The sequence below is a fragment of the Centroberyx gerrardi genome, unplaced genomic scaffold, assembly GCF_048128805.1.
Source record: "Centroberyx gerrardi isolate f3 unplaced genomic scaffold, fCenGer3.hap1.cur.20231027 Scaffold_85, whole genome shotgun sequence".
Taxonomy (NCBI): Eukaryota; Metazoa; Chordata; class Actinopteri; order Beryciformes; family Berycidae; genus Centroberyx; species Centroberyx gerrardi.
Genome location: NW_027605221.1, coordinates 1 through 70,718, shown reverse-complemented (window position 1 = coordinate 70,718; position 70,718 = coordinate 1). Strand labels below are relative to the sequence as shown.

The 70,718-nt window shown below is 41.4% G+C and overlaps 5 protein-coding genes and 1 long non-coding RNA gene across 8 annotated transcripts; 4 read left to right on the top strand and 2 right to left on the bottom strand.

Annotated features, from left to right (window-relative positions):
- Positions 1-21,326: 21,326 nt before the first annotated feature.
- LOC139913531 (beta-glucuronidase) lies at positions 21,327-31,396 on the top strand. The gene is made up of 12 exons (XM_071901570.2): positions 21,327-21,589; positions 22,260-22,445; positions 22,755-22,936; positions 23,105-23,247; positions 23,411-23,598; positions 25,514-25,666; positions 25,921-26,099; positions 27,400-27,546; positions 28,095-28,179; positions 29,565-29,741; positions 29,977-30,112; positions 30,533-31,396. The coding sequence occupies exons 1-12, from the start codon at positions 21,386-21,388 to the stop codon at positions 30,682-30,684; spliced, it is 1,932 nt and encodes a 643-aa protein (XP_071757671.1). The 5' UTR covers positions 21,327-21,385; the 3' UTR covers positions 30,685-31,396.
- A 1,200-nt stretch (positions 31,397-32,596) lies between these two features.
- Positions 32,597-43,383, bottom strand: LOC139913343 (vitamin K epoxide reductase complex, subunit 1L1). Its single transcript, XM_071901339.2, has 3 exons — positions 43,182-43,383; positions 38,557-38,666; positions 32,597-36,546 (listed from the first exon to the last, which is right to left on the bottom strand). The coding sequence occupies exons 1-3, from the start codon at positions 43,373-43,375 to the stop codon at positions 36,320-36,322; spliced, it is 531 nt and encodes a 176-aa protein (XP_071757440.1). The 5' UTR covers positions 43,376-43,383; the 3' UTR covers positions 32,597-36,319.
- Positions 43,384-43,488: 105 nt separating this feature from the next.
- LOC139913355 (uncharacterized) lies at positions 43,489-46,349 on the top strand. Its single transcript, XR_013504187.1, has 2 exons — positions 43,489-43,572; positions 45,688-46,349. It is a non-coding gene; the product is annotated as an uncharacterized LOC139913355 (long non-coding RNA).
- Positions 46,350-47,134: 785 nt separating this feature from the next.
- Positions 47,135-49,151, top strand: LOC139913499 (zinc finger HIT domain-containing protein 3). Of its 2 annotated transcripts, none has more exons than XM_071901537.2 (5): positions 47,135-47,277; positions 48,180-48,211; positions 48,428-48,490; positions 48,670-48,747; positions 48,912-49,151. In XM_071901537.2, exons 1-5 carry the CDS (start codon positions 47,210-47,212, stop codon positions 49,112-49,114), a joined length of 444 nt encoding a protein of 147 aa, XP_071757638.1. In that variant the 5' UTR covers positions 47,135-47,209; the 3' UTR covers positions 49,115-49,151. The 2 variants fall into 2 exon arrangements, with proteins under 2 accessions (XP_071757638.1, XP_071757630.1); XM_071901529.2 differs by lacking the exon at positions 47,135-47,277 and adding an exon at positions 47,293-47,748.
- A 1,956-nt stretch (positions 49,152-51,107) lies between these two features.
- LOC144538280 (unconventional myosin-XIX-like) lies at positions 51,108-63,857 on the bottom strand. The gene is made up of 24 exons (XM_078282354.1): positions 63,635-63,857; positions 61,472-61,619; positions 58,957-59,105; positions 58,724-58,837; positions 58,479-58,611; positions 58,323-58,392; positions 58,101-58,203; positions 57,775-57,871; positions 57,596-57,672; positions 57,411-57,501; positions 56,803-56,968; positions 56,457-56,530; positions 56,236-56,357; positions 55,621-55,734; positions 55,346-55,522; positions 55,127-55,264; positions 54,892-54,999; positions 54,703-54,773; positions 54,531-54,610; positions 53,598-53,743; positions 53,128-53,257; positions 52,659-52,744; positions 52,042-52,365; positions 51,108-51,936 (listed from the first exon to the last, which is right to left on the bottom strand). The coding sequence occupies exons 1-24, from the start codon at positions 63,689-63,691 to the stop codon at positions 51,820-51,822; spliced, it is 2,892 nt and encodes a 963-aa protein (XP_078138480.1). The 5' UTR covers positions 63,692-63,857; the 3' UTR covers positions 51,108-51,819.
- Positions 63,858-65,936: 2,079 nt separating this feature from the next.
- LOC144538278 (glucosaminyl-phosphatidylinositol-acyltransferase PIGW-like) lies at positions 65,937-68,312 on the top strand. 2 transcript variants are annotated; one of them, XM_078282352.1, is made up of 2 exons: positions 65,937-66,050; positions 66,514-68,312. In XM_078282352.1, exon 2 carries the CDS (start codon positions 66,673-66,675, stop codon positions 67,981-67,983), a length of 1,311 nt encoding a protein of 436 aa, XP_078138478.1. In that variant the 5' UTR covers positions 65,937-66,050; positions 66,514-66,672; the 3' UTR covers positions 67,984-68,312. The 2 variants fall into 2 exon arrangements, with proteins under 2 accessions (XP_078138478.1, XP_078138476.1); XM_078282350.1 differs by having other exon boundaries at positions 66,502-68,312.
- Positions 68,313-70,718: the final 2,406 nt, after the last annotated feature.

The following is a 70,718-nucleotide window of genomic DNA, read 5'->3' as shown; positions in this document are numbered from 1 at the left end:
GTATTCTCTGCTCAATAGCTCTCACATTCCACAGCTCACAGGACACATTACAGTCAACAGGTCCTTTCAAACAGAGCAAAAACTAGCAATGAATCGGTCAACACTGCTCCCCATGGTGCAACACACACAGAGCCAGCTCCCAGTTTATTACGCTAATACATGTATGGATAAACAGATTATATCATGAGAAGAATGTCCGTCCAGAAAAGCATGGATCCAAATAATTTAAAGTCCTAAAATAGATCTTAAACCTATATACAATTTTTTAAATAGATCTATACACAATCTATATACAAATCTCCCCACCCCATGAGCACCTGTGAAGTTTGTACAATTGTTCTGCTGGCTATGAAATAAAAGAAATGAAATCTATGCCCTGCTCGGCATAATCTGATCTGCATTATGCACATGACCTGTGCATATTTCTGTTCATAAGAAGAAATTTTAGGAAGCGCTTCATAAGGCTCTTTAGTGGAATTTCCCAATATTTTAGATTAGTTTCATCTCTTTGGAACTTGTCTTGGTTTCTTTCTCAGAACCTTCTCAAATAGAGTTTACCAGGCAACCAAGATGTAAACAAGCATGAAAGGCTTTTCCTCCCCTGCTGCAACCCATAGTACATCCATGTAGAAAACAATCTGGAGCAGTTTCTTAGAGGGTCTTTATTTATGGTTTACTTAAATACATAACTTGAAGTGTTGGAAAAGGCTCAGACATTGGTTTCTGCCTTTTGGCTGAAGGCATTAAGTGTAATTGTCTATGTGCTAGTTTATTTTCATGACACGAGACATACACCAAATACAAATAGTGACAAGCTAAGCTCAGTAATGAAATGTTCAGCCTATGATGTAAGGTAGAGTAAGTAAAATCATATTAACACTTTTAAATACCTACTGAATTGTCTAGAAGTGTGAGTGTTTAAATGTATGAATTTAGAGGCTTGCCTTTTCATAATTTTAAGGCAAGTGGAGGGTTATCTTAAAGTAAAAAAAAATGTAAGAACAAATAGAGAACTTTGCTTTCAAGAATCCCATTTATTCCTACGTTTTTTCTTAGGAAGCAAGAGGAGAAGAAAGTTAGTAAAATACTATTTTGATGAATATCATCTTTTCTGAACTAAAGTTAGAAAATAAAAGCAAAAAAGCAGCACTTAAGAATTTTAGTATTATCTTATTATTATGATTATTTTGACCTGAACCTCTGTTAACCTGAGAATTAGGTTAATTGAATTAGGACATAGTGAGAATTCTTTCAAGCCAATGGCAGGTCTGTATTAGCATGATGCAGATGCTGTATCTTTATCTTGTATATGTATATCTTGTATACGTTCTTTGTGTTGTACTCTTATCTATATCCTATTCTGAGCTGCTGCAATGACCCAATTTCTACCAACCCCCCCCCACTGACCCCCCCCCACTGACCCCCCTCAACCCCCCTCAACCCCTCCTTCGCCAAGTTTCAGTATCTTATCTTATGTTATTTAGTTTGCAAAAGCCCCTTAAATTTAAAGGTGATATATTTCTTATGAAATGTATTCATGGCTCTGCCATGTTAGATGTTACACCATTCTATTCAAAAAGTTGCTTTTTCCTGTAAAATCTGAGAAACCTGTCTGAGAATGCTAAAGGGATTTTATAAAATGTATTCAATAAATATTGTTTTGTCATTACGGCTCAGCAGTCAAACTCCAGATCTGTTTTCCCCCAAAATGAATATCTTCTCTAATAGCTTCCATGCACACGAAGATATGAAACTCCTAGTGAGTCATATCCTTTGCACATGTGGACACCAGTTGGCTTGTTCGGCCAGCAAAATCAGATACACTACAGATACAGTTTAATACAAAAGCTATACACCTGAGTTGTACATATAGACACAAATTATTAGAAATTAGGCAGCTCTTCTGAAGGACTCATTAACGCAAATGATTGGAAATAATTGTAGGACTTAGTTAAATAGTCTACCACAGCTCTCATACAGACAACCCAACAGTATCTCATTGGAGCAGGACAACATCTACTGTAACTGAGCAGGAATATGAGACAGCAGGACACTGCGTTTGAAGATTGATTGAGGGAACAAACTGTGTAATGCAATATTGTCATTGTCACACCATCAGATTGTGTCACCGCTGCCTTAGAGTCACACTGAAACTTGAACTCTCACTGTCCAAAGAGAAGTATTTCACTCATGTGGAGGTTGTGTCACTTCAACAGAATTTCACTCGTTTGAGTAAGAGTACTTTCCCTGGAAATAGCTCATGTAATAGTGTAACGAATTAAAGTCATAATGAAATAGCATTCTGAGAGCATCTTGCTTCCTTAAAGTGATTAGAGTTTAAAAGAAAAGAGTTATTCCTGTTGAAACAGGATATTTGGGCTGGATATGACACGGGTAGTGATCATTCAATACTTCAAACCAATGGGATATCAGTTAGGGAGAGAAGGGCAGTTTTATTTGATGAGAGGGGCGGAGGGGCGGGATTGTTCAAAATCTGTGATGGTTTTATTGGTTGGAACACGATGAAGTCACCACTAAATATTTTCTGTTTTTCAGTAATGAGATTTTGATATAAAAATAGAATAAAATGAAATGTTTGGGTTTTTTTTGGCATAAATTGTCAAATAGGTAGAATGAGATAAAAAGGTGATGAAGTCATTTTTCATTTCAGTGTGACTTTAAAAAGTACAGAAAAATAAGATGTTTGAGATGTCCCCAAAAACTTGACTTAGCCTATTACCCATTTTGTCTTTGTCTTTGCAAATGATTTAAAGGCTCATTCCAAGGTTTATTCTTTCATATCGACAAATTTAGAATCACTTCTTCAGGTCCACACTGAGTCTGTTTTACTCCAAATGACAGATCTCACTGTATCCCATTACTCCTATATCTAAAAAAAAAAACACACGCACAAGTCAAAGTAAAGGTACAAGTAAATGCTTAAAGATACTCAAGTAGAAGTAAAAATACAGACTTTTAAAAGTAGTCAAAAGTTGTTTTACTCAGAAAACCTAAAGTAGTTTGAGTATTAATTAGCTGGTAGTGTAGCAATTTGGTTTTTTCCACATCTGCTAACAGTATTACAAGTTAGATTATTCTTTCATGGCTGCAAGTGTCTTTCTTTTTCTCTCTTTTACACACACACACACACACACACACACACACACACACACACACAGAGAGAGAGAGAGAGAGAGAGAGAGAGAGAGAGAGAGAGAGAGAGGGGTACATGAAACATTATTCCCGAGGTCTCGTCGGATGTATAATCGTCCATGTTGACTCTGAAGCAGCAGTGCAGCCTCTGCCACGACAGGCATGCCGCAGGTCAATGGGACAGTAGTTATGTCACCTCTCCTCTCTGTGGCAAAGTGCTGTGACCTTTCCAGAAGCCTCTGAAATGTCTTCCATATATTATTACACTTCACTACCTTTCCCAGGAGAGCCAGTGGCGGATCAGTGGCTCACATGCGGTTGTGCCAAAACCGCACACCAGGCGGGCGAAGCAAACCCTCACCTCTGACTTTGCCTTTACCAAGAGGAAGGAAGGAGGAAATATCAAAAACTTCCCCCCTCTTTCTCTTCCTGTTAGTGGACTTTCAGCAAGTTCTTCATTAGCGTTCTGGTGAGGCGGATTCAGCTTCCGTCCCATTAAAAGCGGGGATGGGCAGACACGTTTGTTTCACAGCTGACTGAGGCTCTGTGCCGCGGTGCAAAGGTGCGGATCATATTCAACTTCTTCAATTTTGCGCTGAATTAGACAAGCACTCTGGTTTCAAAAGGAGCGCGTCGGCAGGATTTGCAGGGTAGCATTACTGAGCGTCTCTGTGGCTAGGGCAATCAGCCACACACACACACACACACACACACACACACACACAAATGCACCACATGTCTGCATGCAAGCAAAAGCGTAGTAGTACACATTTGTGTGTACACATTTACATGACATAACTACAGAGGAACAGTTCTAAAAATAACCGCATGCCCAGGTTGTGTGGGATTGCGTGGGACTGAAACATGAGCAGTGTACCCATGACATGCTGCTCAGTGTTTACAAGGCGCACATGTGATAGTGTTATTGTAACTTATCAGATCATGTTATCACCACACATCAATGGCGCACGCCGTCCCGCTGCCTGTCCAGCTGCGGCTTGGCAGTGGATTCCTCTGCTGTGCAGTTTGGGGACACTCGCAGCCTCTCAGATGTCTGCTTTAAGTTCATTCAGCCTTTTTCCTGCTGGCCCGGAGAGGACAGGGGGCTTCTCTTTCCCTCGCTTGTGCTGACTTTGTGCTGATTTGGAATGGGAAGAGGACGACTTTTCAAAGGATTCTGCGGGCGCCCCACAGGGTGGAGGCACCCAGGGGTGAAGCGCCTGTCTCTGTTTCATTTCATCCGCCTCCTCCTCCCGTTGTTTGTTTGCCTGTGTGATCAGCCTCAAGTCGGTGTCCTCATTCTGACCTGAATAACGTTGGGCAGATGACAACTTTTGTCAGCGTCAGATAGTTGCATGGCTGTTGATGAGGGGATTTTTCTGATCACACAAACCCAATGAGACACTTCACCTTCAAGCATAACTTACTGGTGTAAAACGCAGACTGTGTGATATATGTCCGCAGCGGGGGCAGAAGGATGCGTTTCTGCTGGGAGATTTAAAAGCTGCTGGTTACAGTACAGTAGCTTTACAGGAGGCACCTGCTCAGAATACAGAGCAACTCTGCTGCCTTGCTTCACTTGCCATTAGCTTGCTTTACTGTCTAACTCAGCAGGATCACTTCGCAGTTTATACACAGTTTACAAAGAGAAAGAGGTGAAGAGAGGCTTTATTTTTTAATCATGACTTATTCAGGTTATGGACATCTGTAAAGGGGAACCCTGGACCGTTCAGCTGAGAGAAGTGGAGCTCTGACTCTATCCATATGCAAGCATGAATGGATGGGTGGATGCACAGGGAAACGTGCATGCAGAGGAGCAGACCAGGACACACAGAGACAAATTTACATGTAAAATTCATAAACAATGTTCATTCACTTTTTTGCCAAATCCAAAAGAATCCTTAGAAAAATCTATTGATGACAATATTGAAAAAATGCATGCATGTGTCTTATGATCCTTAGAATATAATGTGCATCAATTTATAAAGCATAGCATGTGTAAACAAATGCTTGTAGGCCTGAATAATTTGAGGTTCACAGTTTTAGGAGAGACTGAGCTGTTACTTGTTAGTTGTTTTTTTTGTTAGGATTACGACACATATTACAGCCTATTCTATAAATTGATTTCTGTAATCAGCCACAGTGAAGAAAAATGATAATTAGCAGCTAGATTCATTTGTGACTATATAGTTCAGCCGTACAACAGTCATTTTCTTCATTCTGAATCTATCATTAACCCCTAACTGGCCCGTAGAAAGATCTCAATCATAAGTTTTTACATATTGAATGCTTCTCACAGAAGCATGTCTGCATTTGTTTAACCATTTTGTTTGGGTTCTGCTGGCCCTGAATTCTCTCCCAGATGAGCGGCTCTCAAAACATCGGCCCCCTGGATTATTAATATTTATCATTCACGCTTCCTGCCTCACATTATTCTCCAGAATGGGATGAGATTTTGTTTCTAGTCAGGAAAATGAGAGGTTTGTTTATTTATGAAAACAGGGGCGCCACTGGGGGGAGACAGGGCACGCCAGGGTCGAGGGTCAACATTTACGCCTGACACATCGGCCTCTGACTCAGACCGTGATGAGGTCATCTGTCATCACATGCCTCTCTTTGCTGGTAAGATTTTCTGTACAGTAAGCACAAATAAAAGCCCGCGGGTCAGTTGGAGTAGTAGTGAATAATGCAGTATTTAAATGACAATGGTTTTCTACAGAACTATTTATGATGAAATAACTTCCCCAACAGTGATATAAAACAAGTCACGTAGGCAGGCCTAAGGCAACCGAGGCCGCTCATTAAATTTTCCTTTTTTTTTTTTACAATAGATGGAATTCTTAATTAGATGAGCTTAATTGCAAGTGAGATGAGGAACATTTCTGTTTATCCAATATCCTCGTCTAGATCTTTTCCCACAGCAGGAGGGCAGCCAACCCGCCCCACTGAAGTCAATGCATCTGGCAGCTTGTGATTCTCCACTCCATTCTCTGTTTTCAGTATAAACGCTACAACGGCCACTGGCTTTTTAGAATTTAATTACCCGATAATTTCCAGATTTCTGCGCTTCTCTAAGAAATACACTTTGACAGAAAGAGAGGAAGAGTGATTTGTGTTAGCGGGAACTGTGATGAACAGTGACTGAGCGTGCTGGTGAACTCTCTCTGACGTTGGTTTATGAAGCAAGCCTGAAGGCAGGACAGTTACCCTGAGTCACAGAAATCTGAGGCAATGACTGAGAAAATATTGGGACTGGAACTCTTTGCTGTGGCAACCTAACCTAGTAACCAGATGAACGTGCATGTTATGCTGTAGACAGACCACCGACCGACATGATTTACCTTTGCACCACCATAATAATGGAATAAGCCTGACCTTACTCACATGGTAGCCATTTTGACCACTTGGGGTGGGAAACTCTACCCAGAAGACTGGCATAAATGTAGCATTACTTCAACATAAACGTGAATACAGATAAACCTAACAGTTACCAAATTGGCTAGCAACCACAACGACTTTTTGAATTTAGCAGGGAAGTTAGTTAGCTTACTAGCTAGTTAGCTACTAGCTACCTAGGCTAGACTCTGATAGCTAACGATAATAGACCAAATATATTAAAATGTAAACATATCCCTGTGGATTCTTGACTTCCATTTGTTTCAAACACTACGTTTTTCATAATGTATTTTGGTTCACAACAGTATAGAGCAGAGCGGACTGGACTTGCTCTTCCAGGTAGAGTTTCCCACTCGGCGTATTCAAAATGGCCGCTGTGTGAATAAGGTCAATTCCAATTAACCATGGAGTTTGACACCAGGGTGAGATCATTTCTCTTGGGATTTTGCAGCACGGATTCATACCAGTTTCATACTCGCTCAAATGTACAACGCAGTCTTGTTGTGTTCGCTGTGTTGGGAAGAAGACATACGTTACAGGCCTGACCTGTAGACCCCGACTGACAGCTCTCCCCATTGTGTGTGGACAGGAGAGCAGGTCAGGGCAGGACCTGAGCTGACAGGATGACAGAGGTGATGCCTCTCTATAGGGGCGCAGGGTGAGGGACAGCGACGTCACACACACACACACACACACACACACACACACCCAGCCCAGAGGGAGGATGTGCGATAGCCACCCCAAATCTTGTTTGTTTTCAGCTGCGGGGAGGATGTGGATGGGTTAGAGAACTCGAGATAAGGAAAGCAATACATCATCTGCTCATTTCATATTTTTTAATTAGGTCATGGCATATCTGGGGAATTGATACCCGACAGGCAATATTCAGATTAAAAATGACGGTCCTACTCATTTCGAACAAGTAATTAAGAGCAATGCGTCAGTGGCCAAATTTGAGAAGGTATTTTAGAGGAACGTACTATTCTGAGCCTTAAAAACCTTGGTGATATTGTAGACGGTTGCAGATGTTTCGTCCTGGTTTGTTTATTGTGGGTGGTCTGTGCACAAGGCCGTGACTTTCTCATGATGCAGCCGCTCTCTTACAATTACCGGCCTCTTCCCACCATTGACGCTACATGTTCAGTCGTAACCCCCCCTAGACTCCCAACCCTCATCCCCATGTTGTCCTGAGATCATGCTCTCCATGTCCTATACATAGATCAGGTGGAAACTCTAAAAACCCTTTTCCATCTAAAGCATCCTCAGTTTCAGAGGAGAGAGGGTTCAGGATTGAGTGTGAGTCGAGACAAATGGGCAGAAACCGAAATATTTATGGATGGAAGCGCTATCACCTCCCTCCAATCCATCCTTCTCCTCTATAGGCACAATGACCCAGGGCTTTGTTACAAACATCATGTATACATGTGTGATTTCCTTCCACATCTTCCGCTGCGGGGCGAAGATAAGTGGAGACCAGCATGAAAAGTAATCATGCTGTCATGTCAGATAATGCCGTTGTTGTTTTAAAGTTGATCATACTGAAGCAGAGGTGGAGATCAGGTTTGCGTTTGGGGAGCCAGCATGTATTAGTCCCTCTATATGTCTTAGGTGCACATAATGTACAGTATCTGTGTTAAAATGTTACAACACAAAATCTGTGACACACGTTTTGTAGTGTTTGCACATGCTGTGTTATTGACTTTAAAGCTCACTCAGTGTGGTTTGAATGTACAGCAGATATGGTTTATAACCTGTAAATCATCACTATCATGTTAAAACCTTGTAACTCCAATTTCCTTGATTTTCATGTTTTAACTTAAGTTGAGTGATTACATTCTCTATGGATTGAGACACAACTCTTGGGCTGATGAAACCTTTTCACAACTGTTTAGATAATCCTGAAAAATGCATGGTCATCAAGCTAAAAGCTGTTTTTCTTACTGAGTGAAAAGTTGAGATTTTGAAGATACAAGGTTTTCACTGCTCAACAGAAATTTTTATACAAGTCTAAGTTTGAGTGCAGCATTAGATCATGTATTGATGGACACTGTTCATAAAACCACTTATGCATAGAATGGGTGTATCTGTAATATATACTGTAAGTGAAATGTCTGTGTACATAATGTTTTTCTTTCATTTAACATCCCCTTAAAGCAACACATGTGCTTAGGGTGAATGTCTGAAACGTGTTGAGAAACATGAATAATGCAGGTCTTATATGTCTGATATAGTTTGAGTCGAACACACACCCCAACAAGGTGAAGATCGGTGGAAAGTGATGAAACATGCTCCATGTGTATTAATTTTTCACCAGCATGTTTTGGCTACATGCCTTCATCAGCGTGTCATGGTTTGAGTGGCCTCCATTTCCTCAAAGATGTTTCTTTTACAATGTTTCTTGCATACAAATTTTTTTCTTGCTTTGCTCACATTCACAGTTCACAGTTCCCTGATGATTGGATGACCTCCAGCAGCCTTTTATCCCCCAAAATGTTTCTTCTTGACATATAAAAAAAAAAAAACATATTTAATGGAGCAGAGTTCTTCTGAAGCATGGAAGAGTTTTCTAAAATATCACTTGAACATCTAAAATATCAGTCAGGGTCTCTTGAATGAGTTGGAAACCCACCATGCCATAAATTTTAGCTTATTAACCACATTAGTGAAGTGCAATATAAGCAAAGTTAGGTTTTATGTCTTGTTTTTATGTTTTGTGTGGACCCCAGGAAGAGTAGCTGTTGCATCATGAACAGCTAATGGGGATCCTAATAAGAAACAAATTAACATCTAAATTAACAACCATCTGGTGCGGAGTTACTTTTTCTAAAATTAAACATGATATGAGAAACTCCCCATCCCTTGCTGCTGTTTCTAGACCTACGGAAAAAGAGAGGGTTTTCAAATGTCCGTTGTTTTTGTGGCTCCATGGCTACCTGCTCTGTATTACATCAACAGACTTGACGGGAGGACCTCTGGCCTCCTGTTTGGAAAGCACAGGAATGTGCAGAGGCATGTCTGACACAGTCTCCGCATGTCTCCAAAAGTGAATGCCGAATGTCGCCAAATTGTCCACCCTGGGACAATGGGAGACGAGAAGGTGTCGCGTCATGGCACACAACCATTCTTAGCACTACGGGACACGCCAGTGAGAGAGAATGAGGCTGCTGAATCAAGCCCGGGTCCAGGCTGTCAGTGAATAGCCTGCTGCTGCCAGACAGGTAGTTAGTCAGTGAGCAGGACATGTGTCACTCTACAGGACTTTTAAAGACCTGAGCGTTGGGTTGGACAGCGCCTGCTGCTTGCTGGAACAGCCCGGAGTCCCAGCAGAGTGCTGGCACCGACTTCTTAAGAGTGACCCCCTCTGTGTTGATGTGATCAGAAACACTGATTAAGTCTCTTGTCGTAAGGACAAGCAGAGAGCTGGGAAACGGTTTGTTGTGCTGATGCCAGGAACAATAAATGTGTGGGCTGCCCTGCTGGAGACCAGCCTCTGTGGAGCTGTAGGAGAGAATACAGTCGCCTCGCAAGGGGTATGTTTGCATGAAATGACACGTATGGCACGAGCAAAATGCTTCATTGCAATTTATATATTTATTTTCAGACAAACATTTAAAAAAATGCCTGAGCCCCATCAATCAACATCTAAAACTGTTGATTACATTCTCAGATATTATTGTGTTTTGTACCTCTTATAGCTAATATTTACATGTTTTTCAAAATGAGTTTTCAACCATTTTATAAGAGTGCTCCTTTTTGTCAGATGGTGATATCTCACCTTGGAATGAGGCACATAAAGCCTGTTATTGAAATGCTACCATACTGTTGATAGATGACTATTTTTAGGGAATTCCAACTCAAAAAGATGCCAGATGCCTTAAAGGAACCTTATCATAAACATCACACTAGCGGATGGACATCCTTAGCGTCTTACTGTAATACAATGGTACAAAGGAGAGTTTTGTGTTGATAGACAAGTCCTCTTATCTATGAGAGGAGCCTCACTCACTGACTTGTTTGCTGCTGATCTGGATCAACACCTGCTGTCACGTGAGCTTCCTAATGCTGAGAGCCCCAGTCTGAGGGAGCCACTCTTTCCTTCTGGTAGTTAAAAGCAAAGGAATGTGTGTGTGTGTGTGTGTGTGTGTGTGTGTGTGTGTGTGTGTGTGTGTGTGTGTGTGTGTGTGTGGCTGCATGGGAAACAGTCCCCCAGACATCCTCTGTGAGCGTCTCTCTGTGAATGCTCTCCTGCAGCACATGCCTCTTATTCAAGCTACTTAGACGCAGGAAGGGGAAGCTGAGTGTTTGATTGTGTCGAGGAGCCAAATACTGACCAGTGCTTCTCCTGATTACCACCTCTCCAATAACAAATCATGTAGTCAGAGCAAATGTGGCAACTGGCAGAATTAAAGAAGAGTAACACCAGTGTCAAAATGTACACATGACAAAGACATTTGTTTATGGCTTATCTCTCTGCAGACCATAATAACTGGCAAAGCACAGATAGAAACCCTAAGCTGCTATCAGGACTGTTAGATTGGGGATCGACTACAGCAACAACGTGAACATGAACACAGAACAAGATTCACATACTCTTTTTCCTGAAAATCGATGGTGATATAATTGGTTTGTCAGTTGTGTTTTTACTCCACAGGTCACATTAAGGAATGTGACTGGAGAGTTGTGCCGGCCAGCTGTGATAATTTAAGAGAAGGAGAGAGGGGATTTTGATTTATTTTCTCAGCTGAACTCCCCAGGGATGCTGGTCCACTCTGGAGGACGCTGCACAAGCTCAGCACCGCAGTAGGAATACAGCATGTAACACCAAGTGAACCGTTTACAGAGTAATACAGTGTGCAATGGAAGATAGATCAGATATTGTCGGTTTTAACAATAATTTTAATGGTAACAAATGGCAGGAATTACATTTAAAGAGGCCCTATTATGGGAATTATTATGGGAATTCCAATTTTCCTCTATTTATATACATATGTAATCAAAGACGTTTAACGAAGGCATTGTTAAAATTAGATTTTGTTTGAGAGGTTAAATTAAAAGCTAGTGAATTTTCAAAAATCCACAACTCCAGTCAACTCAATTGCTGAAGTCCTTCCAATCAGGCCAGCTTGCAGCATTTGAACTGGAAAGCCTCCAATCTGCAGGTTGAGGAGCTGCTGTTGTCAACCAATCAGGGTCCAGTACTGTGAGGACTTCAAACCTCAAACTCATTCAATAAATACCCTTTTAACCAAACTACATTTCTTCACAAAACATCAGTAAGAACGTGATTCTCATCCTGACCCATAGTATATTCAAAAACAAAATCGTGACATCTGAATAATACGGGACCTTTCTATCTAAAGGCCTGTACTATCTCTCTATCCTGTGTGTGTATACAAGAAAATGAGCTCTAAACAGAACATCACACAGCACACAGCGCTTCTGCTCTTCACATGGTGAAGCGGTCCCCGGTGCTTTGCCGTAGCCTCAATGAACGTGTCAGGATAACCTCCACAACACATGCACATCCCTCTTACATGGCTTTAATAAATAAAAGTGCAACGCGCTCCTTTGTCTTGCCCGGGGGTGTGTTGCTTCTCCACACACATGTGAGGCGTATATTTAGAATATCTGTGCGTAGCAGTGGGTGTTGTGTGGGCGGTTGTGAAGGAATTCCTTTTAACACTGCAAACCAATGACCCATGTTACACAAAAAAACAACCACATGCACATGTACACACGTGCATTGAGACTCATTTACTAGCACACACATACACACACACAGATAAACCCCAGATGCACTGGCTCCCTTCCCACCTCTCCTCCATAGGAAACCCCAGCATGTAGACACAGCTCTGCGTGATGCTGCAGCGATGTATTATTCACCTCTGAAGCCGTCCTTAAACATGGATCCTCCTTTCCAATCCATTTGCACGCGGCCTTATGTCATTCAGAGAGCTTCGGATGGAAGAAATGCATCAGGCATGGCAGCAGCCGATGCCCACCTGGATATACGTTGTGCTGTTTTGTGTTCACATTGCACTTTAGCCAACAAAATCCAGTTATAGCAGGCTGAACACTTAGTACTGTTATGTACTGTATGTGGATATTTATGGCATGCTATTTTAGCTCCTCTAGTGGAGCGTTGTTTATTTTTTTATTTTTAGTTGGTGAAGCAGGTGAGAGATCACTCAGCGGGGGAAGCCCTCCTCTCTCTCTCTCTCTCTGTGGCTCATCAGCATGCATCCTTTAATCACTCGCACGCATTCATTATTCACCTCCCACAGGCCATGAATTATTCAACGCTCGCATTTCCACACGAGAACGGCGAGAGAAGACATGAGGAATGCCTGTTCCCGCTCTTCTCCCTTCCTCTGCACTCCTGCATCTCCTCCGCTCCCCTTCTTCCCTCAGGCTCCATCTCCCTCCATCATGCGCCATTGTCAAAGATGGGGGAGAATTTCGGCTGCATCCCATCACACTCTTCCATCGAGGTGAAACGGAGGCTGGGTTTATCTCACACCGCCAAAATCAAAAAAGAAGAGTCTCTTGTCATTATTGTCTCAAAACAAAGTCTCTGCAAACAAGTCTGCTCATGACAGCAAAAAACAAACAGAATAAATTCTGAGGCAGGACATTACATTAGGAAGTGTATGAATTTTGCTTATGTAAAGTATCATGTGATAGCATTCACAATGGATAAGAATATGTGATATGGCGCTTAAAGATATCAGCAGTGCTTTGTTATTTTGTGTGATACCAGCAACATTCCTCAGTGTAATCATTTGGTGAATTATTAATTAACCGAGAATGGTACAAAAATGTGACCGGCGAATAGAAAAACACCAGCTTCCTGTCGCTAAAAAATGATGAGGCATCCAAATCCGCATAAAAGGTCAGTGACCTCTGCTCCGCCCCTGTCCCATGAGAGCTATTATGTTTCCCTCCTCATCTCCAGCCGCATGACCTGCGATGGCCATTAACAGGTTTCAATGAGACGGTTAATCTTTAGCTGGCTTTGGCACCTCACCTATACAGGTAGCTGTGAAAACAAGACTTTGAATGGATAGCAGCTCTGCAGGATATCGAAAGCCATTTGCCTGGAACTACGTTAAGCTATTGAAAAGACCGTAATCCACATCTATTCTCTCTAAAATTACCTTGTTTTTCAGGGTCAGCTGCGATTCAGCCATATATCCTCTTCGTCCCGTTTGGACAGGGAGAGGATTGCGATTTGGAATTAAAATCGATCTGCCAGGTCTCTATGCCTCTGCAGCTGCGGCTCACACACTGGAGGCCACGGTGTTAAACGTGCTGTCATACATCTGTGTTACTGTGTCCGGGGGGAGCGGCCTACACCAGTCTGCAAGGCTGTTATGTCATCTGCAGGGAAGGTGACAGGGTTTTTTTTTCCCAGCAGCAGTGGGGGCCTGAATGTGAATCAACCATAACAGCCCATTTACTGCACACCAGTTCTTGCTTCCAATATAACCACCAGATCTGACAGACACTTTGAAAGATGCCATCCATCTCGGCAAGCTGAAAACCTGTTTTGCTCCTTATGGTCGGAGCAGTGTAATCGCTCCACGGCCGCATTAGAAATAACCTCTGAGTCACCTCCTCAAACGCACCATTTCTGCACTGAAGTACCCATTAATAAACAGTGAAAGCGTGTATGAAAAAGCAGATCGCTACCGAGGAGCTGGCTGTTCTGCAGGCTCACGGTGCCTGCTGGGGTTTTGGCAGTGTGAACCCTTGGCACAGAGGGAGGCCCAGCAGGACTTAAGAGACGACTTCCTACTCAGTCATGCCTGCGCCCACACGGCCAATCTGCCACTGCTGCTGTCTGACAGAGGCTCCCAGGACCCTCAGTGCAGCTACACCCTTATTTGGGCTTACTCCTGTTGCCCCGCCCTCACCTCTCTGGAACAGAACATAATGCAGGTGAGCTATCTTCCTCAGATGATGCTCTTCACTTGAGTCAGTTCAAAAGAGGAAAAAAAATCCTATAGAATTTGACCATGTTAGATCTATAGGAGCTGGCAGCAATGTTCAGAAGACAATGTGGATTGTAACAGCTCATAATATAATTGCATATAGTAAAAACTTTGTATAATATCATTAAAAATGTAATAAAAACTCAATGTAATAAAAGGCCCATAATGTAGCTGGACACATAATGTAATAACCTTTTTGCAGAAAATGTTATCATGTTTTACATTAATACATTACTACAAGTGAGCTGTAACTTGTAATGTAATAAGAAAGGAAACCTTTGACTGATAGATAGATAGATAGAAAACTGACAACTACATTCTCACTGACTCCTGCCTCTTAAGCTGCACATCCACAAACCACAAAATTTAAAGGTTCAACTCACTTTATAATGTAATAATAAGTCACATCAAATGTAATATCTTATTAGATTATCCGCAAAAAGTTTAAATTATGTTATGTGCCCTTTATTATATTATGAGGTTTTATTAGACTTTTTATTACAGTATGTGCTGTTATTACATTACAAGTTGCTCCAAGGATTCAGGAGTTGCAGCACAGGTCTGTGTCTGTGTCTGTGTTGCTTCATGCTGGCAGCAGAGGGATGCTGGCTGGTACGGATGCCGCTGCCAGGACAGCGTGTGCGGAGTGAGGAAGAAAGCACACAGCAAGCCCCCTGAAACGACCTCAGCTTGTACCACATGTTCACTGGGCACAACTTGTGGCTCCAGCAGCCGGCCAGAGGAAGCTGTCCTTCCCCCTCCGCTGACTGACGCTGGTCAGTGTGACACACTGACACGTCCCAGGGCAAACTCACCTCTTCATCTGCAGCCAAGTGTTGCTGCCTCACTACCTTCCTCTCCTATACAAACGGTAAACTACATTACCTCCCTCACCCACCTTTGCATTTTATTTTCCAATCGTGAATGAACAAACTCACAGATGAATTCAAGGATTGTCCTGCCTGTCAGTGGTTTAGAGACACTGATAATCAAACTGGTTTTGTTGGCGGAAAAAACACAAGCGCTAGGATCAGAATGGGGAGGATTCAGAAGCCCAGCCACATAAATCAGGCTCCTAATCAGTTGTGCTGTCAAGGTAAATGTTTATCCAGAGTGGGCAGTGACAAGAGACAGGATGCAGAGAGGGCTATAGGAAGCACACAAGTACGTCCGCAGCACACTGGAACCAGCTAGTTAGAGCAGCAGCCTGTTTTCTTCTGATGTGTATGGATTGTTATGCAATTATTACATAAACAGACAGTATAAAAACTTCACAACTTCAACCATTAAGTGGATGTGGCCCCTTACAGCAGATGATGACACTATACCCATTCATGTATTACAGTCTTGTCAAGGGAGTGACAAATTGCTACCGCCTATAAGAGAATCTTCCACCAGATAAATGACTATTCCAGGCAGGTAATCAGGCCTTTCAACAGTCCATTCACAAAAGAGAAAACGTATCAAATACAGTACAAGCTGTCACTGAAGAGACTTATCATATCCACTATTCTTGTGGATGTTATTATCAGAGGATATAGCATGTCCTATTATTAACTATGTGGCCGATGTCTGTACAAAACACAGACTGAGATAAGGTAGGATTTTAAAAATTCATATTATCATTTAGCACTCAGTGAATGTACGGGACTGGCTGCATTTTGCACTTTGGGCAGAACACCGCACTCTGCACTTCAAACTTGCACTTTATACTTGGGCCAACAACGCCTGTTTTTTTTTTTTTTTTTTAAACATGTTTCGTATCTGTTGTTGTTTTTTTTATATATCTGTATGTTGTGTTTTTTGGTCTCTCATATTGGACAAGGTGAACAAACTTCAGCTCATTCTCTTGTCTGACTGGAGCAAGTCACAATTCAGGCTGTTACCGCTCTTCACAACAAAACACGTCAATGTTTCCCCTCACCACTCATGTAAGTGTTGATGTGGGCACAGCAGGACTGTGAAAAGCATATCAGCAAAAATTTGGGCATTTTGGGAATTGTGTTCCCCTTTACTCTCTATCAATAATGCATGAATAACACCCTTTCAAAACTGTTTTCACTGCCGACTGCTTTTTACTTTATGCCGACTCACAGATTTATTCACAAATATAAAAACGAGTTTAATACTAGGTCAAGTATAAAAACAACTAGTGCTTCAAAAATGACAAGAGATAGATAGAGATATGAGAGATGCATGAAACAACATTCATGTTTCATTTACTGCTGCAGCAGCTACACAATAGTACGAATGTCCAAACAATGACAGTTAAAAAGCTTCTTCCTGATCTCTAATATTGCTCTTCCTAGTGCTAGTCAGGACATCTGTAGCAGATTTTATATTTGATTCACAACTGCAAAGCCTAGGAGTTCAGCACATTCAAAATATGGTAGATATAAACCTAGATGTGATGCTGTTATAACTCCAATTTCAATTTAGGCATTTAGCCGACACTCTCATCATCAGGAGTGACTTGGGCAACAATAGAAAACATCAGTGAGGCAAGTGCAAGTGACAATAACTGAAATGCTAAAAACTGAAAAGGAGAGAGGATCTTTTTGAGACAAGGAGGCAGTCAGATGGACAGCCACACCCCACATTTCTGTCAACAGTTATGCCCTTGTTCCTCACTGCGGTGTGACATGGCCGTGACCTAGGCCAACTTTTATCTAGGTCAAGGTTATAGCTTCCTTTTTAACCCACAGCCCCAGAGCATTGTGCTTTTTAGTGACATGGCTCTATCTTAGAAGACAGACATCTTGGTGGATGGATACATGGAAAAACAAACAGACACAAGGCACACAATACATCTCCACAACATGAGATAAAGTACAGGTAGAGTGAAAGAGCAAGTCCAAGATACATTTTTTCCCCCCTTTTCTCAAAGTGCAGGAACTAGAGGAGGGTTGGTGGAGGCGAGAGAGCGCTGTAGCCTGAGGAGACGTGTTTCCACTCTGCAACCAGAGGCCAAAAGTGACTGAGCTGGGAAGATCATTCCACTCTTGGGGAGAGGAGGTGAAGCCACGTGGGAAAGATGGCCAAATTGTTGCGGGGAAGAGAGTTCAAAGCATAGTAGCTGCAGATTGCAGGGCGGGAACAGCAGCGTGGGCCTGCAGGTGGAGGGGAGCAGATCCCTTTGTAGCCTTGTAGACCAATGAAAGGGATTTGAATTGGTTGTGGATGGCTACTGAGAGTCATGGAGGGAGCAGAGGAGGGTAAAACAAGGCAGATGGTAGGGTTATGGACGATTTGGAGCATTGTGGACGAGCCGTTTGTTGCTCTATAAAGCACTTTAGGACTAGCCTGTTTTGTTAGTCCTTTACGAATACATTTCACTTGATTTGCTGCAGCCCCAGAGCAAACATGGGATCCCAGCTAGGAGGGAGATGATGAGGGCTTGAGCAGATTTTGTAGAGAGGATACCTAGCAGACTCAAAGCCTCAAAGCATCCTCGGTGTGACTAGAATCACACCGAGGTACTTGGTGTTCTGGGATCGGGTTCCTGTTGTGCTGTCGGTGGTGATGGAAGGGTTTTGGAGGGGGCACAAAGTTATTGCAAGAGCAAAAATGTGCTGAGAGGCAGGTAATGAATACTTTTTGCTCAGATCACGATGCTAAAGCCTGGGTCGGTAAATCCCATTCACCTAAAAGCGCTGGTCTCATACCAGATTGTGATTGTAATCAGATTAAACGCCTTTTGAAAAGTATCCGGGGCTGATTACACCTGCTTTTTGCCATCGGATTATGTAAACCCAAGATTACCATATTCAGCACAGTGAAAGAGAAAAGGGAGGCAGAGCAAGACGTCAAAGAGTGGGAACCAGAGGATGTTTCATATCCTCCATAAGGCCCAAAAATAGATAAAAAATACTTTTATTCTGAATTTCCCAATGAATGAGTGGGAAAATGACTTCAGACAGACTTCAGACAGGAAATTAACTAACTTGAACTCACTATTAACCCTCCATTAATATCAGGCAGATGGCAGTGTTATGGATGAGTTGGAGCACTGAGGATGAGCCATTTGTTTCTCAGTAAGGCACTCTAGAATAAACCTGTTTTGTTAATGCTTGACTTGACTTGTTGGTGCCAGAGAGCCTAAGTTTGAACTTGCTAAAAACCCGACATTAAATTCAGTTGATTTGATTATTTTTGTGTCTTGGGAACATAGCTGACCTCACTTGGTCAACGTGAAATATTTTGATTTTATGAGAAAACTTGCTCCACAGAATGAATTAGAACAAAACATTCTGGAGTGGAACCAGTGGGTCTTTGGGTTTAAGAAGATGGCAGCCATAAATCAGGAGTAAAAACCACTTTGCCTTTTAGCCAGCAAGAGTCTGTAGAGTCACTTCCTCAAGCATTAAGCAGTTCTGTGGGAAAAGAAAGCATTTTTCAATCAGTAGCAATAAGGGAAGGGGGACATACCTGCACAGGGAACCTTTGCCAAACAAGCCAATGGCTAGTACATGGCAAGCCAAAATTGGGTTTATTGGGTATGTATGGGTCCATTTAGTGTCCTCATTTTGTCCTCAGTGTGTGTTGCTGCTTTATCACTACACAAAGAAATGGTGCAATGTTCTTAATAAATGACAAGTAGAGTAATGTGTAGCCTGACAACTTCCTGAGATAATAAGATCACAAACACGCCTGATCTGCAGTCATCATGAGGCAGCTGGGTAGATTACTGTGAGTAGGCTACTTTCATTCCAGTGATAGGAAAACAATCCACAAAAATTGAAATGATTTTGCTCTTTTCTTCCCTGGTGTGAAATCAAGGTAAAGATGCCACAAGGGGAAACACATTTTTTAGGGGAAACAAATTTTGGCACAACAACTGGCGACCAGTCTAAGGTGTTTCACTGTCTTCTGCCCAATGTGACCCTGAATAGGAATAAGCAAGTAAAGACAATGGATAAATGAACAAATGAACAAATGAATGAATGAATGAATGAATGAATGAATGAATATTTAAATAGCAGCCAGGTCAGCTGGTCCTGATCCAGGGGAACCTTATAATAACGAACAGACGTGATAACATAAACCATTAGGTCTAGGTGTGAAAAAAATGTATTAACAAATTCAATTGTCACAAACCCTGGAATCCTACCGAAAGGCCCTGCAAGAAAAAGGTGCCAGTTGAACACCTGTACTGTCTTTGATTTGTGCTTATCGCTCATTTTACAGCCTTTTACAGCTTTTCCACTGACAATGGATGGGAGACTGACTTAACTGCACTGCATTTCATGTTAGTGCTCTCACTTCTAAAATTGCGCCCCTAATTCCAAAAGCTGGCAATAGGAGTATATTGGGGAGATTGTGTGTTAACTTCAGGTAGACACATACAGTAAATTCTCAGAGGGTATGATGATCATTCCAGCTTTAAAACATGTATTTTGCTCCATCTTTTTCAATTCAGTTCAATACAATACTACTTTACGTGTCCCTAAGGGTATGCAAAGGGAAACTTTAAAAGTGTTTCAAGACTATATTAGCCTTCAAAACGTCTTCTAAATTCACACCACTGTCCACAAACATGACCTGCTCTCAGTGTGTGATTTCCATATGAGATGGTACAGTCCCAGTATTTATTTCCCTCATCATTTAGCAGTAGAAGGCCACCAAGAACACTGACCCCAATGCTGTTAAGATTGTGCTATCAAAATAATACTATAATTTAGCCATGTAAATAATACTTCTATCACAATTAAGTATTTGATATAAAGTATTGTAGTATAAAGAGCAGTTAGAATAGTGCTGCAACCTGCACCAGAACCAAAACTGACTGACATGGTAGATCCAAAACCAAGATTACTACCATCAACCACCTGCTTCATAAGTTGGTGGGGAAACACTGTACACACATTATCAGGAGGTTTGCCCACTCGCTATTACTACATGATACTGTATATGAGGAGGAGGATAATCTGCCACAGAGATGGGTATTTCCATTTCACCTGAGGTTTCTGTGTTCTGGCGTTTGACTATGATATATGACTGTCTGGCGCCATCTAGTGTCGAGATCAAGAAATCAAACTGTGGTTTAGTGCTGCCTTCCAGTGCTGACGGAAATGTCGCAATTGCGAGAAAAGCGCACATGAACGATTCAAAACATTAGTAAATACGACTGTGTGGGAAAGTGGAAGTCTTCTATGGTATTCACCGAGATGTGATGTTTAAGTGGTGGAGAACATGGAAGCTGTTTAACTTTTAGTTGTCCCACATTTTGTGCAAACCTATATTAATTAAAGCATTCACATACCCAATGCAACATTTTGTCGTCCATCTCATTGTGCTTCTGCTGCACAAAGTAGCTCTGTGACACTCTTACTCAAAACAAACAGCCATCAAAAACAACAGGCATCAGAAACACTTGTGTTACAGGGTTTATTTTGTTATTATTCCCGACCATCTATGACTTGAATGTAAGTGACAAGACGCAAGCATTTATGAGGAGCACATGAAGGCAGCATCCGCATAGAAAAGAATGTAAGTGCAGTAGTCTTACTCATCTACTTTGTGGAGAACTTGCATGGGACAAGGGAGAGATAGCATTGTGTATTTAAAAAACGTTGCGCGTGGATTATGTTTTCTGTTTGGGTCTTTTCCATATTTTGAGGAGAGAGGAGAAATGATGTCGTCGCGCACATCCGTGGTCGCGCACCTTTGATCGGAAAATGGGCCCAACGCGTAATAGCAATATTTCCGACAGCACTCAAACGCAGCACAAAAAGGAAGTTTGTGATCACGTGATTTGCGAATTACACTTGTGACTGAATCGCCAAGAAGAGCTGTGTGTGTGGACTCGCGCTCTTTGTGTACACATTAAAAGTGTGTTTAGGATGTGTGGTCCACAGCTAGCAGTGCTGCTGCTGTGTGCCTTGCGGGATGTGGCTCCTCTGCCGGACTCCGGGATGCTCTTCCCCCGGGAGTCGCCCTCCAGAGAGGTGAAGGAGCTCACCGGGCTGTGGGACTTCAGAGCAGACCAGTCCCCGAGCAGGAACCTGGGCTTCCAGAAGGCTTGGTACAAAAGTCGCCTGGCAGAGGTAAGCACGACGACAACAATAACAACAGAGAGATTGTACATTACACTGGACAGAACAACCAGAACAGCTCATGGAGCTCTCATGGGTTAATGCTTCATCCTGGGTTTTGGGGGGCTGCTTGGATTGAGAATAGCTAATTTTTCTGTCATAGTTGCCATTTCTATCATATAATTAGGGGTTAACAGTTTTAATTTATCTTGCACAACTTTCAGATGAAGTATTGCGTGTAGAGTAGCGTTTAGCCAACAATTATTATCTCTGTTTGCAAACCTGCATAATATGTTAATTCTTGCACAATCCCTTATTGGCATCCTGTCTAGGCTTATCAGGTTCAGCCACGTCGTTGCACAATTCCGTATTAGCATCTAGCATCTGTGTATCTGTTGCACAGGTCAACCTTGTGTTGTCATTTAGTGAGAAGATCTTTGAATGTACCGCTGCTGCTACCTGGAAAGATTTTGTTAGTTGTGCAGGCACTTTTTTCTTTTTGTTCCATGATTCTTCAGGCTGGTATTTACATATTCATGTCCTTTTACATGTCCAATTAGTCAATGATTCACCTAAACAATAACTGTCATCACATACAGACAGTCCCTTCTAGCTCAATTAGCTATTAAGAGCTTGACCACACAGTCCAACTGCATCTGACCTAATGGATCTTATGTGTTAGACCGGCCCAGTGATTGACATGCCAGTTCCTGCCAGCTATAATGACATCACCCAGGACCCCACACTGAGGGATTTCATTGGCTGGGTGTGGTACGAGCGAGAGGTGGTGGTTCCTGCCCGCTGGATCGCAGATGAGGGAACCAGAGTGGTGCTGAGGGTGGGAAGCGCTCACTATTATTCAGTGGTGGTGAGTATCATTTGTACCTTTCCACTCCGACTCCAGTCAGCATTCGGAAACGGAGTCATCAGTTTCACTCAGTTGTGAGACAGGTGGTGTGTGATTGGTGCACAGAATATGTTACACAACAACAAGAGTCTGTTACACAAGAGCTAGAACTCTCCATGCTCATATTGAATACGCCTCAATGTTAAACGCTAGATTTCCTACAAAATAGAATACAAATAAAGGATTACATTTTTTCATCCTCTCATACTCACCTCTTAAAATAATGTAGTCATCATGCTTCTCCACAATAACTTGTCTTTACCCTTGCAGTGGGTGAACGGGGTGAAAGTGACGGAGCACAATGGTGGCCATCTTCCCTTTGAGGCCGAGATAGGCGATTTAATCCGTGAGGACTCAGCTGTGCCATGTAGGATCACCATCGCTGTCAACAACACACTGACTCTGGAGACGCTGCCTCCAGGAAGCATCAGGCACATGGATGACACCTCCATGTAACCCCCGTCTTTATTTAGTACTTTAAAACTTACTGGACAAAAAACGCATCTAAGCATTTGGTATAATCCCCTTATTTGGGCAACATTCAAATGCATGCAGTTGGCAATCAGTGGTTGTTTATAAGGTGAGGGGGGAAAAAAGTAAGTTGTGTAATTGTTCAACAGGTATCCTCCTGGTTATTTTGTGCAAAATACCCAGTTTGACTTCTTCAACTATGCTGGGATACATCGTCCTGTCCTGCTCTACACCACTCCTCAGGCATATGTGGATGACATCACTGTAGTGACTGACTTCTCTGACAACATTGGTAAATGAAAATATGGTTGAAGCCAGTAATTTACAAATCTGTATGCACTAAACACCCTTGCACAGGCACTGTATCACTTACAGTTTTATTAATTATGTGCACTATATTCTGATGCACGCCTGTTTATATGATCTTGTTAAGGTTTGTTTCTTCTGTGTTTCAGGTCTAGTCAACTACAAAGTCTCAGTCCTTGGTACTCCCACTGCCAACCTGAAGGTCTCTCTGATGGACAAGGATGGCCACTGTGTGGCCTCCTCCAGCGGGCCATCTGGAGTGCTGAAAGTGACGGATGTCAACCTGTGGTGGCCGTACTTGATGCATGAGAATCCAGGCTATCTTTACTCTATGGAGGTAAGACAGCATGGCACACAGTCATGTTTATATACATGTACAAGTGGCCTCATGCATCATCTTATTTTTCATGATGTTTAAGTCACAGCCCATATGAGTAAGACCACCAGATATGTGAAAATAACAAGGTAAAGGCAAGTGGCTTTAGCAGATATCAGCTGTTTTTGATTTGAGTAAACATCATTTCATCCCATCAGCAGTGCATTCACCACCAGCGACACCACATCCTCTGCTGTTCAAGCCCAGGCCAGAAAAAGCAGTATTATTTTCTTTATCTCAAAATCACCAAGACTGGTATGAATACCCAGAGCCAGATGTCCAGTGAGTGCTTACATAGACACTTTGCTTAGACGGATTAGATGGAGTGGGTTGAGTGTGGGAAAGATTCTTCCCCTCTGGCCACTGACCTGACCTACAATCCTGACGCCACATTGCACCTACTCATTTTAGACTGGGGGTGGACATGTTTTTTTCTCATTTTCTTCTCCCACTTTTTTTCTCCCGCTAGGCCAAACTTCCTAACTTATCTAACACTATTTTGAAATTCAGATAAATGTTCGTATGAAATATGTCATCAGCAACCACATTGAATAATCCAGATTAGAGACTAATAATAAAAGACTAGTAATAAACCGTCCCACCAGGAATTTGTGATTTGGCGTTGGCAATATGTAATGCAAATTCATCCAGTCGCCGCAATGTTTGCAGTAATTTGCAATTTTGCAAATTTTGTGCAAATGTTCTTCATGAAACGGCCAAACCAGTCTAGTGTGTTCTTATACTACTTCTTACACCCGAACAACTCCACAGTGGAGTGAAAACACCTAAAATTCTGCAAATTGCATTGCCATTTTGAGAAATCCTCAGCAAAATGAAGCATTTTTGGTCACAATAATCATAAAAGGCTCCGGTCCAAAAACTAGTGAATAAGCCTGGTTTAGACCCGCACTATCACAACAGATACAATATTTCTCAAAATGAACACCATCCCCCCGTCCCATTACGCCCCCTAAACACTCCCCCTCCGTTTTGAGCGTCACTCTGTTAGAAGTGTTAGTGATGTATCAGAAGGGCCAGTCACAGGCGTGTGGCGAGAGGGTGGATGACTTGCAGCTCTGGGACGCACTTCCCTCTGTCATTGCTTCCTGTTGACATGGCACGTCACCGGCCAGCTGTTGCCGTAGTTGCATCGTATATTTCCAGTTTTATTGGAGATATGCAAAGCTGCTGATAGACCTTAAAAACAAGACTCCTGCGTGTGTTGCATCATTGGTGCATTACACAGATTGAGCAACACTCATTTTCTTAATATTGTTAGTATATTTGTTTCAGAGCTCTATGGACTGGAAAAATAAATTAAACCATTAAAAAAAATAAAACAGTCAAGCATAATTTGAATGAATGGATGAATGAAGGAATGAATGAATGAAGATAAAGAGATGGCTGATGCTGACGCCCTGCTCAGCAGTTTAGAAGCCACAATCTATTAGCAGGCAACAGACATAAGTCATACTTCTTAGTTAAACATACTTAACTAAGAACTACAAGTTGGATAGTCAGACTACCCAATTCTACCACCACAGTTATCATAATTCCCTGACATTAAAACACTTACCTTTTGTTATGAGATGGATTTCCATACTTTGTGCAACAGCTGGTGGTGTTTCTCTTCAGCGAGAGACACTGACTGCTCTTTTTAGTGGTTTCTGAAGTTGCCTGCATCACCTGACACAAGCGTTGACCCCAAATCCCCAACTCCTTAAGTAACCTAGAAACAGATGTTGTGACTGATCAACGGGTACCAACTTACACAGGATGTCTCCTAGCTTTCCAACTTGGCTGCTCAACCTAAGATGAGAGATGCAGCTGAGAAATAAGTGTTTCTTAAATAAGTGTTCTTTACTTAAACCCTCAGGTTCACATGATGGCAGCCGATGGGAGAGCAGCGTATGAGGATGTATATACACTACCAGTTGGCATCCGCACAGTCAAGGTTACCAGCACCCAGTTCCTCATAAACAACAAGCCCTTCTATTTCCATGGAGTCAATAAACATGAAGACTCTGATGTGAGTACCACTAGAGGGAGCCAACACTCTTACCAAGAGACTCAATCTCAGCTGCAGGGTTCATTTTGCTCTAAAGTATCCCATCTGAGCTAACTTTTACACTGTCCTCCCCCCCCCCCCAGTCAGTTATGTGGACATTGCATATGGATATTTATGGTATTCCAAACATGGAATTCACATGAAACGACCTGCAAAATAAGTGAATCCAGTCCAGTAACACGATCTTCCCTTCTTCTGTCCAATGGGTGTCATAGATTCGAGGTAAAGGCTTTGACTGGTCCCTGATCGTCAAGGACTTCAACTTATTGAAGTGGTTGGGGGCCAACTCGTTCCGCACCAGCCACTACCCCTATGCTGAGGAGATCCTGCAGATGTGTGACCGCCACGGCATCGTGGTGATAGATGAGTGTCCGGGGGTGGGCATCAAAGACATGTAGGTGTCCCTGCTCACATCTCTGTGACCTTTCTGTTTGTTTGAGAGTTCAAAGTGGTCGGCAGCATGGTCATCTAACTGTCAGTCGCTGTGTTTGAACACTGAGCACAGACTGTTACAGTTTGTTTTGCGGCTGTATCGCCCATCACCATTCCCTTTGAGAATAATCAACAGTAAATTAAAGTCAGTCTAGATAGGTTGTCTAACTCTGTTACAAGAGGGCATGTTGAAAAATCCTGATTTAAATTGCAGGCTGGACACACTCAGTTACACTTGTCATTAAATTCAAATTTTCTAATGAAAAGCCATTAAATCTGAAGTTTTTCACTTTCATCTTTATATAGTAGCCAACATAATTGCTAAACACAAAAGGCTACTCATTTCTGGCAATGTACTAAAAATAAGTGGGCAAACCCGCTCATAACTGGGGGTTGTAATTGTGTTAAGATTTAACTAATCACATTACAAAACATGCACAAAGCTACTTTGCATTTGCCTAAATTCAACTGAAGTGATTTTAATTAGATCATTTAGATCCGTCAAAATTTCACTGAAGAAAAAAACAAAACAAAAAGATGCATCAGTTCTATCCACCTAAATTCCATTAGGTTTGAATTACTTCTGCACACCTACATGCAGTTTAATTTACAGTTAGAAGATTTGCTTAAAAACTGGTTGTGGTATTAGAGGAAGAGAACATACAGAAACATCTCTCAGCATTCTCGCAACTCTCACTGTGTTTTTGTAAGCCCAAACTTTGGGCTTTTTTGAGAGCATTTATAATAAAAATGAGCTTTATTTATATATCACTTTTAAAACATTTGCAGCATCATTAAAAAAAATAAAATAAAATAAAAAGTAATTTGCTTGTGTTAAGGTGCATGAACATGGATGTGAGAGAGAACACTGGAACAGTTGAGTCTCGGCATCAGGAAATATCACTCACAAGAGTGTGAAGTTAAACAAGGGAACTCCATTGATGATTAGCTTCTTCCTCAGTGACCTTTGTGAAACTAACCTTTTATCCAAAAGCGGAAGAATCATTGCACATAACACAAAGGGAGGTGAGTCAGTGCTCTGTGTGCTTGCGGATGCCAGTAGAGAGTTCACTTGTGTTGTGGGCGAGATGTGTGTTGAGACGGGATGAATTTGAAATGACGACCAAAACCAGCAGAAAATCTGTATCAGACTGGATCTGGTCTGTGAGCCTTGTGTTTAACGTGATCTAAACCCTGATCAGATTTGTCATCAGCCCAGTAGGTGTTGATTGAAGTCTTGTGTGTCTTGTGTGATCATCTAGTCGTAGTTTTAGAAACGCCTCCCTGGCCCACCACCTGGTTGTCATGGACGAGATGGTCCGCCGGGACAAGAACCATCCCTCTGTGGTCATGTGGTCAGTAGCCAATGAACCGGCCTCAGAGGTACCCCCTGCTGGACTCTATTTCAAGTGAGTCGTGGTGATATATATTTTTTACCTCTCCCATGCCACTTCCCTTTTGTCTTGAACTATTAAGGCACTGGAAGCCGGCAATTTTCCAGAAATTTCAAGCATTGGAAAACTGTATGTGTATGTGTATGTGTGTGTTGGGGAGAAATAGCAGAGGTAATGGTATGGGCTAGTCAGAGCCTATCCCTTTACTATGGTGTGTGGAATGCAGTCAGAGTGGTAGTGAACCTGCCCTGAACACTAACAGGTGGAGCTCAGTAACAGCTCAAGACTTCGGGAGAGAGCAGACAAATACTTGACCTACCCAGCTATAGTAAACAACAAAGTTATGTAGTGTGTTGGGTGTACATGGAGAGTACAGATAATTCCCAGTGCACAGACAAGTCCTTTGTCACTCTGAAGTTGTGACAGACTAAAGCAATTCTTCAAATCACACACAACAGATGTTCATATTTTTGAACAGTTTTCTATAGCATTGTTTAATCTGGTATGTGATTAAACCCCACACTTCCAAAGTCACCCAAGGGTGCTCTCTGTTTTTCTTCCAGGACCTTGATAACTCATACCAAAGCTCTGGACCCGACCCGGCCTGTCACATATATCACAGATAGTAACTATGCCAGGGACAAAGGGGTGAGTTTTTACAGCCATCACTTCAATATCTGTTATCAATATGCCTGCATGTAAACACCTGCCGAGCACATGACTACTTGGCACAATATCATTTATTAATAAAATATGAAACATTTTATTTTTAGCCCATTAGTTCTTCAAAGGGCACGTGCCACATTGTGAGAGGGGAAATCAGTGAAACTTGAAACTCATTGAAATTAGTGTTAGCTAGCTAGTCTTGCAGCTAGCAGGGCACATGTCAAATACTAACAGCTCTATCTAAGCACTTGTGGAGCAGCTTAAGGACAAATACTGGAACTTTTTCCCCATAATACTTGTTCCTAACATAGCAATTAAAGTGAACAAATGTCCAAAATGAAGGAAAAAAAATAGAATCGCTATCACCAATTTTGATCAGTCTCTCCTGGCCTGAGTCATGCATCAATGGAAATCTTTTCGTGGGTGTGCCTGCAGAACGTTACTCAGATTTATAAAAGGTCTATACATTGGCTACAATTGCATTTAGGATGAAGGATTGACTCTCTTAATTACTCATGCAGGGAAAAAAATGCAAGGAAAAAGTGCAAAATACACTTTTTGTGTCTTTGAATATAGCCCTGTCCCAGTGCTGCAATAGGCACATCAGATCAAGACACTTCATTGAATGTTCTCATATTGTATTTAAATGATGGCCTTTAGTGAGGAAATTAAATGTGACAAGTGCCTGGTGAAGAAAAATAAAGGACTAAAGGTCAAAATATCAAGGTATCCCGTTGAGAGCTTCAGAAGTTCAGCCATTCAAATTCTAAAGTACTTGTTGCTATGCTATGTCGAACTGTGTTGTGGACATACCTATTCTGTGAGGCAATCTTCTCTGGCTGATGTTAGCAGCTTGAAGGTACTGATTAGTTTGCAGCGACTGAGTCCCTGCAGCCAATAATTTGCAAAGGGCTCAGAGCTGTTAAAGGTGATTACCACTGAATTCATTATTCAAATTCTACTCCTATACCAGTCCACAGTTCCTTAGATCGGTGTTTCCCAAGCCAGTTCTCAAGTACCCCGTCTTGCAAGTTTTTTTCCCCCAACTTTACTCTTGCACACCTGATCCAATTAAGGGCAACACACTTTCATGCTAAAGCCGCGGTCACACCAGCGCCAAAAAGATAAACATTCCATGAACCCACAAAGTTAGCCTCCCATGAATTGTCAATGGAGTATCTCTTGGCTCTTTATCAGAGTGACATTAGAGATTATAATCTTTGTGTCCCGATTTCTAGCTAGGGAGGGGGTTGTTTATGTTCAGAAAACACTGATTAGGCTGTTAGACGGTAGGAATGCCATGAACGTGTTGAGGAGTGCATCTCGACCAGTCACATCTCATATCCGTTATCTTTTCCTGTCCGCAGGCTCCCTATGTAGATGTACTCTGTGTGAACAGTTACTTTGCCTGGTACCATGACCCAGGCCACCCGGAGGTCATCCCCATCCAGCTCAACACCCAGTTTGAGAACTGGTATGGAAAGTACCAGAAACCCATCATCCAGAGTGAATATGGAGCCGACGTGGTCCCAGGGCTTCACAATGTGAGGAAACCTGACTGTACAGTGTTAGCATACTTATGGCACCAGCATGCATGGTATTTTTGGTAGGATCCTAAGGCCATGATGAAATCCAAATTGCGCTGAAACTCAGACAATCAATCACCTCACATCTGCCTTTGAGAATCTGGTTAAAATCTAGTCGGATTACAACACACCATGCCAGAAACATGTTAATGCCTTACATAATTATCATCGAGCTCCGTTCTCCACCCTGCAGGATCCACCCATGATGTTTACTGAGGAGTACCAGAAGCTAGTCCTGCAGAGTTACCACAGCGTGTTCGACCAGAAGAGGAAGGAGTACGTCATTGGCGAACTCATCTGGAACTTTGCCGACTTCATGACTGCACAAGGTAGCGGGGGATCACGACAACCTGTAGAACCAGAACTGGTGCAGATGCATGCCCTTATTTGCCCTAGTTTGTACTATATCAGAGTTATTTATTGCTTTTTTGTCATTTATTACCCTCCATGATTAAATTATGCAAAGGGTTGGTTCTGGTATTGCTGTACAAAGGGCGCGTCTGTGCATAGGGAGATTCAGTCTGTACTGGGACTTGGCATCACTCTTGCATTTTTTAAGACCAGTGTGGGTTGAAGTTGCCCGACATTCAGGGGTTGTGTGAAAGCTAGCCCGATGTCCGGCCAGCTCTCTACGTTTGCCCTCCGGACAGCCATATCAGAACACCATGGTGACTGAACTATTATTAGCCCATTCCTAACTAAAAAGTAACTAAAAAGGTTACTGTTGATCCTTCCTGTTCTGTCTGCAGGGGTGGCCCGTGTTGTGGGGAACAAGAAGGGCATTTTCACCAGGCAGAGGCAGCCTAAAGCAGGAGCCTTCATCCTGAAAGAGAGGTACTGGAGACTGGCAAACGAAACAGGCAGACTGCCTCCCTGGACCAAGTATCCCTGCCTGCTCTAACACCCAGCCCAGGACGGGCTCGATTCCATGAAACTAGGCCTTGGTCAAAGTGTTGTTAAAATACTGTCAATTACTCTAAACAAGTGGTTTAGTTAAGCACCTATGGGACACTTCCGTTGGTGCCATGATCTAGAGCTATGAATAATTTAAGACAAAAGCACCAAGACTAATATGTGATTTTATCAAGGGACAAAACCAGGGGTCTCTCAGTGGACAATCAATTGGTGATGGACTTTGTTGATTCTGTGGCAGGGGGATTTTCCAGTGTTCGGCAACATTTTGCAGTACTATGATATAAAAGCAAAGTTCAAGCAGTCAATGAAAATTAGTCTCCAATGCCTCATCACTGGTGCAATTCTAGGTTTTGTCACTTGATGACATCAAACTAAAGTCTTGATTCACTGGTTTTTACCTTTAGGAAAAAGTTCTTTATTTCTTTTAAATATTGACTGAGCTGTCCACTATTGTCTGAATAAGAAGCACATGATATGGTATGGGACAATATAGGAAACATAAACTTTAAGTTCTGGTGGCTTTGTACTGGGGTCGGGTGTATTTTCTGGCATGAAATCAATTTACAAATCTCAAACAAATTCTAATCATTATGATCATTTCCTCTAATTTCCTTTACTCCATGTGTTTGGGGATGGATTTTCTCTAATAAAGCTGTCAAATGGTGTTTTGATATTTTTTTGGGGATCAAAATACTTTATATACAGTGTTAATGTGAATCACAATGCTGGGCTTAAGCCATATATTACTCAAAGGTTAACTTACTTTTCGAATTTGTGAAGGTGATGTGACTCCAACTAGTTATCACTATCTGTGACTGCTGAGACTTACGCCCTCATCATATGATTGACCTTTGTGCTACAGCTGGACAAATACTGACCATTAAAACTCTGATCTTTTGTTTTCCATCAAACATTTCTAGTAATATGTTGCAGTACAAGAAGCTGTACACATTCATTGTACTCAAATCCCCAACTTGCCATCACAAACCAATTGTATTGCCTGTGAAAATGCAATTGAAACTTGGCCTTTACATGCACTTTTTCAGTGTTATAAATGCATTGGGATTTGGTCCAGCTGTAATTGCCATTTACACCCAACTGTGTTGTGTAACTGGAGATTCTCTGCACATGTACCACAAAACATACTGCTCTCTCGACAGCTTGCTTGAAACATTTGAAAAATGTTTGCTGAATGTTTCCAACAACTCACTGACTTGGATGTGATGTTTATGTAACCTGTGTCTCAGTCAGCTGCTGGTTGCTCACATGCCTGAAAACCTCCAAAAGGGACCAATTAAAATATTTTCATTTAAAGGGGAAGACCCCTGAAATTCTGTTTTGATGCTATTCCTGTGCCATAGGACACTTAACACACTAGAAGCAGACCATGATCAGTAAACATCCCACACAGTCTCCGATTTTGTCTGAAAGAGTTTGTCCCAATCTGTGATGTTACACCAATGTAGAGGCAGTCATTTGCAAATGATGGAAAGGTGACGCTGCCCGTATCCAGGATTATTTTGAGGATCACTGAGGATTTGGAGTTTGGAACCAGCAGTATTACTTTAATATAAAATATAGATGTTCATCCAGTCCAAAAAGTCAGCTCTCCATTCATGGTCAACGGAGCAGCTTGAGGCTTTACTATTGAGGCTATCAGTATGACATCAAAGATGAGACTCTTGGTTCTCTTGTTATTTTTAGCACTTGGAAAGATTTGTTCATGTTCACATACTGATGTTAATGTCCTGGGTCATAAGAATAATGTGAATTGTTAAGAAAAATTCTTAAAAAAAAATAAATCTTAAATTAAGCAGTAATCCCCTTTTAATTAATAGTAATAATAGTTCTTAAGTGTAACAGCAATGTTTCTCTCAAATAACTTAAAATGACAGAAGTCGTTTCAGAGGGAATGTTTTAATGGTAGATCATTTCCACATGACAATGACACAATTTAAAATGTTCTCTCGTGTCAACTTTTTCCCATAAGGTAAGCTGGATTTAATCAGATTGTTTTTCTGCACCCTCCTACCATTCATGTAACACTTTTCCATGTAAGAAAATACAGCATTTTAAAACATATTTGGCAAATACAGAAGCAAACCTAAGTAGTTTTCCTCCACAAAGAAATTTAATAAACATTTTATGCTGACACATGGAATCCTAGCCCTCCAACCCCCCGATTTTTTAAAAACTAAAATAACCCAGAATGTTAACAGTCTATACAGCTAAAGGGCGTAATTAATGATGGAAAAAGAACATTACAATCTTGTAGTTTTAACAGATAGTGTACTCTTCGCTAACAAACATGTCCTAGCTAGAAAAAGTAAAGATGACAATATAGTGGAGTTCAGGAAGAAAAAAAAAAGGGAACGGCCATTGATTCGACAGGGCATTTTGCCTGGTAATTCTAAATGGATTTTTGCACTGATACTGGATAACAAATCTTTGGGAATTACCAATTATCAGATTACATCTTAAGGAAGGCAAGCAGGAGTGCCCGTTACTGTTATCATTCTTCATTTTACAAGGCTTTTACTGTTGCTCTTCTTTGGCTCAAGGCCCAGCGATCAAACAGAAGGCACTTTTGATGGCATTGGTGATGCAACAAACATGGCAGTTATATACCTCAGGGCCTAATTCAATATTTATGAAAATGCAGTCATACTAAGACAGGTTGAGTCATAGCAGACTGATCTTAATTTAACCTTCTTTTTGACATGGAAAAAAAACAAAAACATTACATCGCTGCAATCGCTTATCCAGCCAACGAACACTTTCTTGGGGTTTTAACTTGAGTGACTCAACATCCCAAATTCCTCACCCGACTCTTTAAAGTAACTGGGCGACTAGTAGTAACAGGCTTACAAATTACAGGAATCACAGACTTAACATTAGACTACCTAACGCTTGTCATTTCTATGGCTGACACTCAAAGGACCCAAAATCGTTGCCAAAAATGAGCAAGTTATGTCAAAGTCAAGTCAGATTTTTGCAAATGGAAATTTGACTTCTGCAAGTGAACCCCAGGGAGACTTGTCTTAGATGTGACAGATGAGAGTGCACAGGCTTTCCCAGATATGGATGAGGACAAAACTGTGTGGTTGGTGATCTCATTCTGAGTTTGACTTAAAAGAATCTGATGCAAGCCCAACAAGGCAATGCTGTTAGAGAAAGATCTTCGTGAACGATGACATGCTGAGAACTGACAATGCAACCATTTACCTCATTCTATGAAAGACCAGAAGACCATACAATTTGATAAAAATGGCAGAAATTGACAATATCCAATATCTGACAACTGTTTGACAATATCCTGGAAAATGCATGTACCGCATCAATCATTTTCAAACACAACTGATGACTTGACACATTATCACAGGGAGCACATGTCACTAAAATTCATTGAACAGTTGCCATCATCAACAAGACTTTTTTCCCCCCAGAAAAAAAAAAAACTCAGAGAAATCGCATTCCATCATACACACATGAAGGGACATGGAGACTAGCAGTGGTGGAATTGAAACTATTAACCAACTGGTTTAAAACCTGAACCACACAGAGATTATTACTGTTATTAGTGGTACTCCTGTTATAGATCTATAACAGTATCTGTAAGATTGTCCGATGGCCAACATATGCTTGAAGCCAGGACGTATTGTACCATGCATCTGAAAAGTAGGAAACTGCAAACATGTATAAAATCAATGGAGTTTGGGTGGGAAATAAAAGACAATGGTCTTACTAGGTACCTTGGTGGTGGTAGTGGGAAATCCAGCTGCCTGGAACTGTTCCACATGTTGGACAATACTGTGGGTTTCTAGCAACGGCACTGCAATCTGGTCTCCTTTCCCATACTGGTGTCAGTCTACAAATCTGTATCACTATGAGTTAGATCAAGATTATGCCAGTTTCCATTCTAAAAAACGTTTTTCAATAAATAGAGATCAACCACTTAATGAAAAGCTTCAGTGTCTGCAACTGTACATCTTAGGAGACCGTCAGCAACCCAGATATGGCTTAAGAGTTTGTCTTGGTTTCTTGCTGAAAGAATCGTACACCGTGTACACTTCTGTTGTTCATGTCAACAAAGCATTACATTTTCCAATTTTTGTTCACATCCTGCAAATGAACTGTAACTCAGCTTGGCGAGATCACCTTTACCTTGCAATTGACAGGGAACAAAAGCCAGACGAGCATCAACGTAACTAGAACATTTGCATCTGCAAGACATTAGACGCTTCTGCCTCCAGGCCACTTTACCCTTGAGCAGACAATCACAGTGTAGCAGCCTGTGCTACCTCATTAGAGTATATTGGGGAGAGAGAAACACTTTACTGGCATTTTAGTTTACAATATTGTGATCATAAAAATAAAGCCTTGGATCTGTAACAATAAAACAATCAGCAACAATGGTGTTAACGTGACATTACAACCCTCCCGAAAAATAAAAAGGTAATTCACCTCACACTCCTTTAGGCACATAAGTCTTCATGGATCCCACTTGTGTGTGGTGGTCAGGAATGCTTTTCACACAACAACAAAAAAAAAAGACAGTGAGGGTGCTGTTATGCAGACTTGGTGTTATGAACCTATTGTTCTGTTTGAAAGACTTCTTGTGTTGATGGCTTCTGAGAGCAGATGAGACAGTGACCACTTACGACAAAGAAATCACACAACTCTGAACTGCATGCCTGACCAGGATTGCGGGAAGTAAGATGTCCCACACTAACCGCAAGCACATCTTCAGACTTATTCACCGACACGGTGACCTCAATCGCTTTTTGTTCCAGATTTACTTCTTTTTTTTCCTGTTTTGTTGGTGGTTTTTTCCTTAAAAGTCTATGTCAACACTAAATCACAATCTAGCCTGGAATATTGCTCAGCAGCTATTTACAGAATTGCAAAAGAGAAACAATAATCTGACTGATCTACACACAAGTTCTCACATTCTCCCATGTTTAATTTTAGTGGTCCTCTTCAAAAAGAAACGTGCTGTAAAGTGTAAACATGGAGAAAAACAACAAAAAAAAACAACAAAACTCTATTCTTTATAAATGTTAATCATTTTGTCCCCCCCGCCCTCCCATAGAACCATATCTGCAAACTGTATGATAACCTAGTGATGGTGTATTTCTACTTTTCGGACACATTATTCCGTCCCGCTCAGGTTTTAGTGCAGATCCACTGTGCAGTAACAGGACCTTCCTAACCATTTCAAGTAAACCCCTTTTATGTCCCGTTTTTCTTCCATTTTCCGATCCTTTTTGTTCACAAGAGGGCTGTCCTCCATCGTCTATATTGTGGACCTCTGCCTCTGCTTGCTTGGGTTGATGTACTTCCCCACACACAAAGCCAGCCCATTCCTTAAGTGAGAACAATGTTAAAAAAGGAAAAAGAAATTAAAAGAAAAAAAAAATCTTTCACTGATAAATCCTTCCGTGTTTGCAATCAACATTGAGATGTCGGGCCCAACATTAAGTTAAATTTCTTCGTTTCTTTTTTTGAACACACAGCAGAATAAACATTGTTTGGAAGCAAGGTCTCCTGGTGGCAAGTCAAATGTTCAGAGGTCACATTTCTTTTTTTGTTTGTCATATTTTTCTTGCCGTCTCGACAACTTAGTCCTGCTTGGCTTGGAGCTGCTGCTTCCAGGCCTCATTCAAGTAAACCAGTCGCTTGTAGTTGAGGATAAAGAGAATGAAGTTCAGCGCATATGTGGTGATGCAGATGATGCAGAAGTCCTTTAGGACAAAGTAGAGGATGTAGCCCAGGTAGAGCGAACCCACCACCGATAAGATGGACGTCGTCATGAGAATAAGGGCAGCCATTGCACTGACAGTCATTCCTATGACAGGAAACAGAAACTAGGGCTTAGGTAAATTGTGTGAGGCACCGTAAAAAAGACACAGTCCTGCAATACACAAACAACCTGATGAGTTAGTCAAATCACCTGTTCTTGTCTCTTTCAGTCTCAGACATTTCTCTATTGGTGTCATCACTCCTGATGATGACAAACAGCTCAAAACACAGACATTACGCCTGGTTGGGGCTGCACAATAATGGCTAAAAATGCTAGTCTTGATTATTTTGCCAAATATTGTGATCACAATTATCAATCAACAATTATTGATTTCAGTCTAAAATTGATCTAAATTACGGAGTCCACACATGCTTCAGTCATGTAGAATCTAAAAGAGATAAATACCGGTAAGCTGCGCAATTGAAGGCTGTGATTGATCGCAGTGCTCATTGTGAATAGCAGAGGAATGTTAATGGGAGCGCATGATTTGACAGTGAGTTTTCCGAATTAAGTGAAATAAAAAGTTAAATGTTTACATATTGTCAAATTCTACAATTATTAATTGTGGAAACTAAAATCACGTTATACAATTATACACGATTCAGTGCAGTCCTAACCCTGGCAACATGAACCACCATCAGAACTTTATATAGTTGTAGTACTAAACAGGTTTTTTAACATGGGAAATACCCAGCACACACATTCTGTCACTTCATAGCACTGAAATTACAATAGAGGAGCAATACAACAAAGCAGCTCCAACATACTGTACAAGGGCAGCAGCAGCTGAGGATAAGCTCTGTTAAAAACCTCAGGAAATGGAAATCAGAGCTCTGATAAAAGGAAGCATAGGCAGGAGTTTGCACTGCAGTTTGGCTGCAGTGGTATAAAATCTTGAAGAAAGCAAAATTGTGTTTTTTTTGTCAAAAAAGTAGTTTTCCGTTTCAAGGGATTGTTAACACAGAGAGCATTTTCGAGTCTACAAAGTCAGTCTCGCACTTAGTGTTGATAGAGCAGTTCCAAGCTATACATTGGTATGAATCAGAAATAAATTAAAGTCTTGTTTCTGGAGTTTCTGGAGTTGTCCCTAGTCTCTGTGCCCTTCAGTATGGAAATCTTGACCCGCTGCCCTGCAGTTTGACTTAACTGGGCTACTATTGTGTTAGTCAAATGAGTAGTAACTGCTATGGATAAAAGGGCCTCTTGTTCTGTGCCAGCACCAGGTGGCTCAGCAAGCCTACAGGCAAGTCAGCAAGCAAACGTGTCAAACTAGCATGACTGAGTCAGCAAAACCATCTACAATGTACTCCGGAGGGAGGAGAATGTGACTTTAACATTGGCAAGGGAACTGAAGAACACCTTCAAGTTAAAACAAGTCATTCATAAGGCAAAGTATTTATAACACATTCTTACTTATCACTGCCCATATCAGAATAGGCCAATCATTGTATTGTTTGTCCAATTAAAAATCAAACTCCGGAGAATGAAGCCACTACTCTCAGAACCGCATTCAAGTCCTTTCAATCTGTTAACTTGCTTATTCTTACTGTTACTATTAACAGCAAGTTATTACTGTTATTCAGTAAAAAAGTAACATCTTGAGACCTTGAAATCTTGAAAACCTGAAAACACACGGGCATGTTCCTGTTCCAATATATCCCTGATGGTTTGAACAGGCCATAATGGTAAATGGGATATCTTGTAGATGATGCTGAGAGAAATTGTTTCAATCTCCACTGACTTGCACTAACAAATGCACAGAGGAAGCTGGTACCAATTTCTTTAAAAAAATTGCGGTATGAATGTCCTGAGCGGAGGGTTTGATAAGCGATCAATAGGATAAGTTTCTAAAAATAGTGAGCCTTCCATGTAAGTATATTTAAAGACAGACACTATACATGATAAGACATGATTTATCATGTGAGCCAGGTTTAGTTAAATATAGCTGAGACAGAGGAAGAGAGAGTGGTGAGTCAGCAATAATTGTGCCATGACTAGGGAGATGTGTTAACGGAATTCTCAGTACCAACAGATTACTCTAAAATGACATCTTACCTAGTAAGAGCTGAAAGGCGTAAAAGAAAATCCCGTAGACACTGTTCGGCTGGTTCAGTGCACTGTCATTTCCAAAAATTGAGGCCAAGAGTCCAAATCCTCGACCCCACCTAAACCGTAATAAAAAATAAACATCAGTAGAGAAGGCAGTTATAACCTTAATTGCAAAAAAAGTAAGGGGCAAAACAGTGGCAAACTGAAAAGAATAGATTGCAGTTTAGTATTGAGGTGCTTGTGGAGGTGAGAAAAAGAACAAGGCTCCATCTTGTAAAATTAACAAATATACAGCAATGCACAATCACTTAGAAATGAGATGACTGTCTCCATTGAGACAGGGTTTCCCAACCTAGTTGTTCAGCATATGTGACAGATCAGATCACAAATTAGGCTGCGGTTTAACCCCTACATTTTAATGAAATTTGTCTGATTTCCAGAACTCTAAGTATGGCCTCAACGGCAAGATAATCAATTAACCTGGCTAGGAGTTTGAGTGGTGCAACTACTGGTGCTGGTTTAACACTTCTTCCACATCCCCACATGGTTGCACTACTCCGTTGTTCACAGTAAATATGCAACACAGTAGGCCCCATATTCCATCATAAGAGTTTGTGCCCCAGTGAACTTGGTTAAGCTTTTGCCCTGCTGTGTTGCAGTTTGTGTCTGAAGTCTGTTGTTGCAATTCTACATATGCCAACAGGATATTTTTTCTGTCCTGACATATTTCTTTTAGAGAAAACCAGAACATCACACAGGCTAAAAGCAGCACTTTAACATACACAATTTAGGCACTATCGTTCAATATGGTGAAAGATTTCCCTGGAAGATGGAATACATATGTATTAACTATGTATAATTAAAACAGAACAAGTTTCATACCATAGTCAACTCACTCAACCTGTTTCAGTAAAATGTACATATACACCTACTTTGCAACCTTACTGCTCTACAGTGCTGCAGACAAGTCAATTGTGGATTTAGTTTCTTACATGTTATAGCATAAGTTATAACACTGTGCAAAGTAGCAGATCAGATCCTGCTAGTCCAGGCATTCTGATATCTGTCAAGTGACTTTACAGAAAGAAGTCCAATTAATCAATGAGCACGTTCCAAAGCTCTAGCGTAGCAGTACATGGGGTATTTTCAAAGTACTGGATAAACATAGATCTTATGTGCATTGTTTCTCTTCACTAATACTTTTTTGTGAACTCTGGGATCAGAGGAGGAGAAACAATGATCATGGTTATTCACGTCAATTGTGAGGCTCTGCAGCAGGAGCATGATGATAAGAGGCTGGTTTGATCATTTGCCCCAACAATGTGCCACATTGTGCATCAGAGTAAAAAGGGAGTCACTGCTGATTTCTCATAGACTTACACTGATATGTTTGGGGAGAACAGTGGTAAGATATGAAGAGACTGGTGATGATGCATGTCTAAAGGCCCCTTATACAAATATTTTGCTATTTTAAAATTTTGGAAATTGCCATGTGACAGTTATAATATCATAGGCTATGATGCCTTAAAAAGTGCACTGATAGAGCTAAGGGAGGCTCTAGAATGTTTTACTTGTTGGAATTTCCCGAAACTTGGGGGAATGATGCATCTCACCACTGCGTTGTCACATGTTCAAAATTACACTGATCAGCCCAAGGGGCAGCGCTACATCCTTTGTTCCCTCATCCATGTGTAAGGCGTAAAATCTCAAGACACCACATTTTGACCAAACTTGGGGAATTGATGCATCTCACCGCTGCAATACAGCATGCAAAATTGGCCCAAGAGGGAACTAAAATTACAGCTCAAAACAACATGACATATTTGTTACTGATTGGCCCAGATGGGGACTTCTTCATTCGTGGGAACGACACGTTTACTGTTGCCTCGTTTTTTAATGGTTACTTTAATAATCTTCATCAACCTTTTAGCACCCTGAAATGGACAATGGACCCAAAGGGCTTTTGCTCTTCAACTGTTAACCCTCAAATGAAGGCTTACAGTCTGTACTTTCTAACACGTGGTGGAACAAGGCAGTCAGAAGACTGCAACATCCCACCTACCTTCAAACACCGGAGCACCTGTAACTCATGCAGAAACAACAGTTTGCATGCTCATATACTAAATGTATCAAGCTTCATGATGATTGGACAAATTGTTATCACCAATTTTTCGATTGGCCAAAGTTTATTGGTTAATGATGGCCACATTGCTTTTCTGATAGTGTGCATTTGTAGACCTTATATGTCCCAAAGGTAATATTAATAGTTAATACTATAGTAGTATGGATAATTAATAGTATAGTAGCAACTTTTAGCTCACTTGGTAGGGCAGCAGGCAGGGTTAGCAAATGATTCAAACTGGGTTTTTTTTACTCTCACAGAATGTTTCCATTATGCTATTTGTCACGGTCAATATAAAAGAAAGCATGTTTCCACCAACATACAACGAACCCCAAAATTAATCTTTCAGTTTGATAACAGTGATTGATGTTGCACACAGTCAGGAATAGGCCTAAATAACAGATCATTCATTGGGCCTATTCATGAACATCCTTATTAGTGACTGCACATTCTAAACATTAAACATGTTATTTTAAAATTCCATGGCTTTTGGGCCTCAGTGTTACACACTGCAGATTTATTTCACACCTTTGACTCTTGGCTAATAATATTACTCATACTTAAGACATACGCAGTCTCTCCGGGGCGAACGTTTTGTAGTGTAGTACTGCATTTTCAGACTTTCAAAACTTTGTGATTTTTCTCCTATACTTGAAATTGTCAAACTCTATTTCCATGCTTTCCAGACCAGCATATGAACCCTGTCAATGCTTTAAGGTAAATGCCAGTTTATCTGGAAATGCATCATTAACAAATCTGTTACAGCTGTATGTATGTATATGTGTACAAAGTTTCATTATTATAGAGCCTACAGTGTAGGAGTGACAGCCTTTTAGACATTGTGGTGTAAATTATAGCAGCCTTAGCAACCAATGGATTTGATTTGTCCCACAGTCCCACTAAGCTTCTGATTTTTGTTGTTATCTTGTACAGATACAAAAATATGTTGAAGTGACGGACAGAAACACACTCAGACATGACAAATAAAATGGACTACAGCTGCACATACAGGGGATATAACTACATTCACTTTATCTTAAAAACTGAAATTTGCATTTAAAAAATAGCCCCTTGATCTTTGTTATCAATCAGACAGCTGGTGGTCATATAACCAAGATTGCTGAGACCAGAGTTACTAGAGGTAAAAGTAGCAAAAACTATGAGCCTTCATTTAGAGGGAGGAAATACACCCAGCTTTCAATTTAGTTAAGTCAATTAAGTAACTTGTCTTTAGCAAATTGTTTTAGGAACCCTGGAACCCATTTTCACTCATAACTGATAAAAAATGTTCAAAGCTGTGAGAAAGGCTAGATTAACACCTCTAGTATTCAAACAGTCATCTCACAAATATGTAATAGGTAGGGCCAAGGAACTGAAATGACTCATATTCAGTGAGATTCCAACAGGTGGGGTCTTAATTTGATTCCTGAAAAGGTGCATGCAAACTGGCCATTCCCAAAGTGAAGATGGCATGGTAACTTCAAAGCATGAACTGCTCCGAATACCTCTATCACAAGAATAAGAATATTTTTGTAATGGCTGATGTTGGCAAACTGATCTTTGAGAGTAAACCAACTCTGATTCGTCTCATGTTTAAATTCAATCAACACTGCAGTAAGGCAACAATACAATTATCATCAAATATCCTAGTAACAGTTTAATCTGTCCAATTAGGACAATTTGTCCAACTGGTAACAGTATGTGATCAGTGATGTTCAATTTGATTTTCCTGACAATTTGGGTCCCTTGGTCACTCAAGTCCCCCAGTGACCTCTGGAGAGGCTCAGTGCAGTGTGTCCCTCACCGGGTATCTGGTCAGGGAGTAGCCCTGGCTTAACAATGACCCTTTGGACTGAAATGTCACCACGGTTAACGTTATAGATAGCTGGTAACATTAACATGACAGCTAACTATAGTGGATATGGTAACGTTACCCAAAACCATCAAAATGAGCCGGCTAAGAACCAAAAATCTCTGTTTTTGGACGGTGGATGGAGTGGCTTCATCCACACTCTCTCTTCACAACAATGGTCAGACCAAGATAACGTTGGCGCTAGTATTAAGTTTCTAAAATTGAGAGCAGCAAGTAGCTACGATAAGCTAGCGTTAGCTATCAGTAACTTATCGAATGATAATTTAACAATGTTGACGGCTCTCTGTTGATGGCTAGCTAGCTAAGAGGAGTGTAACGTTAGCAGATGTGATACGTTGGATAGTAGCTAGCAATGCTAGCTCCATTGAGCTAGCTAGCTAATGATATGCTTAATAAAATGTTGAATGGGTGGTTCATGGTAACGTTACCAGTTAGCTAATTTCCAATAGTAGGTTTCTTAGCCAGTAGTTACACATAGGCAGTTATGGTTTGCAGTTAGCGTTAGCTATGTGTCTCTGGCAAACGTTAGCTCAATGCATTTGACAGTTCAAACCGCGCAGCCCTTCCCAAAATGCCACAATACAAGCCAGTCTCATTGAGCGCCACTGTAGGCGCTGCTTGGTGAATTCAAATTACCTTGAACTGAAGACTTTTGAACAGCTGATGGAGCTGCTGACGTCGCACATAGCCCGATAACTCGCGTCCCGAGCCTTTTCCCTCTCAACGTGAAAAGCATATAAAGACAATATTATGCCTAATAGGCAAACGAGAAGCCTGGCTATTCTTTCCCATCGAGGGGTGGACACTCTCAGGACGGGCGCCGCCATCATTCTCTGGCCTAGCTGGAGACACGCATACGCAGCTACTTCGCATTTGGGACAGAGCTGCGACGTGGAAACGCGTCAGGACGTGCCACACCATCATGGGCGTGCCACTGTGCTATCATGTGGCTGAGCAACAAAACAGTCTCCACACTCACTGAACATGGGATTAAATACGGAAACAACTGCTACTATGCAAACAAATGGTTTGTATTTTTCTGCTCATGCAAAACTTTTCATTACCATACCGTGTTCCTCTGACTGTACAGAAAGCTATTGTAACCTACCTCATACCCCGGTTCAAAACTATTTTTTGCTGGGGAAAAAACAGTCCAACAGTTGTCTGTAAGAGAGTTTTGTTGTGGTTTCAAATAGTTTGTGATGCTTATAATAAAAAAATAAAGTACGCATCAGTAAGTAGCCCTGCAGTGCACACCGGCTCTATGAAAAGTATCTTCCCTGGCTACTCCTATACGGTATATACCCACATATATCCCACATATAGATATCTCATTTAGCCATAACTATCCTCTGCATGAAGGGAAACCACTGGAGGTCACATATAGCCTTTCTCTCAACTTAACGAAGCTTAATACCTATGGCATATTATGCAATATTGTTATCACAATATTATCACAATTTTAAACCCCCAAATACCTTATTAGCTTACAAACTGTTTATTAATGTATACGGTAGTTGGTACACCGCTTTGTCTCTACGTCGTTTCCCCGACGCGCCGTGATCATGTGACAGCTTGTATATAAACACTGGGTGACATCATCTATTTACTCGCTCTGAGATCCGTCTGGTAAAACTGCTGCATTCCTCTCCTCATGGCAACAGATATGGAAAGATTTGCTTCTTTCGAGGAAGCATATTACGACCAATATGATTACTATAATCTAGTTGAATACTCGTGTCATGCTGGTGGCAAGGGGAGAACAAAGAGAGAAATCGAGCTGAACACGAATCGCCATTGCCCCGCGGGACACGAGAGGAAAATAGCAGAGAAATATCACAACAGCGAAATTAAACGGAGGAGAACCAAGAGTTCGTCGTCTTGACTGACTTTCCCCCTGCTCTAGGTAGGTATGCCTTTTAATCTGAGCTGTTCATCTGTGCAATGGTGTTCATTTGGCACCTAATTGCTTTTTTATTTCTCAACAATCGGCCTATGCAAAACAAAAAAGTACAACTCCCTGCTTGGATAATTATCTCATAACTATATTATGTTAACATTCAGATAAATAGTCAATCAGGAGGTAGTCAATACGTTCGGTGGTTCTTGTAAACAAGCACCTGTAGGCTACTGTTGCTATCACGTGACCACCTCCTTTATGTGAGGTGAACCGCTTGTTTAGGTTGATCACAGTCAGGACCTGTGAAGAATGAGCTACTAAATTCAATTTTACTATTGGTAGTGACTTCTTTGTTGAGCGAAAAAAAGCACATTTCATGTGATAACAGTATTCCTCTAAACAGAATCAGATCATGCTCAGCTGTTTTGTTGTTTTTTTTTCAACAAAATGCCCATGAACCTGTGGAAAATGTGAGACCCCATTGAAAGAATCCAATATTTTAAAGCTTTTCGACGCCTTCAAATTGATGTTGGCACTAAAAACTGAGGAACTAGGATAGGTAGGGCCGCGTATTAAAAAATGTTTTTGATACCCAGCCCTACCTGTTCAGAATCCCAGTAGGTCAATATCATATTACTGATGTTCCTTATTTTCATGTGCACACACAAAGCCTTGTTTGTACATTGATGTTGTTCCCACTGCAAAAAGCTACTTATACTTTACAATTCCTAATGTCAGGTGTAGTGAACCAAGGTCTGTAAATGATGAGGTTGGGTCAGGATTTGCATTTGTAAACTCACAGGATCGTCATTCTGCGTTGCTGTCAAGGACACTTGGTTGTTTTCTTATCATTTAGACCTGATAATCTATAGACCTTGCATGGCACTAGTTTGAGTTTACCACTTGTAGGACTTTGTCAACTGATTGGGTTGAACTTTGTGGGGATAATGTTGGAAAATTACAAATTTACCAGTTCACGAATGCTGACCAAATGCACTGCAAGTTAAATAGCGCTATATGGTAAGCAAGACTCAGGCTGGGATAGAGGAAAAAATATTCTCTACAGCCAGAATTTGTACATGGGATGGTCTTGTGTGTAAAATATTTTCGTTCTATTCCCAGGTTGTTTAGCCAAATAAAAACATGTCTATGCAATTATTTAGAACAAGTGTAAATTGAATTTTGGTAGAAGCTATATACAGTTGGCTTCATAATAAACATTTCATTTTGTTTTCCATACAGATCCTGGAACAAGTTGGATTTCTGATGTTGACCGTGGCCAAACGTGTTTCTGCCTTCCCTGACCCAGTGGATGGAGTGCTGTGACACCGGGAACAAGCCCAGGAAACCAGTCACGAGACGGCTCTCCATTCCACTCTCTACCCCTGTAATGAGATCTGCTACTCTCTGGTTACAGCTGTGCAAGAATAGTTTGTGTTGAGCTATATAGGTCAGTGGTGTGCGCTCAGTGTATAGTCATTTATGTGGGTGAAAAAACTATTATACTGTATTTCATTTCAATAAAGAGAATATTGTTAACAAAGCTATCTCTGATTGATTGTTTCCATTGGTTATAACCTAGCAGGGAAACATAATTCTTGCTGGATTATATTGAATACAACAGGTTTGTTACAGATTGTGTTCTCTATTCAGCATCTGTCCCTCCCATTTTACCTTATTCAATCACCAGAGTCAACCCTCTTCCTGCTCCCTAACAATTTGTCCTTCCTCCCCTTGTCTGGTGTTTCCTCAGCTCTGAGAGGGAGCAAGCGCCTCTCTGTTCACCTTTCTCTGTCCCAGAGGAGTGGCACATTCAGGCATCAAAGCCAGACAGAGGGCAGCTCCCAAAAAATGCTCAAGGGTGTGTGCTCATGCTCCTCCAGCCTGGGAAGAGATTTCTTTGTGTGTTTGGTGTCTTTCGGTTGCTTTATCATTTCTGATGGTATTAACAATTTGACTTTGATGGTTCAAATTGTGACAACCCTCCCACTCTATTGGCTGGTGCTGTGTGTGTGTGTGTGTCTCTTGTCTGTCCTGCAGGAGCCTGGGGGGCGGGGTCGTCATCTGTGGCTCTCTCGCTCCTCACCTATCCACACCTCTTGTCTGGTTCTTTTGAGTTGATGTAGTTTGTTTGGCACCCTACAACACACACTACACTCTTTCCATACATCCACTCACTACGCTACTGATACTACAGACCTCCGACACCTCATCTTTCCTGTTTGTTTTCCCTTAGTTTTAGCTAATAAATTATTGTGTTAAGATTTACTTTGGCGTATGTCTCCCTTTTGTTACAGCCTACAAGAGCCGGGTTGTAACAAACAAAAAAAAAAATTATCACATTGTTTCTGTCTGTATCAGACAAAAGAGTGCAATAAAAAAATCTATTAAAAATTTGTTTCCCTAAGAATCGTGAGAGAATCATGATCTCAGTTCTAAGCAAGAAAATCGTGATTCTCATTTTATCCAGAATCGTGCAGCAATATGGAAACCAAATGCTTGCAAAAACTCGCCAGTACCTTAGATTTTGTGAGTACAGTCCAACTGGTTTTGAACAGTACAATATACAGTGTTCAAATTGTGGTGGGGGAAAAAAACAAAAATGAGGATGTGAATTTACGTGCTTTTATTTTGAAACTGGAATTACCCAACCGGAAGAGCTATTACTGTTTTTTCCTGCCGTCTTGACACGTGGTTACCATCTAGCTACTACATCCTACAGCAACTTGTTAGCTTAGTTTTCGTATTCTTTCTACCCGCCAAGATGCAAATCTGCAATGTTTGCAGCGACCAGACACCAAAATACAGATGCCCAGCCTGCAAAATAAGATAGTAAGTAACGTTAACTTACTGTTTGCAAGCTAACTAACCGACAACTGTTAACCTAGCTCCTTATGTTCTGTCTAGGCTTGGCACGGAGCTAGCCAAAACTTTAACATTATAGTAATTTAGTGATGAAGAATGAATAAAATGTTGTCGATAGTGTACTCCATTGCCCTGGTAGAGCATTATGGGCTTCGCAGTTGTGATATTCGACCTATTAGCAACCCAAACGAGGTTACCCAGACAAGCTGCTACGGTACAGTAGTAAGTTACAGTAACTTACAGCAGTAACGTTATACGCTCCTAAAACACATCAGTGGTTCCCAGAAACCTGAAATACAAACACATTTGCAACTTGAGATTCAAAATAGAGAAGGGCATGGGCATATTTACAGGTCATGATCCTGCTCTCGTCAATAAGGAGCACGTGCTTTTTGACCTGATAGTTGGACACCACCATCACATGTTACGGCAAGCCACGTAGGTACAAATAGCGACTTCCTAAATAAAGTCACGCTTTCCATTTCACTGTGCCACGAAAGAGTACTTTTTTTGTGTCATCCAGATTTGTGGATTGTATTTGCATGGTTTAACATTGAACTAAAGGCCTGTGTTTCCCTTTATTCTCAATTTAAACAATTCCTATGTTAATCTCTTAAATTTGATGCCGTGATTTCGTGTCAAATAAAATAATGTTGGAGTGGGTTAATACATCCATGGTTATTTCTATTTGCCTAGTAATAGAATCAATCACCTATCATAAAAATATGCTGTTTAAAAATGTATACTATTGCAGTTAATGTCCATAATACTTGGATTCAGTATTGCGCAGAAGTTGCCTTTATGTGTCAGAATAACCTTTGATCTGCAAAATAAATTAACTTCACCTATTTGTTTCTTTCCCCTTGCAGTTGTTCGCTAGGCTGTTACAAGAGACATAAAGGTAAATCAACTGGATTCAAACAAAAATAACGAAGAGCCAACTGTAATCCTGACAATTAATGCCCATGATAGATACAACATGGATCACAAAACTAAAGAGTATCTTAATTCAGTTGTGTGACGTAAAGACAAGCTATGATCTAATATCACTGGAAGGTGTTATTCTGGTCATCATCAACTGATTCATCTCCTAATTTATTTATTTTTCTGTCCATAGACACTTGCCTGCCTGTTAAGCAGCCAGCACCCATCACTCCTGTTACGGCTGCATCCTCCACTGGTACGGTGTTACAGGTTTAATCATTAATGTGATTCTTTGTTTTGCTTTGTGCAGAGTGTCCAAGTAATCCAGTGGGAGCATAGATCATATAAATAGTAATAGCTGAACACAACACACTTCACCATAAAACCTTCTTGATGCTCAGTGTGAATGTCATTATGATGTTTCTCTCTTTGCAGAGCCATGGAGTGTCGAGGATCTCTTGCATGAAGATGACTATATAGACAAAGTGCCATTACAGAGGCTCCAACTGTTAGGTATAACCTTAACCTTCCGGTCTTTCTTAAGCTGTTGGCAGCAGCATCACATATCCACCTTTCATCTCACACTTGAATTTAGTAATGACCACATGAAATAAGTTTTCAGAAAAGTCAGTTTTGGGTACTTCATGCTCTTCATGCTATGTTTTTCTTCTCCGCAGGGCAATCAGAGGGGCTGAAAGATCTTCTCTGTAACCCCCATCTCAGACAGTTACTGCGGTCCATTGACAACGCTGACAGCAAACAAGATGCGATGAAGGCCGCCATGCAGGAGCCTCTGTTTGTTGAGTTTTCAGATCAGTGTTTGAAAATTGTAGAAAATGAAGAAAAAGCATTAAGGTCCGGAGATGGCGACGATTTATAGAATTGTGCCAGCATTGATTTGATAGAGAAACAAATTACCTTTTTGATTATTGTTTTACTTTTTTTTTTTTTTTTTAACTGTGCAATACCATTTTGTAATATGTTTTGCTATGCCCATATTGTGTCAAGCATTCTGTATATTTACTTTGTTGCAGTGGTTTCTATTGATCTAACTTCCTGTCATCTGCCTGTTAATGCCATGTATGCATAACAGTGTTCAAATAAAAGATGAAACACTTTCAAACAGTTTAAATTCCAGAGTCAACACTTGAGGCTTTATAATGTGCTTAGCTGAACTCACTGTTATGAAATGACTGATCACATGGATGTAAAACAGAACAAAAAAAAAACATTGAAAACTCCTAAGAGTTGCAAAGCCAGTTTGTGCTTTAAAGATTTTATTTAAACTGACAACACAATCATAATTAAACATTTATTTCAACACAAAGATAATACAAAAGTTATTGTACACTGATCTCTTGGTACAGCTGACGTAATACATGAAACAAGACATTTGGTCTGAGTATAAAGCTTCCAAAGTATATACTGATAATAAGAGGTCAACAAATATTGAAGTGACACTAAGTCTAGATGGTTGTAAAAGGTAATAAAAAAATCGAGTGGGAATTATTCAACAAGCAAATGGGGACATGCTCGCAATCAACAGAGCTGTTAGATCCAAAGCTACAGCAGAGACGTCAGGTGCTTCCTTTACTGCATCATTTGGTTAAAAGTAAAACTTCCTGCAGCAAGATGAAGTTTTGAATATTGATAATGAAGCTTGGTCCCTGTATAAGCATGTCAGTTTAAAGACAACAACATCAGTGTTCTCCCACACAAAACACTGCAGTGTAACATGAGATTTTCATGTATTTTACAGTGCTTGCATTGCTTTGAGCTGTAGTTGATAAAATGCTTGTTTGGTCTGTCATCTGAAATATCCAGACATAAAAGCAGAAAGTGGTGTAATCAAAACATATTTCCCTGACGTGCATTTTACCAGCACCCTTTATCAAACACTTAGAGAGAGCAGCAATTTGAATATGACCTGGTTTATCCTCTTCCTGTTTGTGTGTCTGCTTCAATGTGTATGTCAGCTGCTGTATGGGCTTTATGTGCAATATGTGCGCTTAATATGTGCAACGCTTGCTTAATGTGTCATTTGTTTTCCACCGGGGAACACATTGGAAATGAATGCTTCTAATATACTTTGCACCATTCATGTGTGCATCTGAATGGATATTTTATCATGTATTTACACCCAAAAAGAAGTCAATCAAATCACCCATAAATAAATAAATACACTAATACCCCATTGTGAGTTAAATCCGGATTTTAAGAAAGGCACTTGTCAAAGGACCAAGACTTTCAACAACGATCAAATGCTCCAAAAAGGCAACAACTAGAAAAACACTTGTGGTCTTTGGTTTTTAAAAGTGCTTAGATTGTGCCACGTGATAGAGCCGGTTTACATAACAATTCTGTTCAGTGTAGCGCATTTTGTCCAGGACCAAATATAGCGCTGTAAAGTGGGGGTGTAGTTCAACTAAGGGGACTGAAAAATGTTGTTAGTGCCCCGTTATTTCCATTTTTTGTTAATTTCTTGCATTTTCCATCAATTCTATATCATTTGTGGTTTTGTTTCAAGCCATATGATGAAGTGGTACGAGATAAACAAAGAGACAACTATCAGTGAAATGTAACTGTGATGCAGAGTGCAGCTTGTGCGTTTTTTGTCTGTTAAATGACCTGCAAATAGCCTCAAGATACACTTACCTAAACAAAACATAAATATAATGGATATTAAGGTTTGAAAGATTTAACTAAGTTCTATTTAACATTAGCTTGCCTGTTGCAATTCTATACCTTTCTTCTAGTTTTGTTTTAGGCCATCAAATCAAATGTAAAATTTTTGCAACAAAGTCAGAAAAAGATCACATTTCTTTTGGTGAACTGTCAACTGGAAGACTATGCAGTTTGTGTTTTTTTCCCCTTTATATTTTAAGTAAAGCATTATGAATCAGGTATTGCTATGTTCCTTGTCCTCCATTGACATTATCATCATACATGACTTCACGTCCCATGTGGGAGATTGCAAAACTTTCCTACACGTGGGACACATGCCATATGTTCCACAAACGGCCCTGAAAGACCCACTTATCTCAAACATACCAAAGCAATTTTTTTAGATAGTCTACTGACTGAGATGCTGAATTTCAGCTATGATTTTTGAGTCTCTGATAACCCTAGAGGCCACTACAGATCATTTTAGATAATAAGGTCAGGCTCTTCTAAGATCTCCTGTAACCTAAAAACATCATTATACAATGGTGCAAATAGGAAGTTTTAGTTAAATGGCAATTTTTCAAAAAAGTTGGATGCTATGGGCTGTATCAGTAGTTCATGATTGGTTACATGTTACTCTCCTTTTGAATATCGCAGCATAACAAGATAACCTTTGGCATCCTTAGCATCTTTACAAAGGTTCATTTGAGCTCTAAATAGTCATCAACTTAAACACCGAGTAAGTTAGATGCAAAAATAAGTTGATTATGCAAAGTGGCAGTGTAAAATCTCAAGTTTGTTCCCTCTATTTAAAATTGTGGATGAGCAGCTGTTCCATTTGTTCCATTGCAAAGGCAACTAGCCTTCATCTGTGTCCATGAAAGCCTTAGTGTTATGTAAAGAGAGGGAGCTCTTAACAGATTACAAGGTTTTCTCAAGCAGGATCTGGTTGAATCCTGTCACTCCATTGCTCACCAGGTCTGGATGCATGTCAGCATAGAGAAGTGGAGATCGCCGATAGTGCATCTTTATAGATCCCTGAGGGGAGAAAGGAAAAAAAACATAATATCACCTGTCTCGCATAAAGAAAAGCTATAGGTGATGATGGATGTATTTCACTAAGAAATTTGGATGTATCCTCACCCTGGGTTTAGCCCTTATGGAGGCAAGCCCCTGCTTGTACTGGTTGGTCTCCACCTTGTACTCCCCTCTCCGGGAGGGCAGGCTGAGGGAGGCCATGACAGACATCATCTTCTGGAAGCCGGTGGCAGTCAAAGACACGGTGATGGACGGGGCTGAGGCCAGAGCCAGGCCCATGGGCCACCCTCGCACCGTGACTGGCTCCTGGATGGTGGAGAGCTGCACCGAGCCTCGCTCCCTGACGACAGGGTTCAGCACGGGCATGTCCTCCTCCACAAGCTGCTTCGCATCATCCAGCTCTGCCTCGGCCAAGGAATTCAATAACGCCTGCCATAACAAGAACAAAACACAGCCATTTACAAATTATTTACAACTTCACAAGGAGAACTAGCTAGAAAATACTGTATGATTTGGAGTATGAAATCATGAGTGACATTAAAATAAAATTCATACCCATCATCACAAAAATCGTACTTATTCCATTAGCACCATCAAAACATTAAACTGTGCTGAAAGTAGTTGCTACATTGTCATGTCACAGAGTCCTATCATAAAAATGTTAATATTCAGACTTTTGCTTGACTCTACAGATGGTGTGATGTTTTCTTTCTACTGCTCACCCTCCACCTCCTCCAGGCGGTCTGGATGACTGCAGCTGCGCTGTGCCATCTCTGGACCTGCCTGCGGACCAGCCATGACCGCACCGCTGCAGGGAGCACAAAGCACAAAGCTTCAACATTTGACTGAAAAAAACTAAGCCATTTACACACTGCAAGTGCAATCTATGCACCATATTGTACCACTGTTGGGATGAATGTTTTTATATCCTTTGTGAGGGAGACTAGCATCCAGAACATCTCTCATTAACAGGTGATGAGATGAGCTGCGATTATCTGTGACGGGTTCTGTTGCTTCTGCAGGGATAAGCACAGTCAACCTGAGACGGTGTGTACAGACTCCACCAGCTGGCGCCTGCTGGCCAGACAGTCGGGTCGTAGCGAGCAGACACAGTGGGAGCGAGGCCAGTGAACTCTACTGTTTACACTGAGCTCACTCGGCAGTGCCAGGCCAGGGCATTAAGGGCTTTACCTGCTTGGACCTGGGTGGCGGCCCGTCTCCGGGCGAGGCGTCTGCGCCGTTGGTGCCTTCGCCAGCAGCACTGAATAGAGAAGGCCCGCTGGGATAGGATCTTCTTTCTCTGATCCTCCAGAAACTCCAGCTGCGGGACAGATCAGATCAGATCAGTACTCTTGATTAGACCAGAGCCCAAACCTGCTCTACACTCCTGATTAGCAATAGCTTTAACATTTACCACAACACCTGCTAAGCATTAGATGACCATATTTAGACCGAGAAGATAAATTCAACTGAATTAGAAGCTATTAGCATTATGTAGCAAATCTGAAAATGTTTTCCCACACATTTTTGCATTAAGGTACATCCACTTGATGAAAGTATGTGTAAGAATGTGTCTGTGTGTGTGTGTGTGTGTGTGTGTGTGTGTGTGTGTGTGTGTGTGTGTGTGTGTGTGTGTGTGTGTGTGTGTACAAATGACTGACCATGAACTGGGTCAGAAAAACTTTAGTCCTTCCACAGTGCACCAATGAGCTGCGTGTTTCCCTGTCAAGAGCCTGGCTTTGTAACACCACTCTGAGAAGCTTGTCCACCGCTGGCCGAAGACCGTCCTTGCTGTCAGCCTCCACATCTGAGACAGGGGGGCAACCAGGAATTAGACCGGGCCGAAACAGTCATTTTAAGCACTAGAGACACAATTCAAGTTGGACAACAGAGCCAGTAGCCAGGGTGCAGGCCTAGTGCTGAGCTGCACTCCACTAGTCTAGAGATGCAGTACATTTTTGGCAGTAAATGTCGGTTGGTTAGTTAACACACACACAGTTTAGGTGCAAAGCCACAGACCAAGTAGAAATGCAACACAGACATCAACAGCACTGGTACCACAGAACACTGATATGATTGCTGTGGAATTTGAGGTGAATGTTGGCAATGCATCTTTCAAACCTGATAACATGCAAGTGTAAATCAAGGACAGACAGTAGAGATGTGAAGTATGCCAAAGCATTTGGCGGTGTTCAGGGTTAGTGAGCAGGCTCCTCAAACGTTAATATAACAAGCAGCCCAACAGTGGATCATGACAAATATCAAAGCTCAAGCAAACAATAATCAAGTAGACCAATATAACAAATACATTAAACAACATGCAAAGCAGGTACTGATGGTCAGAAATGCATGCATTTACCTGAAAAGTTCTAAAAGGAGTTGCAAAGTTTTGTTAGAAAAGTCCTGTTTTTATGCACCAAATTGAAAAGTCCCAAGGAGAGTAGAGAATTGAGGACCAAATCTAGTAAGAGGGCTAGTGAAGGAAAAGGAGAATAAACCAGCAGACCTAAAGAGAGGAAATAAAATCACTTTTTTGTCAACTGTAAACATGCTTAAATTGACCTCAACTGCATCAAGCCAGAAACCGTACTTACTGCCATAATGAGCTCCTGACTTGAACACTGAAGATTCAGAAATCAGTCCATACCGTTGTATGAAGCCTTTGAAAGGAATTCTGCACAACAAAACAGAAATGACAAGTCAACCAAAAACCAACAGAAATGAAGCAATGAAGACTAGAGTGAAACAAAGACAAAAATGTGTTACCGTATTGGAAACCCTGCAGCACTAATGTGTATGGTCTCCACAATCCCACAGGCCTCCAGCTGCATAATAACCTGACAACAGACAGGAAAGGTCCTCATTAAGAGTTTTTCCTATTGTGAAAATAGAAAGCACTAATATCCACTGTATCATCTTCAATCACCCCACCAGATACCAGTGCAGAGCATCTACCTCCTCCTTTTTGAAGGTCATCGGCTTGCAGTCCGGGTTAGGTTTGATGCAGCGGGTGTAATGGGGAGTTGTGGTGTGGAGGATCTTCATCAGGCTCTCCAGAGAGTTCTACAGTCAGAGATGAACATCATCAGTGCCATGACAAGATCCAGTGTGGCTAAATTCTGCCAGGAGGAGCACTAGAGGCCCTAACAAGCTTCATAATCCTGGTAATAATGGTTGAGTTGACTCCCACCTTGAACTTGGAGACCACAGTGACTTTACTGAGCCCCCTGGATGTTGGGTTCTCAGTCTCCTTGTCAGCGAAGATCTGGTGAAGCAGAGGGTCGTCAGACTTCTGCAGCAGGTCGATGAGCTCTGGTGGCACCGGGTCCTACAGCAGGAAATCCAGCAGAAAATTAATGGATGGGTCAATGGTCAACTTAATTTAACAGCTACCGACTTTCTTGCATACCTTGTTTTTCTCCATCATGCCCTCTATCTGGTAGTTGACTCTGCCAGCATAATGGGCCACAGTAAAGTGCGGCTCCTTGCTGAACTTATCCCAGCTGATGTTGGCGTTGTCAGAGAGCTCCTTCTCCAGACGGGTCCTGAACTTTTTGGCGTCTGAGGCGCGATTGAGACGACATTCCTGGATAGGCGGGTAAGAAGTTGTACAAAATCCATCTACTCTTGATAATACTTTAAATCAATCAATTCATGCACAAGTCATGAAAAAGACCAGCAGACCTCATTTAGAAGAGAAAGGACGCTGGTAGGGCTGCCCTCTATCAGGTCCAGACAGCTCTGGTTGTCCTGGTATTTGACGAAGGACCACTCCAACCCCTCTGACACATATTCCTCCTGGGAGGAGCAGATATGAAAGTAGATATTCAATCCCGCCAACCAAAGTGTTCACATACCCAAGGAAAAAACTATTCATCCAATTGAATTATAGGAAACCCATTATTTCACATCAGAGGCGAGGCAAGACAAACATTATCATATCCGCTCATTTCATCTTCAGATTATCAACTAATCGGATAATCAAATGACTTTAAATGAAATGACAGAATAAGAACAAAAATAAGAATAGAATAGAATAGGAAGAATAAAAAAATAGAGGGATAAAGAGGAATAGTGCTTTAAGTAGAAGCTATGCTGAAACAATGCTTCCAACGTTTCATTAAAAGTGTTCACAGACTGTTCTATTAGAGTTTTCCACAGACAGAGGGTCGTAAAGACTGAACGAAGCCTCCATAAGTCTCTGAGCCCCAGAGGTCGAGACAACAAGGAGAGGACCATCAGAGCGTCTGAGGCTCTGCTGAGGTCTCTGCATGGAAACAGCAAGCTGAGAAGAGCTACCTGCTGGGCTCTGAGATAGTGGGCCACAAAGTGCTGCTGGAGTTTCTCATTGGCGTAGTTGATGCACAGCTGCTCCAGGTTATTGATCTGAAAGCACTCAAACCCGTACACATCTAGAAGACCTGGAGATCACAGAGAGGACTGTGTGAGCTTGAACAAAGAGACTAAAGAAAGACAGATAGGTATGTATGCAACATAGTCAAAGAAAATAATTTTTGTACCTATGAAATTGCACCAAGTGGAGTTGTCTGCACATATGCTGTTGTTGATGAATGTAACCAGCCATTCAAATAATCTGTTAAAGAAAATAACTCAATTAATCCCCCAAAAATAGAGACAGCCAATAATTATAAACAGTGACTAAAGGGCATGTCTCCCTTACTGTGTACAGTACACAAAACGGGTATGATGGTTTCACATTTAAGTGGTTGATAGAAAGGAATGTTTGATAACAGAGGCTCGGCCGCAGCGCAAAAACAAGCTCCAGCATGACCAGCGCTTTTCACTCAATATTATCAGTCTGACAAATTTCCATGATCTGTTTGCAAATCAAATCCTCATTCTTACTGGGCGTAGATGACCTTGGCCAGGCAGTCTCTCCTAACGCTGCACTCGGACTGGGAGCAGGGCTTGAGGACGCTCTGCTTCCCGGCCTTCAGCGTCCTCACTCTCAGACAGGTCTGCAGCTCCTCCACAGGGACGCACAGCAGCCCAGCAGCCCGCTGCAAGAAGTCTGCCGAAGGCAACAGTGGAATTTCATGTATGTTGGTAATTGACGTCAGGGAGCACAGTGTCACGGAATTTATAATTTAATCCAGCAGCTGGCAATATGGGAATACAGTCCAATCGATTGCCAACAAAGGTTAGAGAAGCATTTTATTGTCAAAGTGGGGTGGACCCGCTCCGCCAGCCAGGCTACGAAAATGGGAAAATCTCTCCACACATACACACACAAACAATTAACATTATAATAATACCAGATTTTTACATAGAAATCAAACCCTTGTAAGAGTGTAAAAAAATGGTTTGTCAGAATGATGCCATACGGAACTAATCTCTTGAACAACATAGCTTTTGGATTGAAATCAGCATTAAAAACTTTGATAGAAGAGATTTCAAGCATTCTATGACTGGAATGCAAGTGACATTATGTGAAATAAAATCATATCCAATACCTTTAGATTGTTCCTCCAGGTTACAAGGTTGCGATTCATCCGTGGAGGAGGAGAAACTGACATTGCCCAGCTGCAAAATCCCTGCTAATATCTGTTACACCAAAGAGAAGAAATGAGATGCTATGCTTACAAAGAAAGATAATCAAGGACGCATATAAAGATAGATTTAAATATAAATACCTTACCTTAAATATTTGTCTCTGCCTCTCTGCATTAATGCCCAGGTGAATCATTGCCTCTACGGTCTCATGAAAACAATCTTCTGCAAAACATTCAAAGGAAGAGCAAAGTTACTCATGAAAATCACTGTTCAGAAAAAACAGATCAGTTTAAAAATGCCTAAATACAACAAATAAAGACCAACCCTCCACTGTTTTTTCAGCATTTGGAAGCCAGACAAACTGTTGGTCGTGTGGCATCCTCCACTCCTTTCTCTGCTCATCTGTGGCCCCTTTCAACATCTGAAACACAATAAGCTCTCAGCATCTATAGTGTATAAATAACAAATTGCAATACCATAACCTACAGCCACTTATAGCCCATTATAAACAGCAATAATTTACAGAACCAAATCACCCCACACTATACAAGAAATCTTCTTGTACAATGATCACCCATACTTAAATGTAGCCACGGTTCAACTGTCAAGAGTTCAGGATTACACATGAGATTTAGTGTCTTTTAACTTGCCTGGTAAAAGATGTGGAAGTTCCTCTCGTTAGCCGGCTGGCAGGCCACCCTGGTCTTCTCCAGCAAATACGTTTGCACCGACGCCCCCACTAACAGTTGACACCTTCATGACAAATAGCGTGTTTAGCTGAATAAACAGATCATCGGCCTGTCCTACACTTCCTCTCTGCAAAAATGAGCTGATGACATGCAGTGCAGTGATGAAGGAAGTACAAGAGGTACCTGTCTAGCTGGAGCTGGATGTACTTTCCAAAGCGACTGCTGTTGTTATTCCGCAGAGTACAGGCATTGCCTACACAGGGGATAAAGCTTTGACTGAGTGACGGTCCACAGCAACAATGTTCAAGTCAACAAGAAACCAGTGGCAAGCCGTCTCACCAAAAGCTTCCATGATGGGGTTGGAGTCCAGCACCCTCTTCTCGATCCGCTCCACCGTGTTCTGACTCTTCACCACTGAGGAGGAGGCGGCCACAGTGGCGTAGTATTTCATCAGGCAGCGGGACGTCCAGGTCTAGAATGTAGAAAGAAGATCATTCAGAGACCACCAAGAATCAGAGCTCAGCCTGGCAAAATAAATCACTAGTCAACTAATAATAAGCATAACATAGTATGTGTTGATTCACCTTTCCTGCGCCGCTCTCACCACTGACCACCAAGGACTGGTTGACCGGCTCCAGCTGGCCCTGCACATTCCTGTAGGCCTCTTCCGCCACAATAAAGATATGTGGTTTGAACTCCTGTGGAGAACAATATCACAGACATGTTAAATGTAATGTCACTGCTTCTTCTTTAATACCAGCAGAACGTGTGTAAGTCAGTTTGATAACGCCAAGAGACCAGTGTGATCAGTAAATACCTGAGGCTGAGTTGCAGAGTGATACTCCTTCATCACATCCAGAGAGTAAAGGTCTGGGATGGGCTGGAAGGGGTTGAGTGCCACCAAGGTGCAGCCCGCATGGGTGTAAAACACCTTCACACTGTACCTGGCCTGCAGGCATTTCAGCACTGCCAGAGAAATAAACAGGATGTATTCATTAGCATTGGGCACACATAGGAAAAGCTTGAAGGAATAAGAAATCCCCAAACAGAACAATGAGCTTAACAAGTCTCAAAACTGAATGTCACTGACAGAAAGTCAGAAAGGTGAATAAACTGATATCATTTCTGATACAATCTCATTTTTAGAGGGGTGTCAGGTCAGGTGTTTTCAGTCTCAAAACCTACATGCTAAACAATACTAACCAACACCACTGGAGGCGACAACAGGAGAATACCCAAGAACTAGATTCATTTGATCCAAAGGCTTTCTCCACTGAGCCACCAGAACGCCCCCCAGAAGCTTTCTGGCAACATGCAGCCCAACTTGTAGTCAAAACCACCAGCAAATTTCCTGGGAGGTTCTGGGGTCTGACGGGTCTTCTCATACTGATAAATCCAGTATCATGGATAGATAGATAAATAGATAGTTTTTGTGAGCCTACTCCAGTCAGATCAGTAAACCACAGGTCAGAGTTGATGACTCTAAACATGGCTCCACTCTAAACACGACAATTTGTAAATCTAAGACAGCTCCAATGCTCCAGACCACTAAAATGGCAAAGGATATGGCTATGGATATGATGTGTCACCTGTAGCATTTCTGAAAAATATTAAAGCTCTGAATGCACTGTTCAAACTCTTTGACTATTGCTTTGAACATGACATCATCCAAACAATATGGAAATACAGCATAATCGACCCTACAGCCTATTAACCTATTAACCAGAGAAGAGTCCTGCTGCAGTACCATGGTATTAGCCTGACCTCTACTGTTAATAAGCTGTACTGTTGTGTTTTGTTTGACAGCATTTTCTTTGGGCTGAAAAAAGTAACAGCATAGCAGATTAACTAAAGCCCTTCAGAGAGAAACAGAGCTGCCTTTATGATATCAAAACATTAACTACAATTATAGATTCAATGGAAATTTAAAAAGTCTCTGTTCTTTTATAGACTTCTCTAAAGCTTTTGACCACATTAATAGAGCTATGTGAAGTAAGCATGACGGTCTTGTTATGGTAAGACTAAATGGCTGCCTAACTGACTGGTGCCTTGCTAATAGTAGTTCAAAACAGGGCTACATCAATTTTATTTTAATGGGCATCAACAATCTAGCAATCAAAGCTTTATGGTGTCTGTATGTATTCTTTTATATGCCAAGGACATTGCACTAGTTCTCTCAATCAGAATGAGAGCTGCAAGAAATGTTTTGTATTGTTTTGAAATGGTACAAACAATGGAGAGTGAAAATGAAAACTGATAAAACAAAATGTTGCACATTATAGAAACTTTTCAATTCATATATCATGCTTCCCATTTACCTATGGCCCTACTACATCACAACTTTATAATGAAATAAATGAATACAAGTATCTGGCTGATTATCACTGTTTTTTGGGTATGTGTCTGTTAAGTATATAGTCAACAAAGCAAACCATGCCCTTGGTTCTGTGTTTAATGCCCCCATAATGTTACATCAGAGCAATTATTCATGCATTAATGCTGTGTTTATCATCCCTGCAGATTTTATCTTGACATGGGTAAATACACACCAAATACTGCAATCCAAGGTGACATGAGCTGGAAAACATTTGTGTCACCACTGGCTGTGTATTAAGTTTATGCAACATGTCAAACAAGCGTCTTTGTGAAATGTTTAGTTTCATGGGCTACAACATGCTCCAACAACAAAGAATTTTATATGCAATTCAAAATAAATTATTTAGCACAAATAACACGTCCCATTTATCTGCTCATCGCAGACTTAGAAACGGCACTGTCAGGGAATAATGAATTTTCTATCGGTGTCATCTTTTCTGTAGTTATAATCGGGTGTACTTGACTTTGCACCCTCTTCTCTTCACCCTCTACCTCTCTAAGCTCTCATTGACACACTGCCACATACAATGGCAGCCTCTCCCTTGGGCTCAGACAGATCATGAATCAGACTGTTGGAAGCATTGCAGCCTAAAAAACTGGCAAGAGCTTTTATCAACATTTCTGACATCAGATAAGTGAGAGAAGTCTCTGCGTAAAAGCCCTGACCTTCACTGTTCTTCTCACCATTAGCACACTTTCTGCTTGGGAGTAACAAGCCTGTTGTCTTCTTGACTTGGTTATGAAGTTAAGAACAAGCCTTGTTCATTAGCTACCACTGCAACCAGGACTAGAAGCAGCCACAGAGAAAAATGAGCAAATGTGACTGAAAACTCACAATAGGTAAAACGACTCAAGGGTGACCCACTCCATCAGCAGGCGCTACCACCAATCCCTGTGATACAATATCTCTTCAAAGCGGTTCCAGAGGCCCACATCATTACAGCCCTACTTGTTACCTGTTGTTGGGGTCACTGGGTTGACTTTGGTGAGGTCGTCGTAGGTGTGGAGCTGGTCTTCGTCTACCAGGAAGGCCTGGATTTCTCCCTCCAGTGAATCATTCAGAGACTGGCGATGAGGATGGACTTTCTTGCCCACTCCCTTCGCCTATATGGAGGAGGCAAAGAGTGAGTCAAACACACAAAGAGAAGAGACACTGTGCTCAAAACTTGAGCTGGCACAAGTGTTGGTACAATAATAAACATGTTAATTAGGGATACCAAAGAATTTAACAATTTATATAGGTACATTTTAGGCATTTAGTCTGTGCTCTCGTCCACGTAGTGACTTACAATCAATGCATAAACAGAAAAAGCTTAAATTCTTGATCATAATGGATAGAGATGTGCAGGATGATGAAATAAGAGTCAGGGAGAAAAGGTAGAAGGTTCTTTATGTATATATCCTTTGTTATTCCTATGGTCTAGGACAGTCTAATCAATATTTATAACATGAACTCTCTCCAAAAGCCAGAAACCAGACAACTGAGAGCCAAACCAGTGATGTCTTTGAGTCTGAAGACAATACATTTAGAAAGATGGCAAAGGTAGTATTCTCAGTATGAGGATACATTTCCTGGCTCTGAACTGACACCAGTATGACAAAATAAAGTTTATTTAGGCATTAAAAAGTCAAACATTATGTGGGTCCATAAAATCAGTGTAATATTTATGGTTTATGGAGCAGCTACACACTTTTCATCTCAATGCCATCATAGGTTCAAGTATTAGTTCTCGGCTTTGGGAGAGTCCGTGATCACAAATACTGATTACATACAAAGTATAAAAATTCTCATGGACACCAGGTCTTACACACATAATCTTTTTTCCAGAACCACTTATTGGTCAATGTGTCATGTGTAATTCACAGCGATCACAATTACTTAAGCCTGGACATAAGGAAGCCTACTTTATCCTGCCAAGATCACATGGCACTGGACCTGCAGCCTGACACTGTAAACAGTCTGAACTTGTAGAACTAGTGCAGACAGATGTAATCCATCACATTATCCGGCTATCGCTCATAATAGATTCTGCAAGGGCATCTATGATCACTTCTCCTCCGGACACTATTACACATAAAGTTAGTTTTAACCCAGCTAAATATCTTTAATGTTGTGAATTAAACACCGAACTCTACACTGCTAATAATTTGACCTGAGCACCTTGAGTTTCGCTATAACACATCATGATATAGGTTCTGGCAGTTTATAGAGTTTAGGTAAATTTTAGGTATATTAGATAATATAATGTTAGATTATCATTTTAGAAAGCATGGCGTCAAGTGGCTTGTTGTCATTTTAAAACGGCGGTTACACAACATTGTATGAAGAATGAGAGCAAAAATGCTTAATTAATATTTGATTTAAGCAATATAGTTATTGAACAATAGCTAAACAACGTGGTTGCTCAGCGACACCGGTATGACTAGCCCTGGAAACGTTACGTACTGTTCTCTCAAACCAAGCTTCATTCAAAAAACTGGCAATTTAATTTTGTCTTGCTCACTGGCAAACCTACTTAACCTCGTAGAACATAACTTCAAGACTTTTTTGTGAATATAAATTTGTGACACTAGCAGACTCGGCAAATGTATGATCCACCAAGCAGTGCCTATTTTAGTAAAAAAAATCACTTTTAGAACTAACGTAGTTAGTTTGCTTTTCCCCCACATTTTGCTTCGACCAAAACACACCGTGGTGGGCAGTCGCGAGCACTATGGCCCACTTCTATATACTGAAATTGTATTGAAATAACTGCTGCTTGGTGGATCACCTGTATGCCAAATTAACAACCGGCCACTGACGATTCGTAAAATGTCTCCTACTAGGTGTGTGCGTTTTGCGTATAAGCAAGGTAGCATTAAATTGCCAGATTTTTGAATTGAGTTTGGCGTAACGTTAACCCAACACACACCGGGGCGGCTTTGGGGTGAGTGTCGACTTTCAGCTAACGTTACCGCATATTTGTTATGTGGCGACACTAGTTGTACGTTTATCGGGTATTTTACAAAGGCTTTGAATGTGACTCAGCCAATCTGTTAAAGTTTTCATTAACTTTTAATTTGGTTAACTAAACTTCTGAGCCACTAGTGTTACTGTCGGCACAACGCTGGCAACTTACCTTTCCCCCTCCATGTCTATATCCTGCTCTAGTACGTTGGTCCTCCGCAGAATTCATGGATTTTAGCGTTACGGGTATTTTCTCCAGGGAATGTTCTTCACATCGATCACTAAAACTATGATAAAAACTGTTCTCTGCCTTCTAACAAAGACCAGTAGTTTATTAGTCTCACTCTGCCGCCATTAATCAAGACATTTTCCTCTGCTGTCATAAAATTCCACAAGGACAAGTATGACTTTTCTGTTCCCGGCTGCCTGCCTCCCTCCCTAACCACATCCACTTCTTCCCGCCCTCTTCCTGATGCTGCACAGGCCACGCCCACCAGAGCTGAAAACCACACGGGTAAACTTTGCCCTGAAGACAGACTTGAAGGCAGCCGGACTTGACCTGCATTCGCTGTAGGTTGGAACCCAGAAATCTCCAATTATACCCCTTTCCCCAATTTCCCTAGGTCGACACTCTCAGCTTCATATTCATGTCCTGATCTGACCTAGGGTTCAACTGATAAGGGTGTTTGGAGGCCTATACCAGTATTGGAGCTGCCGATAGACAATATTTTGTGCCAATATTCAATATCTTTAAATTTGATAATTTTCCCCCCAACAAATGACAAGTATTCAATGTTTCCCCAGAGTGTTATTTCTGTCAGTTTCATGGAGCAACGCTGCTGGATTGTCTGTCGAAGTTTCCTCCCTGTCAGTCAAGTAGGCTTTTCACATCAGCTCTGCTGCTGTCAGATAGATGGTTTATCTTCCTCCTTACTTTCAACATTTGTGGAGGTTTTTGAATAGTCATACTTGCACAGGATGCTGTGTCTTTTTAAGGCAGATAAAGTTGCTAAGTGTTTGGTTTTTTTCTCTGAAATATGAAATAAGATCAGTATTTGCTGAAATATGCTTATAGGGTGCTATTTGAATCTACTGTTTTGTTTTTTATAGTCATTTAGCTACAAGTCATTACTGAGGGCAAATGTTGCCCGTGTGAACTCGCTGCGCGCTTGCTCATTCAGGTACCTTCAGGGCACCTCGAAAATAAGATGTTTTGCTTCCCGTTTTGTGCTGTCAAAACTTGAAAACGTGTGTAAAGTATTCACTAGATATAACTAATCAAATAAATTTGGTAGAAAGCTGATTGATTTGAATTACAGACACATTCCATTACAATATTAGTGAAAAAGACAAATAGGCCAATAAGTAATGCAAGACCAGAGGCAATGTGGTGTAGGATATGTCTTTTCAAGCCTTGCAAACTGGGACAAAAATACCTGACTAGCAGTAATTGATTTAATCCCTAATCTGGGGCCAGTTGCATAAAGATAGACCTGGTCTTAGACTTAAATGTGACTTTAAGTCAAACTTGCTATAGACATTTATATTTACCTGTTCCTACTACTACTTGGTTGTTGTAGATCTCTAATGGGTTGTTTCTGTCTCTAAAGACTCGCTCTCTTCTTCGGACACTTCCCAAAAACCAAAGACTTGGCATCTTGTATGAAACAGCTACAGTATTTAAACGTCCCACTCTGACAGTTAGGCCGACTCGTTGCCGTAACAACAAAATTCTTAACTCAAGATTAGCCAGGGGGAAGGTGGCTAACATTCCTACCTCAAAATAAGTCAGTTGTAATATTTAAGTAACAGACAGTCTTAATTAGACTATTCCAACCTGAGAATCTAAGACCAGTCTAAGGCTTAGTCTAGTCTTAAACTAGCTTTATGCAATTGTAGAGGCTGGAGATAGTCTAGCTAATGAGATAGTGAGAACTGCAGGCAATATGAGAGAGGGAGGCTGAGATCTTGTTGATATGTTCTCTCAGAATGACCATAAAGCAATACCATTGATTATTTTATTTTATGTTTTATTTTTTTTTAACAATCTGGTCTATCATTTGCAATGGCTGGATTTCTTTTCTATTTGTTTTAAGGTGCCCATTGTTGTAGAGAGTGATCAGTTTTAACAAAATTAAACTTCAAGATAAAACATGGTGATGAATTAGTGCACACATTCTGAACACAGTATGTGTGGATTATACTACATATAAAGGCAATGATACACGAGCAACACTTTGAGGCACTGTTGGCAATATTGATTTGATTTGATTTAAAAAAAAAAAAAAAAAAAAAGATCCTTGCAATGCCTAATACTTCCCCCTAACACAGCCAAGGACGCAAGGAACCGCATGAGCTCGCTGCGGGGAACTCCGAGTCCCGGTTAGTCGGAAGTTTCCGGGAATCCGAGCCGTCTTGAATGCAGCATTGGAACCGCAGAACACGGAAATGAGCGACGCCAGTGTTGTGTGCGGAGCTTTCTGAAAACATGAAGCCTCTGTAAACAGCAATGCTGTAGTAAAAAAAAGAAAAGAAAAGGTATTTTTGAGTGAATCTGTATCCCACCACGCTTTTCAGACAAGCCCGTGGTAAGTACTGATATAACACGACTGACAAAGTGACAGGTAACGTGATGTTAACGTTGTAGGTTACTGGACTTGGCCCTGCCAGGACTGTAATATTGTAGAGCCTACCGGTTTGGCTAGTATTAGTGGGCTTGCTGAAAGCTAGTGCACTACTGTTCTTCAAATTAATCACATTAAGATTAGTATCTGAAAATATAATTGCTATTAGGCTACTACTAGGACTACTAATGTTACTACTACTGCTACTGCGACTACGACTACTACCACTGCTACTGCTACTACTACTACCACTGCTACTGCTACTACTACGACTACTGTTACTGCTACTACTACTGCTACTACTACTGCGACTGTGACTACTACTATTAAGAATAAGAATGAGTTAGAAAGATCTGGGAGATTGTTCAGCAGCCTTGCAGTTGTTGTGGTGAATAATGAACTTGAATGTTGGCAGGCGATGTCTCAGCGGGAACTGAAGGAGGCGTTCGTCAGCAACCTGAACGGGACCAGCCTGCAGGAAGTGGCCCTGGGCTCATTTCTGGCCCCAGTGTGCCTCATCAACAGAGCGGTGGTCCTGATTCTCTATCATCAGGGCACAGGGAGTCTCCCGCTGCCGTTCCCATGGATGTCTCACCTCCTCCTGGACTTCTCCACGGTCATCCTCCCCCTGGTCCTCTCCTGCACCATCCTGAGTGACATCCTTCACCAGGTCATCATGGGCCTGGCCTTGGTGTCGGGGTGCATGCTGTGCTTCATCTATCGCACCAACAGCCACCCGCAGAGCGCCGCCAAGAGCTTCCTCCAGACCCATGTTCAGAGCGACCAGATCCCCTTTGTGACTATCTTTCGAGTGCTCGTGAACGTGAAAACGGCCATCAGCATTCTGGCAGTGGACTTCAGCGTCTTCCCGAGGCGGTATGCTAAAACCGAAACCTACGGGACGGGGGTCATGGACTTTGGCGTTGGAGCTTATGTCTTTGCGAATGCCCTAGTCTGTCCAGAGGCACGGAGAAAGAACGTCTCGGGGTCCAAGATGAATCATGTCACCAAGCAGCTGCTGTCTGTCTGGCCCCTGGTCGTCCTGGGGATGGGAAGGCTGGCGAGTGTCAAAATGACCGGCTACCATGAGCATGTGACAGAATACGGCGTTCACTGGAACTTCTTCTTCACACTAGCCATAGTCAGAGTTGCGGCCTCTATGCTCTTGGCTCTACTCCCAGTCGGTCAGTCGTGGGTCTTTGCCCTGCTGATCGGCGGTCTTTACCAGTATGCTCTGGAGACAACAGGTCTCAAGTCTTTCCTCATCCACAACGACGACAGAGAGAAGGACTTTCTGCATGCCAACAAGGAGGGCATCTTCTCCGTCGTGGGCTACATCGCCATCTACATGGCGGGAGCTCAGATCGGACTGTATGTGATGCGGCCAAGAAGCCAAGTCAGAGAGTGGCTGAAAGCGATGGGCAGCCTCTTGTTGGGAAGCGGCGTGCTGTACGCTGCTTTGTTCACATGTCAGGCGCTTGTGGAGCCGGTGTCCCGCCGCTTGGCCAATCTACCTTTCTGCATCTGGAATGTCGCTCAGTCCTTGTTCTTTATGTCCTGCCTTGGCGTAGCTGATGTGATTTTGCTTTATTTCAAAAGAATGTCAGGCTGTCACTTTGTACCGTCGTCATGGAATTCGTATAAAAAAGAAGCGGACTCCCTTTCTGACAAAAAGAGAAGCGAGGTGGACGGACTTTGCCTCATTCAAGCGGTCAGCAGGAATCAGTTGTTATTTTTCATGCTCGCAAATGTAATGACAGGCTTGACCAACGTGTTGGTAGACACATTTAGTCGCAGTGACTCATTTTCGGTGTGTGTTTTGCTGTCATACATGTTCACAAATTGCTCTGTAATATATGTTTTACATCTCTGTGGGATTACAGTAAAATTCTGGTGAAGTTTGCTTTTGCAAAACTACAATATCACTTCATGCATTTTGAAATGTTTTGTGTGGCAGAGTGAAATACTGGAATTCAGAGCAATTAAAACATGGAGAAGATTTTTTTTTAATGTCATAAGATTTGAACTGTGATGCTTAAGTTATCTTTGTACATGCTGTGTGATGTTTATGCTCATATATGCTTATCTTAATAAAATGATGTCCCACAGCCAGTGAGGACATGGGCTATTACAAATACATCTGTGGCCAGGACACATTGCTGAATGTTCTTGAATGATTCACCTTTGACAATGTTATTTAAATGCAAATTAAATTTGTTAAATCACTGCATTTTCACTACTGAATAATATTACCTATTGTAAAGCACAGGCCTACTATGGTATTTTAAAGACTGGGTCAGTAGTAGGTCTGAGCTTTTCATAGGAGGAGAGCTAACATGAATTTTGTATGTCATGTCTGTAAACACTGGAGTAAAATAGCCTGCATTTGGAAATTGTAGAAACATGGCACTACATGTTCCATCTACCGATCAAACTCTTCAATAACATAAAAATAAGTAGCTGATTGTACCATTAAAGCCGACAGGTCTCTGACAGCTCTCTCCATGCAGCTGGATGCTTCTCGCTCACCTGCCACCTGCCTCCACTCTGGCGCCCCCTGGAGGCCACATGCATCATGAACGTCAGCTCATTACGTGCGTCTACGTGGTGAGGGCAAAGGTCAGGCAGTAATGAAGATTCCGCCACCGTAGTCTCTCCGTCGCACTTGTTTATTTTTGTTGAAAAAAGCAACTTTCAAAAACGGGTGAGTAAAATATAATGGCGGATTTATTTTAGCAAACACGGGCCCTTTGTTTTCTTACTTTGATTAAATATGGTCAATATTTTAAAAGGTAAATAGTACGAGTTGATGAAAGTGACAGCCGTTAACTAGCCAGTCACCGCAATTTAACTTTATATTAGCCGTATTTCTCAGCCATACAAATGGAGCTTGCTAACGTGAGCTAGTTAGCCAGGTAACGTTAGGGTAGCAGGGCTAACGTTAACTAAGTTAGCCAAGTTTGCTGGCGTCGACGGGGCTTAGACTATATCACAACTGGAACACAAATTTTGTAGCAACGTAACGTTAACGGTAGTATATAGTCAACGTTGAGAATATTAACGTTACACAGGTAAGGTTACGAGCCATTGCTTTTCAGTATTGCACATTTTATAGAATTGTGCTGATAAATGAAGTTAGCAAGCTAACGTTAATTAGCTAGCCGGTAGCTGGTTTAACCTACTTAGCAGATAGAAGCTAGCACGATGAACCTGTCCTTGTAGCTAGATAATTTTAGTCAAATCAATGCTTACAGACTTGGCTAAAATGTCATCCCCTTGCCCCCGTTTAAGCTCTCATTTCCTTGTCCGTTTTGCTAGCTAGCTAAATCTGGGTCAAGACAAACCTGTAATTGCAACCGTTTCACAATATCAGATATTGTCAGCGTAAGTGAATGATTGGATCCACTAATGCATTTCGTACTTTGTTGTAACGTCATGAGATTATCTGAAAGTTGGTCTTTATTGCAGTGACAACGTTATGTTGCAGCTAGCTCGAAATGACATGCCATACATTAGCATTAGCATTAGCTTGGTGTAGCCTCTGCGAATGTCAGATTTGGTCAGTCGTGTGTGTGTGTGTAATGTACAGGCGGTGCTGCACTACAACCGGAGCTAGAAGACATGGCGCGTCTGGTAGCGGTTTGCAGGGACAGTGAAGAAGACTTCCCATTCCTGGCGAGACAAATCCCGCTGTATATTGATGATACTCTCACGGTAAGTAAGCATTTCTGTACCTACCTAAACAGATGTCCCCACAGTTACAGATTATCCTTAATACGTATGACAACCAGGAAAAAGTCCCAGTGCTCTGAAGATTACAGGTGTGGACTAGCTAACTGAACAAGGCCTCCTTAGGTGAAGTATTAGCTAGTCAATTCGGTTCTCTGACTGGTTTGATCACCAATAGCAAAAGTTTAGATAGGACTAAGGCATTGCCAATCCCAGACCAATACCAGAGTGCTGAGTCCTATAGTGTTAATGATATTCAGGGAGTAAAATTACAGATTTATCTTTCAAATTATGTAATTTCCGCACATCACTCACTAAAATGTTTCTTCAAAATAAATAGTAGCTCTGATGACTGACCTCTTTGCAATTGCACACCGAATGCCAGTCTAGTAAGCATCAGTGACATCCCCTACCAGTGCATAGGCCTGGTATGCATACCCAGTCCAAGAGAAACCCGACCAGACAAAAAAATATATTTATATTTTTTTTAAAGATAATGTTAACTCTATTTATATAGGTTTCTAAGTATGACATCTGAAGTCCATAGAATCTGAAAATATAGTGTTGAAAAGTGAGATTCTTTGCGAAGTTTGCCAAGTCACAACATCTTGCAATTTTAAAAGATTGGATTAGCTACGTGATAATGAAATGACACCAACCAATTTGCATTGAGGTGATCACATTGACAAGCTAGATTGGTAGTGTACAATTTTACAGTGTTTTCTATGGCTTCAAAACATAAAGAACATGCGTGTGACATTACTTAACATGTAGCATTTGAAAAACCAAGTGCACTAAGTTTGCTTACTAGCACTCTGGTGTCAGGTTTTTCAAAGCCTCCCTAACATGTACTGCCCACCCTGTGCCACATCCTGGCAATTTTGCCAGTCTTGTTGTACAATT

What these genes read in the sequence shown, in the direction of transcription:
- LOC139913531 (XM_071901570.2), top strand. Translation starts at nt 21,386, where the DNA reads ATGTGTGGTCCACAGCTAGCAGTGCTGCTGCTGTGTGCCTTGCGGGAT. An exon ending in ATAAACATGAAGACTCTGAT is followed by an intron (nt 25,667 to 25,920) that starts GTGAGTACCACT and finishes TGGGTGTCATAG; the next exon opens with ATTCGAGGTAAAGGCTTTGA. An exon ending in CCTGCTGGACTCTATTTCAA is followed by an intron (nt 27,547 to 28,094) that starts GTGAGTCGTGGT and finishes TTTTTCTTCCAG; the next exon opens with GACCTTGATAACTCATACCA.
- LOC144538280 (XM_078282354.1), bottom strand. Translation starts at nt 63,691, where the DNA reads ATGAATTCTGCGGAGGACCAACGTACTAGAGCAGGATATAGACATGGA. An exon ending in GCATGATGGAGAAAAACAAG is followed by an intron (nt 55,265 to 55,345) that starts GTATGCAAGAAA and finishes TTCCTGCTGTAG; the next exon opens with GACCCGGTGCCACCAGAGCT. An exon ending in CCGCCTGGAGGAGGTGGAGG is followed by an intron (nt 52,366 to 52,658) that starts GTGAGCAGTAGA and finishes TTGTTATGGCAG; the next exon opens with GCGTTATTGAATTCCTTGGC.
- LOC139913343 (XM_071901339.2), bottom strand. Translation starts at nt 43,375, where the DNA reads ATGATGGCGGCGCCCGTCCTGAGAGTGTCCACCCCTCGATGGGAAAGA. An exon ending in TCAAAAGTCTTCAGTTCAAG is followed by an intron (nt 38,667 to 43,181) that starts GTAATTTGAATT and finishes ATTACGGTTTAG; the next exon opens with GTGGGGTCGAGGATTTGGAC. An exon ending in CGCCTTTCAGCTCTTACTAG is followed by an intron (nt 36,547 to 38,556) that starts GTAAGATGTCAT and finishes TTCCTGTCATAG; the next exon opens with GAATGACTGTCAGTGCAATG.
- LOC144538278 (XM_078282350.1), top strand. Translation starts at nt 66,505, where the DNA reads ATGTCTCAGCGGGAACTGAAGGAGGCGTTCGTCAGCAACCTGAACGGG.
- LOC139913499 (XM_071901529.2), top strand. Translation starts at nt 47,648, where the DNA reads ATGGGCATATTTACAGGTCATGATCCTGCTCTCGTCAATAAGGAGCAC. An exon ending in CTGTTACAAGAGACATAAAG is followed by an intron (nt 48,212 to 48,427) that starts GTAAATCAACTG and finishes TTCTGTCCATAG; the next exon opens with ACACTTGCCTGCCTGTTAAG. An exon ending in ACAGAGGCTCCAACTGTTAG is followed by an intron (nt 48,748 to 48,911) that starts GTATAACCTTAA and finishes TCTTCTCCGCAG; the next exon opens with GGCAATCAGAGGGGCTGAAA.